The sequence below is a fragment of the Ochlerotatus camptorhynchus genome, unplaced genomic scaffold (genome assembly GCF_037179485.1).
Source record: "Ochlerotatus camptorhynchus isolate MF236.1 unplaced genomic scaffold, CSIRO-AGI_Acam_v1.1 ptg000232l, whole genome shotgun sequence".
NCBI lineage: Eukaryota > Metazoa > Arthropoda > Insecta > Diptera > Culicidae > Ochlerotatus > Ochlerotatus camptorhynchus.
The window spans coordinates 9158820-9219767 of NW_027040722.1; the positions used below are offsets into that span (position 1 = coordinate 9158820).

General features: G+C 41.5%; 1 protein-coding gene across 1 annotated transcript; it reads right to left on the minus strand.

Moving 5' to 3' along the window:
- Positions 1–6238: 6238 nt before the first annotated feature.
- Positions 6239–59959, minus strand: LOC135704209 (connectin-like). The gene is made up of 3 exons (XM_065225673.1): positions 59097–59959; positions 56713–56932; positions 6239–7290 (listed from the first exon to the last, which is right to left on the minus strand). The coding sequence occupies exons 1-3, from the start codon at positions 59955–59957 to the stop codon at positions 6644–6646; spliced, it is 1728 nt and encodes a 575-aa protein (XP_065081745.1). The 5' UTR covers positions 59958–59959; the 3' UTR covers positions 6239–6643.
- Between the last annotated feature and the right edge of the window lie 989 nt (positions 59960–60948).

The following is a 60948-nucleotide window of genomic DNA, read 5'->3' on the forward strand; positions in this document are numbered from 1 at the left end:
TGTCCAGACGACAACTGAAACTTCTGCTTTTTGAATTACCATATTTTTCGCTGAAATAAAAAAAAAAACTAGCAAGCTTAACCATAGAGGTAACTCTAAGACTAGAAGGTCCCGAAATAACGTGCTCAACTTTTTGGCTCAGCTCTGGTACTCTCTTCGGTCCCAAGCTAATCGATTCACACCTCGAAACATAGGAAAAACCAATAACCCCTCATTTTATCTGTCAAACTTTCATAGCGAATCAAAACAAACATTGCGTAGTACTAGAACTTCGACTAGAATAGGGTACGTTAGTCGTTTGCTTGGGACCAATAGCCAATTTAAAATCGTTAGTTTCGTATTGATTTTTGGCTTAACTGCTTCATTTACTAGAATTTCTCAGGTTTTATTTCTATAATCAGTTGCTGATCTGGTCCAAACCCGGCCCAGGATGCGATTTCTAGTTCCTCAGCAAGTTCACTTCATCATCAGTTCAGATCGTCCAAACTTGGTGAGTTCGTTCGTTCTCGTCCATTTTGTCTTTTCAAACCATTAACGCTGGTAGATCACCTTTTCGTGGTGCGTTACTGGTTGACTATCTATCCCCGAACCCTAGTCCTGACAATTTCAAACTAAGGAAACAGGATTTTTCAGCAACCAAGGGAACATATTTTGGTTCTTGTTACTTTTCATGAATCCTTTAAATTTGGCGAACCTCTTAACGGAATCCCTTTATGAAGAGCTTTGAGTGGGTTGGTTAATTTCCTTTAAATTCCGTTATAATTGCTTATCTTTTGACAGATACGCGTATTTTGTCTACTACTTGCAGACTTCATCAGTGCCAAGTACTCAACACCACTATGCCTTGATATGCCTTGTTAATATATTTCATAGAGTATTCCTTTGTCCTTCCCCTTTTCCTCACCTTTTCCATTCCCTCTTCTCTTTTCCGGAAGCAAGTAATGACGCTATAAGCCATAAAAGACTATGACAAGAGTTAGTGCTCATGTCCCAACCGTCAGAGGAAAATGGAGCATCACTTAATCTTTATAGCTTAGATGCTTCCAACGACAAATCAATCATACGGTACGAGATGTCAACGTTACATAAATTTATTGGATTCTGAAGCATCGTGCTTAAATCCACGATTTAAACAGGTCCGATGTTTTCTGAACCATCTTGCCCCTTAAATGCTGCACAGTTTACCTGGCCATTTTGGTAAGTGTGACGCATCTTCGATGTTTTTATCTAGTCCGTTTTATTGGAAGGCTCAATCGCGTTAACTTTACGGAGCTATCGGCACATTGTTCTTTGTTTGTAACAAAATTCACTTAATTCTATGTCTAGGAGGAGTTGGGCTGAATACTCGCGGCTTACCCGAGGTTAGAGGGGTACATTGTCGATGGATAGGATCAGGTGAGGAGCTTGGGGTGAGGTTTCGTTGTCTCATCAGAGCGTTGTCGCCAATATGAACGGTAGTGCGGTTCTAGCTTCGTCTGGAGCTCGACCGGCTATGGTGACCAGTGGGCGACGATGAGACTCATCGAGACGGGGGGACAAGACAAACAAAAACTAATAAAGAGAGACAATAGACAAAGGAATTAAATTCTTATACTAGACATTTGCAGAAACACTTAAATCGACTGCATATAGCAGATATCGCGAGCTCCGAACATGGCTCTGATAGGAATATAGGGTTGGCTTCCTTGGGCCTCGAGGGTATTCAAAAGTCGTTCTCTGGCGGCGTCATCCGTAAATTGCCAAACTGCGTGATCGATGTGTTTGCTGTCCACGAGGTTTATTCTATGGAGTTGCGCATCTAGCGAGTGGTGGTTGAACAACCTCACCCCAAGCTCTACTCATCACGCGAATGAAGTCGCGATTTAAGCGAAAGCCTTTAAACCACGCTCTCGAAGAAACAGTAGGAATAATTGAATGTAACCACCGTCCAAGATTTCAATTGTCCCAATCGGTTTTCCAACTCGAAAGGGTACTCTGACGCATTAAATGGTTAAATTAATCGAGTGAAATATGCCCGTCATAAAATTCGCCCACATTTGCGAGAGATTCCGCCTTCTCATTGCCTGGGATTGAGCAATGTGAGGGGAGCGATACATAAGTAATCATATATGATCTTTCAACCAGCACACTCATCTGCTCCCTTACCTTTGAAAGGAAATAAGATGAGTGCCTACCTTGTCATCGACCGAATAGCTTCAATCGAACTGAGACTATCCGAAGATATATATCATAACAATTAAGGCTGGTAAGTTACTGTAGTAGCTGGAGCACCTAGGTTCAAATGAAATGTAATTTATTTTAAATTTGGGAAACATAAAGAGTTTTTTTGGCTCATGATAGCCACGACCAGTTTGCTAACTAAATAGCAACGCAAAAAGTTGTCAAAATAGCAGTCCAAATAGTAACGCACTGTTACGGTTCCTCTTGTTCAGTTGAATGAGAATTTTCTAAACATGTAAGTCACTAAGCGCTGAGTAACATACGTTATTAGAAATATCACAGACAACTGAGTACAAGTGGCCCTCTCTTCCTCTCTGAGTGAGAATAGATAATCCTCATACTGAAAACCAGATGCATTCACCTGGGCGACATCTATTGGCTCTGAGGGCGAAAGTTATTAGCTATTTCTCAACCACCAAAGAGCGGATTGCACTATCATCTGGCTTGAAGCACCTTCTGTTCGAAAGTTTATTCGGCACAAAAGAATTCCCCAAAATAGATCTTCCCGGAGCAGCTGCGCTTCAACCCCCTCTACCCGCGAACCAAAACCCCACCATAGGACCGGCAAGTAAAAACACTTGAACCGACGACCACAATCGGCATCCGGGTGCAGAGGTCTGCGAAATCGAAAAGTACAGTAAAGTGTCACACTTTATGTGTGCATGAGTGTGAGTGCGGTTTTCTTATTTTAATTTCTTTTCGCCCGGCATTCTTATCGCACCCCGAGAGGACCAACTTTACCGCCGGATTCAGCCAGTGGATTATCGACTTGAAAGCAAAAAAGTAAAATAAAAGAACTCCCCAGGACTAACATTCAATTGTCCGCGAAGGCAATAATAGCCAAATTTACGAACCCATTCATTTCGAGGGCGATCCAAACTTTCCGATTCGTTTCAGTGCGTGGAGCAGGAATTTTACGAAGCAATGTGGTTTTAACTTTTTCATTTGTGATTGTGGTTTTTCGCGAACGCTTAAGGCTGTTTAGGTCTTGGATGGGGACATCGGAGGGGAAACTGGATTTCTGCTGGACGCGCGTTCTTTGGGAGGGTTGTGCTGTTATTATTTGGGCCGTGCGGGAGGGTCTTGAGGGAGAACATTTTGCTTTGTTTAATATCCTTTTTGCTGTTTTTTATAGACATGATTTACCACACCGAATACTATATGTACAGTTTTGTTTTATATCTAAGCTACGAGTTTTATCAGCATCTTCATCGCCGTCATAATCATCGTCTTCGCCGGCATCATTTATCGTTTCTAAAGTAGGAAATAAATTCGAGTCAATGTGTTGCTAGAATTTAATGTGACGGAACTTCATGTACAATTTTGTCGTTTTTTGTTTTCTTTCTTATACGTCTAGAAATCATTTCGCTACCATCGAGTGTGCAACATTCAAACCCGTAAACTGAGGCAGACTAAGGCGAAAGGAAAGGTCAGTCGATTAATTAGACCTACATACTTGCTCGGGCTGATTTACGGCATTTTCCAGAAGAAAAATGAGGCACAAGTTTCATGGCTGCTATTGTTGTTGTTGTTGTTGTTGTTGTTGTTAATAGATAAAATACTGCCGTTAATTAATACATTCAATCAAAGTGTTTTGTTCATATGTGAAATTTACGATTTCCAGAGCTGGGAGGAAAATTCGATGCAACATCAACATGAAACTTACGTGCGATAATTTATAAATCTAGAGAAAGTTCCTCTTTAGAATAGGTAGAGTGCGGTAGTGTGAAAATGAAACAGAAGTTGAAGTTGAGCGAAGGGCTATTAAGGCGACAATACTAATCAAATGCGCACTCCTTTACCTAACTCACACTTGATGGGTGAGGGATTTCTAGGTATTTCCTCAAACCTGTATGTGGCTGTGGAATAGTTCTAGCGACGTTTCATCACTACCTAAAGTCCCACGAAGCCGAAAGCATCCTAAACAAATGGTAAGTTCTAAGTTAACTGTTGTCATCGTCGTAGTCGCTGTTAGCAGAACCGCAGAAACTATATGAATTGTCGCCTATGATATTTTGCCTGGTCGATGTGACGATCACACTGATGTCGTCCGCATACGCCACCAACAGATCATTCACGCACACTCTTTCGAGTCTGCACACTAGTGGATGTAGGTAGAGAACGAAGAGGTGCACGGATAGCGGATCACCTTGCCGTACAGAGCGTTGAATTTCGAACGGACGAGAAAGGTGCCCATTGATCAACAGCCGAGAGGTGGACCGGGTGGCGATTCGCGAGAGTAGAGCGATGAGATCCTGGTTGAAGCCGAGCAAGCGCATGGTCTTGAACAGAAAAGACTGCCGGACCCGATCAAAAGCGTGATCGAGATCAAAGCTGATTAGCTTACCGGCACGACGCTGGTGGCGGAGATGTGCTATCCGGTCCTTGAGAGCAAGAGTGGCTTGAAATATATTGCGCTCTGAGTTCGAGCATTTCTACCCGTGTCTCAAGACGTGGTGCTTTCTCATCACTTGGTCGAGTCTGGGGCCGCATTGCGCATCTCGAAACTTTTTCATACAAGCGTTCGTACAAAATGTCTTCTCATTGATTCAGAAGCGGACGATAACATTATTGGAGGGAAAGACTGGAAGCAGTTGCAAAATGATTGAAAAATCGGCCTGGTAACTATTAGTAAAGTAGACCTTCCGAAAACCACAAACCTCAAAGCTTGTGCCGCGAAACAACCCTTATACGTGGAGTGTGTTGTTGGAACAAACGATCCATCGGTAGAAGCGGTCGCTCCTCGAAAGAGTAACGTCAAGTGAAATGCATCTTCTCAAAGTGGGTCAATTTTTCAACAATTGCGATAATATAGAGGAAATGGGTATTTTCCCCAAGACGCTAGGAGTGAAAGTAAGGTTCAGTATAGACCATTTCGTCCCTCCACAAAGGAACACCTACTATAACGTACCCGCAGCATTCCGAGAAGCAGTAAAGTTTCGGCTCCAAGAAATGGAGAAGAGCTTAGCTGCGCGCACCCTGAGTAAATAGAACGAAGATTGATGACGATTCTGAAGATTTCCTGCAAAAAGATGGTGTACGATGCAAGTAGATGTGGGAAATGAATGAAGATTTTTCGTAGATTGATTCGCTAGTGTGAGATTTTTCGAGCATCTAGAATTTAGATTTAGATGTAACGTCCCCCTCGGGTATCATAGAGAAGGAAACCTCAGCACCGGGATGGATAAGTGGGATGTCAGCAGTTGCGAAAGGCACGGACAGCTTCAGATTAGTTGTGAATATGCGAGGTCCAAACATAGCCATAATACGAGAATACTTCAGATTGCAGCTTCTCCACGAAATGGAAGTGAAGCTAAATGAGGCAACATTTTTCACCAAGCTAGACTTAACCAGCGTTTACTATCACCTGGAGTTGGCTAAGATTTTTTTTTTGAAAATCACGGCTGTAACTGCCGATAAAGAGGTTGATTACATAGATAAATATATTTAGTAAACAATAGACGTTTTCCAACCATAACCGAAAATAAACAATGGGATGTGGGATACACCCAAAGCATAGTGCAATGCTCACAGCAACACACCTTGCGAATAGCTGTCAATTGACGCTGGCAGGGTCAAGAGAAATATAACTTCTGGCAACACTGCTCCCATCGTCGTTGGTTGGCCGCACCGTAATTCGTCCTCTTTCCCCAACCAGGGTTGAAAAAATAATGAGAAAATCACCAGCATTCACTATGAAATGAATTTTTCATCCATAGTGAACTTTGATGAATTTCAGTGATTTTTTCAGACCTGTCTCCAACTGGCCATCCGACAGGTAAGACGTGGTTAGCGTGTGGTCAATGAGCTGAACTTCACACATACATACACATACAATAGGCCATGGTACATTTTTGAAAATTTTCAATTGTGGGGAATACATTTTCTCAGAAGACTCTTTTTAGATTAAGTCAATAGTTTATACACAATTCGATTAAGTTCGTGATTTTACCATCTCCGACCTCTGTGCGGTGGTATTCGATACGGCAGCTGGAATTTTACGATGAAATTGAAAGAGCACTACGCCTCCTGTTTCAATCATTCGAAGCATATTTTAATCATACCTTCCCGAACGGTTTGAACATTGCACACTCCATTAATCTGTAAACTATTTAAAACTAATAGATTTCAGTTCCTACCAAGCGTCGATATTCCAATTGGCCTAATTCGCAGAACAACTAAATTGAGAAATCAAACACAAACATAACTTTGGATAGCATCCACTAAACGCACACGCACAGAAACCATTATACACGCAATCAGCCTTACTCCACGAGTACACATTGAGAACGTTACAGGTTCATCTAAATGCCCATAGCATCGTTTTTATTCCTTGGGATGCACTTTAAATTTACTTATAAAATTCATTAACTACCTCACTTTTTCTCAGTTACCAGCGTCATCCCCTCCAGCAAGCTTAAAGCTAACACACTGCTGCGGTCAACATCGCCGCCAGCAGACACACCCCGGCGGCTGAGCCTAGACTCCGTCCCAGCGTCGGACCTCCGGAATCGGTAGACGCACTGACCGACGACCGCGAGCCCGGATCGACTGCGATCGATTCCCGCGACAGTGGTAGCTCAGTGGGCCCGTCCTTGACACACGGAAGGAAGTCCTCCTTCCGCAGTTTCATAAGCGTCACCACCTGCTTGCCGTTGATGGTTTTCAAGGGTTGATTTGCCGGTGGGCCCACGCTTCGATCGTAGTGATCCTGAATCGGTGGATATCCGTTGACCGGGGCCGGAAAGTGATGGTTCATTTGCTGACTGCTGCTACTGCTGCTGGCAACACCACTACTTCGATGAACCGGCGGTGGTTGCAGTCCGTACGATCCGTGATGATGGTGCAGTGGGTCTTCATAGTCGGTGCTGTCATCGTATCCGAGTATGTCATGTGGCCGAGAAAAGTCACTCATTTGGTTCTGGATCGAGTTGGGAACCAGTCCGCGGTTATCTTTCGGCTCGTACAGGCATTCCATCTGCTGCAGGGTGTTCCGGAGGTTTTTGTTTTTGGTGGAATTGCGCAAATCGAACAGCCACAGCAGACGGCAGTCGCAGACTAGCCGGTTGTCTGGAAGGAAAGGGAAAAAAGGGGAATGATGGATTAGATGTATGATTGGAATTATACAGATCTCAGAGTTTAAGATTCAATCAACACAGCCACCATTGATTGACAGTGTTCGGAAATTGTCTTCATCGGACTAGAAATGTTTGAGATGGGCAAGCCGTTCACGAACGGTTCTAAAGAACTAGTGCTGAATGAACGAATGAACGACCGCTTCGATAGCTCTTTTGGGAGGAATGAAGCAAAAGGACTTAGGGTTATCTTATGCGTTATGATTATTTTAAAACAGTAGTAAAATAGAGTGCTAATTTGGTTTCTCACGCAGAATGCTTTTCTGAATAAAAAATGTGCGGCAGCAGGATTCATAAAGGCAATTTTATTACTATTTGGGTCAGAACAAATCATAATTTTTAATTTTGTTCTCGAAGGTGTACTATTTCTTAATGTACGCCAGGACGAAATTTCATTTTCATTTTGATTACTTGGACTGACTCAACTCAAAGTAATTTGTTCAATTCATCTTTGATCTGATCCTTTGGGCAGACCTTTCAATTCAACCTTGAACAAGCGTTCAGTTTTGGTGTCTTATTTCCTTTATTTAACGTCGGTCTCTGTTCCGCAATCTAGTGCCAATCACCGACGGACATCGATTGTCATCCATTGACGGCAATCGAATGTGCAGGAAGGCAGCTTCCACACCTGCGTAGGATATCGCACCCATTCAACACACATGGGCCGGGACCAACGGCTTTACTTCCCTTCCGAAGGAAGACGTGACCAGAGATTTTTATGCCTCAGAAAAATCCAACCGACCTCGGCTGGGATTGAACCCAGACCCATTGGGGTGTTAGAAAGCAGTCACGCTTACCACTACACCACCGGCGCCGGCAGTTTTGGTGTCGTATATGCAAAAAATATGTTGCTTCCCAGTAATGTACTTGAGAGACGTATAAATAAATCCAATGTTTCAGCCAATACAAGGGATTCACCACAATACACTGGCGACCAATTTGAAGCGAAAATTTTAATTTAACGAAGTACAAAAGTTCCATGCGAAGAGAATGGAAATCGGAAGTGGTTCTCACAATATAAGGGACCTTTTATTTCTTGGCATTAAGGTAAAAGTGGATCGGATTGGAATGACTCAGCCATCGATTTTTTTTTACAAAATAACGCAGCGCTCAATCGAAAAAACTCTTCCGTGCAAAGTTAAAGAACTGAAATTTGCTATCTCTAGCAATTTTTATAAGATTGATTTATTGTTTAAATTTTCTGAAAACCATTTTCTAAGTTCAATTTTAGGACCACAATCATAGTGGTCGCTAACTTTGCTCAACAATTACGCAAGTATTTTGTATGAAACGTCATATTTCACTCCCGTAGATCGTTTCAAAATATTGTTAGGAACATTTCCTCCGAAGACAACATATGCAATGCATTATTTCAATGCAAACTATTTTTTGTAACGCAATTTCAAGCATTAGATTTTGTTTTCCTAAGCAATCAAATGTTGTTTTACAAGTATATGAGGATATTCTGCGAAAATTTCAGCCTGAAGGTATTCTGTTATATCTTGGTATTTTTAAAGATAATTAGATAATTTCATGAACTTCAGCAGAATTTCCCTGAACTTCGGTAGTACTTCTCTGAATTTCGGCAGGACTTCGCTGAACTTCAGCAGGAGTTCTCTGAATTTTGATAAGCCTTCTCTGAACTTCGGAAGGAGTTCTCTGAACTTCGGCAGGAGATTTCTTTTGTACGGCTTTCTCAATCTAGGGTAATCCAAACAGTCAGTTTTGCATCACCCTGTTTGGATTACTCTAGACTGAGAAAGCCATATAAAATAAATCTCCATACGTACCAGCCGAAAAATCTCATAAATCACTTCGGCAGCGCTTCCCTGAATTTCGGCAAGACTTCCTTGAACTTCGGAAGGACTTTCCTGAACTTTCAGCAGAACTTTCAGCAGAACTTTCGGCAGGGCTTCCCTGAACTTCATCAGGACTTCGCTGAAGTTCAGCAGGTTTTCCCTGAACTACGGCAAGACTTCCCTGAGCATTAGTAGGACTTCCCTGAACTTCGAATCTTAGATCAGCTATGGCATATTATGCACGAGTACGGATTTCCGGATAAACAGACGCGATTGGTCAAGGTGACGATGGATCGAGTGATGTGCGTTGCTCGAGTATCGGGGACACTCTCGAGTCCCTTTGAATCTCGAAGGGGGTTACGGCAAGGTGATGGACTTTCGTGTCTGCTATTCAACATCGCGTTAGAAGGTGTGATCAGAAGAGCTGGTATAGACACGAGTGGCACGATCTTCAGAAAGTCCATCCAGCTTCTTGGCTTCGCCGATGACATTGACATTATGGCGGAAACGTTCATCAGATTGAAGGCTGAAGCTAAACGGATTGGACTTGCCATCAACGCATCAAAGACAAAATACATGAATGGAAGAGGTTCTAGGGAAGACAATGTTAGCCTCCTACCCCGAGTGCAGATTGACGGTGACGAAATCGAGGTGGTCGCTGAGTTCGTGTATTTGCGCTCATTGGTGACCGCCGAAAATGATACCAGCAGAGAAATTCGAAGACGCATTATGGCAGGGAATCGTGTCTACTTTGCACTCCGGAGAACGCTCCGGTCGAATAAAATTCGTTGCCGCACGAAGTTTACTGTCTACAAGGCGCTGATTAGACCGATGGTCCTCTACGGCCACGAGGCCTGGACTATACTCGTGGAGGACCAACGCACCCTTGGTGTTTTCGAACGGAAGGTGTTACGTACCATCTACGGTGGAGTGCAGATGGATGACGGAACGTGGAGGAGGCGAATGAACCACGAATTGCACCAGCTGCTAGGAGAACCATCCATCGTCCACATTGCAAAAATTGGGCGACTACGGTGGGCTGCACACGTCGTAATCATTGCCCAGTGAAAATGGTTCTAGAAAGCAACCCAACAGAAACAAGAAGAAGAGGCGCGCAGTGGGCAAGGTGGATTGACCAAGTAGAAGGCGACCTGTGGACACTTCACAGACTACGAGGCTGGCGAAGTGTGGCCATGAATCAAGTAGAGTGGAGAAGACTTCTTCGGAAAGCAGAGGACAACAAGGCCTTAGTCTGATTGATACGGTAAGTAATGAACTTCGAATCTTTGAATTGAAGTTGTCATTTCAGTAGTATAATTATTATAATCATACAAGAATATTGTGTTTACGAATACGGTCAAAATTTCGATGCTTCACATTTTCCTTATTTGCAATGCTTGTTGGTATTGGTGCATTTTGAATTTGGGTGTAGTTCGAACGGATGTGGATTCAGTATCAACAGAAAGGCATTAACTTTCACCTTAAGCCGGGAATGTTTAATGGAATTTTGCCTGGATGTTGGATCATTCTCATCATCCGTGAGAATATCAAATTGATTGCTCAAATAAATTGCATCAGAAGGGGGATCAAGAGATTACCCTTTTCTTTTGCTTTTAGTCCCCATGGAAAAGGCGATCCGGGCAAGGCTTTACGCTTTCATCTTTCCTCGTCATCTGGAGAACAGCGATTTTGGCCAGCTTGTGCCGGTCTTTGATTTCATCTTCGATCGCCTTGAGATCAAATTTTGGTAGACCCCTGATCACCACCTCGAAGGGCTTCTCACCAGGGATGTCATGCGTGAAGTAGTCCGCCTTGGCCATTTCATACTCCGCTTTTGTACGCAGCATCACGTTGGTGCCGATCCTGCTGAGTTTGTACTCAGCTGCGACCCATAACGATGCAAAACCGCCAATGAGCGTTTTGAGTGACACTTTCTTTACCACAAGTGGAGGAAGCTTCACTTCACCGGCAGAATTCTCGTTATCGACGGCATCGTCGAAATCACAGAAATAGCTGACGTTCGTTGCGGAGACTCGCCGCGCTCTCTTATAACCCTTCAATCAGTTTGTCTCTCTTTGTTCCATCGATAGTCATAGAAAGCAAGCACGCGATTGATTGATTGCGGCCAAAAAGTTTGATCCATTTCCAATAGTTTTCACCCTTTATAGCAAACGCAGGGTGTCGACTACCTTGAAAAACCTGAAAAATCAGGGAAGGGATGTTGCCCGGGATCCCGTAGAGTTCTCGTGGTCCGTGGAAGCAAGGGCACTTTATTAGTATGTGCTCTACCGTCATTGTTGTTCTACAGGTGTCGCATCTTTGGCGGAAGTTTCCGCCACTGCTGCTCCCCATGTTGTGGGTGATGCGGATGATGCGGGTTCTTAACCGGGACAGGAATCTCTGGTCGTTAAACCTTGGGACATCTGTCCAGGGAAGGGTTACCCCTTTGGTCTTCCGGATGAAGAGGTCCCTCCTGGCGAACCATTCGCGGTGCCATGCCGTCCTGAGGGTTGACTTGATCCAAATTTTCAGGTCCTGTCTGGGGACCGAGGTGTTGGCGAGTCGGCCACTACGTCCAATGGCTACGAGGTGGTCTGCCTCTATGTTCCCGGCAATTCCGCAGTGTCCCGGTATCCACATGAAAGTGGAGCCAGGGGGGTGTGGTTTTGTATGGCCTGAATCCAGGGGTGGCGGGCGGTGGCGGATTACAGTGCCGCGAGGGCGCTAGCAGAGTCAGTTAGTACACATAGCGGAGAGGAGGATGGTGGGGAAGCTGCGTAATGAAGGGCTGCAGCATTGATCGGGGAGTCTCCAGAAGTGTGAGGTCTGTCCATCAGTTACTCCAAAGCTGACCCTGCCTCCTGCCTTGGAGCCGTCGGTGAAACGGAGTTCGTAGTTGTGGTACCGTGTTTGTAGTAATTCGGTGAGGCAGAATCTCATTGCAGTAGAGTTGTCTCCTGCTCGGAACTGCTTGGTCATGGATTTGGCCCACTCTCTGGCTCCGTTCGAGTGGAGCTGGGCCACCAGGGGAGCTCCTGGTGAGCGATTTCCTGGAGGATTCGTTTCCCTTCTGTGAGGAGATAGAATTTTACGTCTCCGCTTAATTTTTCGTCGAGGCCCACGGCTCTGGTACAGATTGTTTCCACAATGTTATATCGGAAGGGAAGCACTCCGATTTCAATATAGGCGGTATGGGCTGGTGTTGAGGGCAGCAGTCCAGCCGCAATTCGTGTTGCCTGGTTATATATCGGCGCTAGTCGGGTTACGACCGAATCGCTGAACGCACAGAGGAGCTCAATTCCGTAGGTCAGTCGGCTATGAACAATGGCTCTGGCGGTATTGAATACGATGGCCCTGTTGCTCGTTTTATGCGGCCCGGAGAGGGAGCGGAGGATTTTCAAACGTGTTCGACAATTAGTCCTGACATCATCAAGGTGGGTGCCGAACCGAAAGTTCCGGTCAATTGTGACCCCGAGGATGGATATGGTCTTCTTTCTAGGGATAGTGTGGCTGGTAATTTTGATTGGTGTCGGAAGTGGTCGGTGGCCAAGGCGGCAGCAGAGGGAGATTGAGCTCTTTTCGGCAGATATCTCAAAGCCGGTTCTAGCGAAAATCCGGAAAATGATGTACGAAGGTTTTGTAGGTTGTAATATTAGCTACAACTTTTGTTAATGTTTCAAATCTGTATCTCTTATGTATGATGACCCAGAGCGAACAGAACCAACCATTGATTATCAGGGAATGTAAATTACACTAACTGAAAAACAAAAACAAGTTTTACCCGCTCTAGTTCATCATACATAAGAGATACAGATTTTAATTATTGACATCATTTTATGGAATTTTGATGATGAAAAAAGTTAGAGGCCAATGAATGTAAATGAATGCACGAAGTAAATGTAAACGATTTTCCATGCCTGATCCTGAGGGTTGATAAAAATAAGTTTTCGTAGAGCTAGACCTTGTAGGTTGTTGCAAAATGTAACGACCAAATAGGTATGTGCGTCTCTTAATAGATGTTAAATCTAATTGTGTCTGACAAAATTTAACCTTCGAGTAGATTGGTGCGTCTGCTCCATCCAAATGTGTCCAACAAAAATCAATCCTTTGTGCGCTTTGGAGCAAAATTTGATTATTCTAGGTCTACATTGTAAACCTGTCAGCTTGGAAAGTTAGCTTCTCAGTGAAGATTTCGTATTGTGATGCTGCTGCTATTGCCATTGAGATGGAATTAATTTACAGAATGTTGGATATGCAAGCGCTGTTTGTTACGATTTTCCAACGGAGGAGTTTGTCCGCGAATTAGCGTTTGGTTAATCGTATTATCCGAAATAATTTGCTTGTGGAGCTGTTTTAGACCCAGGGGGCTCATGGGTGAAAAAATATAGTGATTTTAAAGAAAAGCGTTTCATATGTAAGATGTAAGAAAACTGGGTAAATTTCTGCTCCTAGCTTGAGTTCGGAGACAGCTAGAAAGGAAATTCTAAGGGTAAGCAAATCGAGGTATGAAACGGATCGTGAACATGCTGAAAACCTTAAGCGATTAAACAAGCCTTTTTTGCATATTTATATCGAAATGCTTGCAGTTTCCTTCACACATCGCTATCAAACATATTAGCATCCCTGTTACTGCTTAAACTGATTACCACGTTTAAAATTTGTGAATTTAGAAAATTGCGGTGCCTTCCCGTTTTTGGCAACACGCAATTTCTGTCTTTGTTACAAACTATAAAATGTATCGAGTTCAATTTGAGATTGTACTGGACCACTCTTCATGGGTTAGAGGTCCAAGGGGTATTTCATGAAAAAAAAATGCCATGAAGCACTAGTACATATCTGAAGAAAGTAAAAGCTGAGCGTCACTGAGGTCGTGTTGCCAAAAAAGGGTAGGTACGGTAGCTGGTATTTTTTTCAAAAATTACTGCCAAATCAGGGTATATCAGGAAAATTGGTTTTCATCATTGAGTCGACACCCTGAAACAAATCTTATATCAAATCTGAATCAAATGTTGTGATACGAATTGAAATCCATCAATAAATGGCGAAGGCATAAGCGTTTAAAACCTGACACTATTTCGTTACACCATTTTTTGATCTACACCCCAGTCCACAAAGATGTAATCCTATTTCAAAAATGATACATCGTTTAAAGGTCGAAATGATGAAATTGTTCTTCTATGCGTGAACTAAATGTGTCCTGCTTACTTAGCTGTGTCATAATGAAATGATTTATTGTATTGGATTCGAATTCTAAAGTTGAATTGTGAGTATTTTTGATTTCCGAAGTACGTTTAGGAAATTACAAGTTCGGATGAAAACAAAATATCCGAAAATACCTGTACGCACTCAAAACTAAAATAACAAATCCCCTCTTGCTCAGTTCCAAAAACCACCCCCTCCACCCTCTCCAAATCCATTTAGCATATGAAAAAAAAAGCAAGAAAACCATCACCAAACTTTCAAACCACCATCAGCAACATTAATTAAGACTTCCCCACTAACCACCCATTCAATCTCGTGAAGTTTCACAGCTTTCAGCAAACTTTATTATCGAGTGCCCTCCACAGCAGCATCCCTCTTTGCTCTCGCCCCATTATCGTCGTCGCTGGGTTCTCCCGGATCGGGAGGTGTTTATTGCAAGCGATTTAGCATAATAAAAAAAGGAAACTTTCGAAACAGTTCATGCTCTCAATTAAACTTGCCCTGCCGCCTGCGAACATCATCGTCAATCGCAGCGAACGGTGCTGGCGGCAGTGTGGAGCAAAAAAGTAGTCAAAGTTACCCTCTTGCTCGTTTGGGGCAGCCCGACAGTGTTGGAGCAAACAAAAAGTGATTGATTTTAGGATACCTCGGTCCTCCACAAGCGCTGCCAAGTGCTTGAATTTAACCGAAAAAAAAAGAATCTGTTGCCATTTTTTTGTCAGGAAATTTTGCGGTGGAGTTTTTCGCTGGAATGGCCACCATCGGACTGGGAGGTACATTTTGCTAATGAAATTTTAAATTACCGGACTGCCAAATTGTCTGCACAGGTAGCTGCACTGTGTAGGTGCAAATTCCGAGCGAATGATTGATGCGTGATTTTATAGGGATGGGATGCTGTTGTTGGCAGCCGGCAAGGGCGAAGGAGTGATTTTCACCTGCAATTACCGATTTTCTCGTGCGGGATCTCCGTTACCATGCTGTTGCGGTAATTTTGATTGATGATCAACTTTCCATGGATCTGGAGGGGAATGACTGAAAGGGGTGATCCACGGGGATGAGCCATTCCAGAGGGGTCGATTTCATAAAGCGATAGAGCTAGCCGTCATTACCGGCTTTATTGTGTTTGGTAAACTATTTATAGCGTCGAGGAGGAGGTGGTTTTCAGAGCATTCAACAATGGATCGTATTTCATTCTATGGGAAAACATACACACAGGTTAGCATACACGCAAATGCATTAATGCTATAGATCTATAAAAAGGTGTGGTTGCCCTTGTTATGAGGTTTTTGATATAATTCCGCTCAGTCCGAATCCTGCTCTCTTGTCGTGTGGATCTATTTACTTTTCATAGCGGCAGGTAATACAAAATGTCTACCTTTTACGATTCTTATTCTTCTTCGATCCTTGTTTGGACCCTACCTGTGGTAATCGTCTTCGATCCTATGTATTCTTATAGTAATCTGCTAGGACGTCGATTTGTAGATACTTTCTTCTGCCGCCATGGCGCCTAAATGCAAAAGAAAAGAGCAATCTCTTCATCCCCTTCTGATGAAATTGCGCAAACAATTTGATTTGCTCACAACTGATGAGAATGATCTATCTTCAAGTATACATTCCATTGATCATTCCCGGCTTAATTCCAAGAAGGAAAAGGTCCCTCCTATTGTGATAACCAACTCCGATTTCCTAGCTCTTTGCACGGAACTTATGAACTTCGTTAAGTTCATGTTTTCACATAAAATGTGCCGCCGGGGTGAATGCCGTGTATTAGCTAAAACCTTATACGGACTCAAACGTCTTCTCAAGTTATATTCCTGAGAAGCAACATACATTTTTTTCACACTGGTGAGGAAAGGAGACGGGGAAATTTTAGTTAAGTTTCACGCAGTGATCTATAGTGCTTTTTGACGTTTAATCGGCGCACACTAATGCACAATTTAAATTGAAGGAGTGCAAGCAAGAGGGAAACAGATTAGTTGGAAAGCAAACCATCCATTCATCCCTGTGTGTTAGATAGAGAAAAACGATTAAACGTCAAAAAGGTCTATTACGGAGCATACTTTTTAACATCAACATGAAAATGGAATATCTAAACAACCTTTGAGTTTTCCCATTGATTCAATCCTAGCCTATAACCTTAGTAGTGGCAATTCAGGTGATTTTATGTTTCGCATGATTGATTTTGGCCTAAGTCAGAAGCTTTCCACTTCCCCGGGGCACTCGAAACATGCCCAGATGTGATTCTGGACAGCTAATTATCGTAATTTTGGATTGTAATGTGATTTGATGTGTCACATGATGAGCTGATAGCATTTTGAGCAAATTTGTGGTACCGTAAAACGGGGTAACATTGATAGTTTTTTAAAGTATATTCTGAATATTTTTCACCACAATGAATGTTTTTCAAATCTTATATATTTAAAACAAGTACTGAGTATCCAAGAGTTAACTCGTCAGTAATATGTTTAACGGAGTGGCTGTTAAACGGCTGGACAATGCGAACCATTGATACTTCGCGTATCTGCTGGTATGAAATAGACCCCACTAGCGGTCCTTAGCATCTTATCCAGTAACTCCTATCCCTACCTCCCCGTGGTGCCGGCTGGGGTACGAGTAACCATTGGGAAGATTGGGTAACCAACCCCGGTGGGACCTTGGTCGTATGCTGACGTGGAAGGGGGGGGGGACTCCTCTCTCCGGAGAGTGCAGTCTTCGAGCGTCTGTTCACCATGGAGGTGCGGCTCAAAACGGCGTCTGTTCTCCATGTTTGGAGCGGCTGATCAACGTCCTGGTGCCAGCGCGGGACTCTAAACAGTGCTGTGCACGATGGTCCCCCGGCGAGACAATGGTGCAGGCCCTACAAGCCAGTCGTCAAAAACTACAAGGAACAGCCCTATGGAGTTGTACGCAATGGTAACGTAAATCTTATTTGTTAACTGCAGCAGGAGCTTGTGTTTTGTGTTGGAATAGGAATGTGAGCGGGGTTCTCTCTGTTTACACTCTTTAGCGCTTAACATAGATGGCCCACAGCGACTCACGGAGAGCTACTGATTCAAATCAATAGCGGTGCGGCTTCTTCCTCCTTCTATGGAAGCTCATGTGGGCTGCAGCTCGCTGCTTGCAGGCAGCCTTTTGTTGTGTACTGGAGAACACCACAACTCACCACGCCGTGAATTCAACTTTGAAATCTGTGTTAGGGAAATCATTTTTCGCAGGCAATCGGTGATAATTTTAATTATCATAGTAACAGTTGCACATTCGTGCAATTTTCAATATTGACATTTTGAAAAATTATAAAGTCTTAAATTTAACAAATTTGTAGAAATATTTCTGATCGATTGGTGATAAAATTATTGAAATTGGTCCTGGGGCAGCTGAGCTATTAACGTTCAAAATCTTTCATAATTTTGTTACATGTTCCATTTTCGGTTTTCACAAAGTGTACTCCCATATAGAAATCACAGACGTAGTCCTACGTCAAAAACAAAAGTACAGGAAGCAATCAATGTAAATACGGACCGGAACAATCGGCATAGACCCAAGCAACGGAAACGTACTAACGATTGGAAACTCGGAACTTGGAACTGCAAGTCTCTCCATTTCTTGGGAAGTACCCGCGTTTTTTTCCGATTAATTGAGGGTCCGCAAGTTCGACATCATAGCGCTGCAGGAGGTTTACTGGAAGGGATCGTCGGTACATACGTATAGGGATGGTTATACCATCTACCAGAGCTGCGGCAATACACATGAGCTGGGTACAGCTTTCATCGTGATGGGCGAAATGCAGAAGCGCGTGATTGGGTAGTGGCCAATCGATAGCAGAATGTGCAAGTTGAGGATCAAAGGCCGTTTCTTCAATGTCAGCATAATCAACGTGCACATCCCTCACTTAGCAAGTGACGATGACGATAAAGACGCTTTTTACGCGCAGTTGGAACGGGAATACGACAGCTGCCCAAGCCATGACGTCAAAATCGTCAGGTCGGCCAGGAGGGGGAATTCAGATCGGTTATAGGAAAGTTCAGCACTCACCAGCTAACGAACGTCAACGGCCTTAGACTCATCGATTTCGCCGTCTCTTAGCCTCCCATATCGGTACACCTGGAGATCACCGCAGCAGATAGAATCGCAAATCGACCACGTTTTGATCGACGGAAGGCACTTCTCGGACATTATCGACATCAGGATCTATCGCGGCGCAAATGTCAATTCGGACCACTACCTTCTAATGGTCAAGGTGCGCTAAAAACAACATTCGGTACCGTCGCCCGCCACGGTACAATCTGGAGCGACTGAAGCTGCCCGAAGTCGCAACTGAGTACGTGCAAGGGAGAGCTCACCGAAGCCCCTCTTGATGACTGCTGGAGCAACGTGAAAGCAGCCATTAACAGCGCTGCTGAAGGCGCCGTTGGGTTCGGAACGATTGGTTCGACGAAGAGTGTCAGACGGTTTTGGACGAGAAGAACGCAGCGCGGGCGGCGATGCTGCAGCAAGGAACCCGTCATAATGTGGAGCGATATAAACAGATGCGAAGACAGCAAACCCATCTTTTTCGGGAAAAGAAGCGCCGCCTGGAAGAGCTGGAGTGCAAAGAAATCGAGCAGCTGTATCGTTCTCAAGAAACACGCAAGTTCTACAAGAAACTCAACGGATCCCGCCAAGGCTTTGTGCCGCGAACCGAAAAGTGTCGGGATAAGAAAGGGGGTATCTTAACGGACGAACGTGAGGTTATTAAAAGGTGGAAGCAGCACAACGATGAACATCCAAACGGCGCAGAGGCGGAGTACCAAGGCGGCAGGAGGAATGGCTTCGTCGGTACATCGGATGAGGGGGACATGCCTGCTCCCACGATAGGTGAAGTTAAGGATGCTATCCGACAGCTTAAGAACAACAAAACAGCTGGGAAAGATGGTATCGGAGCGGAACTTATCAAAATGATAGTCAGGATCTGGGATACAGAACAGCTACTGGAGGAGTGGAAAGAGGGAGTAATATGCCCGGTATATAAAAAAGGCGGCAAACTAGAATGTGAGAACTATCGAGCGATCACTATTCTTAAGGCGGCCTACAAAGTACTTTCCCAGATCATCTTTCGCCGATTATCGCCGCTAGCAAGCAGATTTGTGGGAAGTTATCAAGCCGGTTTTGTGGACGGGCGATCGAAAACGGACCAAATCTTTACGTTGTAACGAATGCAAAAGCTTCAGGCATTCAGCAGCTTAAGCGCCACTCTCGCAAGTTGAGAGACTGCTGTTGCTGTTGGAGTGCTCGGCTAGAGACTCTATTTCAAGGCAGGTAGTTAATATTGTAGTTTTGGGAGAAATATTCAAACGAACGGTTGGAAACATTTTCTTCAGTATCGTCAGGAGACCTGTTCCTTCTAATCCCTGGTTCTACTCGTTTTTGACCTCTCTGACGAGGAATCACGGGGCTCCAAATTGTGCTTCTCAGAACACCTATTAGCCGTAGTATCTGGATTCCCACAAATGTGGCAGAAATTTTTTTTTTTCTGATTGCAGTCCCTCCGCATGTGTCCGTTTTTGCGGCAGTTCCAGCATAACAGTGGTTTGCGTTCGTGCTCGAAATTCCACTTGGTGGTTTGGACGCTAGCAGATCCTTGTTTTAAATTTCTCGCCTGAAGAGCTAGAAGACAACTTTCTTCCGTGTCATCGGGTTCTCTATCCGAATTCTCATCACCCAAAAATGCATTCACAATAGCGGGTCGCATCTTGAGGTAGGTTAGAAGTGTTTCCCATGAGTTCAACTGACTTTCATATGCGGTGTACCAAACATACGCATCCTCTTTGAAGAGAAGATGTGCATGCATGCGAAGTTCCTCAGGAGTAACTTGATAAGACCGGCTCAAAATTTCGACTTGTCGTAGAAAATCCACAACCGGGACAGGATTGTTATCGCCAGAGAATGTCGGCCATTTCTCTATTATGTTACACGTCTGGTGTGGTAATCTTGGACTCCTCGGTTCCAAGTCGGCGGTAACAGTGTCGACGTAGGTCGGCCAAAAAACATGACCGTATCTGAACTCCTATTATTTCTTCTCGTTTCACTCGACGCCGGCATCCCTCTAGACAACTGCAGAGGTGGATCCAGGTTTGCCGTTTGATATCGTCCACTTCGAGGTTGTCCATTTGCGTTCGAACTTTGTGGTACTTCTGGGTCGCTGAGTTCAACCCTGTTGAGTCGTTCAACCAGGTTAACAATGACTGGCTGGGTTATCCCGGCACTTCGGGGACCTTGAGTTAGGACTTGATTGACGTTCACCTTGACGTACTCTTCGATCTCCGATATGTGAACAAATTCACTTCTATCCATCTTTTCTTTTGCAGGTAGCGTCAGTGACTCAACTACTTTCCGTACAGGACTCAACACACGTCCAGCTGGCGGTCCTGAATGCTCACGCCGCCATCAAATTGCTCGGAACGTTGCTCTGAAAAACCTGAGTTTCCCATAAGCCATCCACGTTACAAGGTGAAAACGGATTTCTCAACACCGGCGAGGCTACTGGTTGCCCTCCGAGAGAGGTGGGAAAAGGTTGCGTAAGTCTTCTTTTTCGTCCGAGTTCATCCGAGATTCCAAGCATCGTTTGTCTTCGTGGATTACTAGTATGATCGCTTCGAACTCTCTGATGAAATGGAGATGCGCTGAACGCACCAGCCAGAGGCTGTCTTGGAACAGCTCCAGTAGCAGTTCCGCTTTCTGCTGGGTTTTTCGGCGTCCCTTGATGACGTGAGACTGGGTCCACATCCTCGATGAAGCTGATCAGGTCGGCATCCGCACGAGAGCTGTCAACGTTCGTGGTACGACTCGCATTTTGGACCCCTGGTAAGAACTCTAATTCGCCTTCGTTGGCTGGACCTGCTGACGTCGGATTTTGAATGGCACACACTCGTATGACCGAAACCTGCTCAGCTGCTGCCCGAAGGTCCACGTCGAAATACCCCTTGACCATCCGCGAGATAACATCGAGTAAGGCTTCCTGACGACTACATTGCTCTTCCGTTTTAGGAAGATAACGCCTCATCTCTAATTGACTCTCAATTTCTTTCAGCTTTTGTGGTACAACTTCAGCTGCCAATGAATAGGACGACATAGCTACAACATTGCTATCTTCAGTTTGACGCAATGCTACTCGTAGCGTGCGAAAATGGACCTCAATTGGTCCCTCAAGATCATGGCCACGAATGGCTTATTCATAATTTACTTCATTTTCCTCTTAATCGGTCGCAAATATCCGATATCGTTTTCCATTGTAAATTAAAGCTATTTTTAATTCTAATTATTCAAAGGAAACAAATAAAATGCCAATGCAAAATACGGATACTAATAATAATTAAAAAAAAACTAGTTCAAATTTGTACTGGAGAATATTGCTAAAGAAAAATAACCATAACCTAGACACAGAACAAAATGTACATTCAAACTCAAATCGATAATGCAACTAATTTCCGACGAGAAAAAAAAATTCAAATTCAATCTTAACTGAAATTATTCTGATACTACTATTCACTTCGAAACTTGATTCCCCGCTATGTAACTTAGTTTTTAACTAAATTTCAAACTTATCTCTCGAGCCCAACGTTGGGCGCCAAAATGTAACGAATGCAAAAGCTTCAGGCATTCAGCAGCTTAGGCGCCACTCTCGCAAGTTGAGAGACTGCTGTTGCTGTTGGAGTGCTCGGCTAGAGACTCTATTTCAAGGCAGGTAGTTAACGCTCAAACACCCGAATCCAATTTAGCTTTCCCAATCCGCAGGTCGAAAATTTATATCCCTAACTCAATCTGAGAATAATGAGAGGATATTCTGTCCCCCTCAGCAGTGTGATCGAAACACAATTTAATTCCCCAGAACACCCTATGTGGCAACGTCAACTTGAAAATAAAGAACCTACATAGGGGAAATGACGGCTTCGGCATGACAGACTATTTTCGGCAACCCAAATTGAAACACTATTTTCACTGGATTTGCTTACGAAAACACTTCGCTGAATTCATGCAAACGATTCTTTATGCTTTCAGCTTCAATTTGACTATATTTTTACCACTGAGAAAAAGCAATCTAGCAGGGTTTTCTTGAAATGAAACACACGTACTACAAATTGTAGCTGATTTCGAGTTGCCGATAATAGAACAGCAGATTTACATGCAGTTCAAATGGAACGGTTGCCGAAGAAAAACTGGTTGCCGACAATACTCGCTCTCACTAGAGAAGATTGGAGCTTTGTAAAAGCGTTTCAAAACAGTTGTTAACAATTCTTTCGACTGAAATTGTTAGAGCAGCTGGCAGCAAAATATTGTAAACAAACCAATACTGCATATGTGTGCGTTCCTTAGAGAAAAAGGCTATAGAAAGAAGGTCGCTGCTTAGGTTGCCGAGAATACGTAAATTCCCCTATTTACTTTTAGGGTTGCTACAGGTAAAATCATTGTTTTTTTTGGGTTCCCTGCCTGAAAAGTGACGTCACTAGGTTCTATTTTGTGGGTACAAAGTTCGCTAAATTCTTCGCTATCCTGTGTACTGCTATGCTGGCTCACGATGGCTGTATACGCTGATCGACAACTTCGTATTGACCTGGAATCGGTCTCGGTAACCGGAAATCATTCACGTTAGGGTCACCGGGACGACGATCATGCGATCACGCTCACCTTGCGTAAGCAACCAAGCGCACGTCGGTAAGTAGGTAATCGGCTCGTTCGGGGCTCCCGCGTGTGAATTTACTAAGGGCAGTCCTGTGCACGTTCGCGCACGTGCGATGTTTCGACGTCAGATGACGTAACGGCTCGTAACGAATGGTTCGGGCCGATGATAGCTCACGTTACCTGAACGGTCGCCACAAACGACCACGTGGTGGCGATACTGTCGTCTTCGCGGTTTTCGTACAGATTTTGTGTGGGTTTCGAACCGTAGGGTGTTGGACGGCCTAGCTTAGTCAAGCTCGGTGATTACCGTATCTCGGTGCTACTTGGTTCATCACCGGGTCAGCACAAACCGACTGAAACAACAGATCAGTGAATGAGCCACTTCAAACAAACACCCACGTTGAGCGGTGGGTTTTGTCCCTGTTCTTCTTCTTCTTCTTCTTTCCTTTATTTAACGTCGGTCTCTGTTCCGCAATCTAGTGCCAATCACCGACGGACATCGATTGCCATCCATTGACGGCAATCGAATGTGCCGGAATGCAGCTTCCACACCTGCGTAGGATATCGCACCAATTCAAACACACACATGGGCCGGGACCAACGGCTTTACTTCCCTTCCGAAGGAAGACGTGACCAGAGATTTTATGCCTCAGAAAAATCCCACCGACCTCGGCTGGGATTGAACCCAGACCCATCGGGGTGTTAGAAAGCAGTCACGCTTACCACTACACCACCGGCGCCGGCCCTGCCCTGCCGGCCGGTCCCTGTTCAACGTGTACAAATTTGTAGAAAATCACATCTTTCACAGAGCAATTTTTGCACGAGATCTTACCTGACTAGTTTTAAGTTTCAAATTCAGACAACAAGTCTGGTTGACTACACAGGTTAACCACAATCCTTGGAACAAATATAGTTTTAAATTTTACTATTTATTTAGTAATTTTGACAACACTAAACTCACTGATACGTTGATAGTCAGGCCGCACTATCAACTTTTCACAAATTGAAGGTTACTTAATGGCTAACTTTAAGCAGCGATACTTTTTTACGTGTTCTCAAGAGGACGCGAACCACCAAAGTAAAATTCAAAACCCCATATAGACCACTCGATTACTAAATATCTTTTCAATCGCCCCAAACAATACGCTATTGTATTGGAGCTGCGGGAAATGAATTTCATTTTATTTTATCCTACGCTAAATGATGCTTTCTTCTTCCCACGAACATCGATCAGTGGGAGTTTTTGACCAGTAGCTAGAATATTTTGGTTATCGTATCTTTTTCAAAATCATCAACCAGCCCAGAGGGAAAGTAAATGAGATCCGTTGGATGGAACTCACACCCAATTTTAAATACACGGGCAAAGCAGTTTGTCATGTCACGTAGAGAGGGCGAAAAACTTGCATGAAAGTAACTGAAGCTTTGATTTGAAACATAAAGCTCCAATACAACAGGTGAGTTCACAATGTAGCTTACAACGTTGCGGCAGATCATCCAAAAGTGTCGTGAATATCAAGTCCCTACGCACCACCTATTCATCGATTTCAAGACCGCTTATCATACTATCGACCGTGAAGAGCTATGGAAGATTATGGACGAGAACGGTTTTCCCGGGAAGTTGACCAGACTGATCAGGGCTACGATGGATGGTGTACAGTGCTGCGTGAAGATATTGGGTGCGTTATCGGACTCGTATGAAACTCGCAAAGGACTTCGACAAGGCGATGGTCTTTCTTGCCTCCTGTTCAACATTGCACTAGAAGGTGTTATGAAACGTGCGGGCTTTAACATGCGGGTCACGATCTTTAATAAGTCCAGCCAGTTCATCTGCTTCGGTGACGACGTGGACATTGTTGGAAGAACGTGCCGTGGTCTAGCAGTACACCAGGCTGAAACGTGAAACAGAGAAGGTTGGATTCAAGGTGAATACGTCGATGACAAAGTATCTGCTAGATGGAGGAACCGAGCGGGATAGGACTCGCATAGGCAGAACCGTTACAATCGACAGAGATGAGTTCGAAGTGGTGGATGAATTTGTGTACCTCGGATCATTGGTGACGTCTGATAACAACTGCAGTCGAGAAATTCGTCGGCGTATTATTGCCGGAAGTCGTGCTTACTACGGACTCCACAAGATTCTGAAGTCGGGTAAACTTCACCTCCGTACTAAATGTACCATGTACAAGACGCTGATAAGACCGGTAGCTCTGTACGGGCACGAGACGTGGACGATGCTCGAAGAAGACCTGCAAGCACTGGGTGTTTTCGAACGACGAGTGCTTAGGACCATCTTTGGCGGGGTATGTGAGAACGGTTTATGGAGGCGAAGGATGGACCACGAGCGTGCGTAACTCTATGGTGAACCCTGTATCCAGAAAGTTGCGAAAGCTTTTATTGAATATTTCTGGTGTAAATATATCATCAAGGTGGTGCATGGAAGGACTAATCAAAAGGAATAACTCTGGTGCATGAAGAGGCAAAGCCTGAAAATTGCACCACAAAGGTGCATGGTGAAACAAACTTTACTGACAAGTTTTGGTGCACCGTTCTGGTGAATGGAGGAGCATATATTATTGAAAATTTCTGGTACAAAATTTCCATCACCGTGATAAATGAAATGAACAAAAGATTTATGGTGGAAAACTTGCACTGGTAAATGAAGACGTAAGCTTTATTAAAAATTTAGCTATATTGAAAATTTCTGGTGGAAAATCTGCACCGTTCTGGTGAACGGGTGGGCAAGCTTTTCGGAAAAATTTTGGTCTTTAATTTGCATCCTTCTGCTGAATAGAGATATAAACTTTAATAATAATTTCTGGTGTAAAATTTGCACCATTCTGATGATTAGAGGGAAGCTGATTTACTGAACATTCTCAAAATATGAAAATAGGGGCAAGCTTTATTTGGTGGAAAACCTGCAACATTCTGATGATAAGAGAAGCAAGCTATATTGAAAATGTCTGGTGGAAAATGGAAAAAGGAAATCTGCACTAATCAGAAGATTGGAGAATCAAAGAAAATTTGCATCGTTCTGGTCAGTTGAAATTTAATGGGGGCAAGTTTGTATTGAAAATTTCTGGTGTAATATTTGCAGCAATCTGCTGCATGGAAGGGCAAGCTGAATTGAAAATTCCTGACGTAAAAATTGCACAGTTCTGATGAATGAAGGGGCAAGCTTTATTGAACATTTCTGGTAGAAAAACTACAACGTTTTGGTGAATGGACGGACAACTTAAACTTGACTTCCGAGAAGAACCTCAAGGGTATTGCATTCTGAGGACAGTTCTAAAACAAAAGATTTCTGGGGATGATTTCATGAAAATTCTGCGAATAATTTCTAGTGAATCCTGCAGCTAAATAGTTCTAAGATAATGTCGAAAAGAATACCGAGAGAATCAAATTTTGAATGAAATTCCAAAGGGATGTTGGGGAAAATTTCAAGGAAATTCCGAGGATAATTTCAAGCTCATTTTGGGAAAAATTTCTTAGGAATACAGACGAAATTCTTCTGAAACTTTAGGGGAATTTTAGTTCCAAGGTGTTCTGAGAAAAAAAAGTTCAAAATTATTCCAAAAAGAACCTCAAGGATATTGAATTCCTAGAACAGTTCTAAAATATTTCAGGGGAGAATTCAAAGAAATTTCTGCGGATAATTTCATTGGCTGTCTGAAAGTAGTTTGCATTGAAGAAGATGAATCACTACCGTAGCAAAAAATAAATAAAATTAGCTAGATTGAACAGTAGGGAAAAAGTGGGAGGTAGACAGCACTATACACCAAACACCACGCACTTTGGAGTACTCCCCATCCCCAGATTAAATGCACCATAGAAAAAAAACTGCCCCACCTTAACAAGATTCCTGTGCACTCTACTGATATATGCAACACAAACTATATAAAAATCATATACGATATCAACGGAAATACTCTAAGCTACAATACGTGCAGCGAGTAAATTTAAATTATATTATACTATCAAAGATACCCCGTTTTACGGTACCATTCGTAAGTGCAAAAAGGGCAAAATCTAAAAAAAATAAATTTTGGGATAGTTTTTGCCGATGAAATATTTTCAAATGTCTACACCTTGTTTCTAGTCCTATTGAAAAACGTTTGGCGCAAATAGTTCCGAGATGCAGTCAAGTTCGATAAAATTCGCGTTTTAACGGCACCGGTGGTGTAGTGGTAAGCGTGATTACCTCTCACCCCAGCAAGCCTGGGTTCAATCCCAGTCGGCGCCGCCGGGATGTTCTGAGGCATAACATCTCTGATCACGCCTTCCTTCGGATGGGAAGTAAAGCCGTTGGTCCCCGGTTCATGAGTTGATGGGTCGATAGGTAGGGTCCAGGTGTGGGAGCTGCCTTCCTGGCACGTCGATAGCAGTGGTGCTCAGCACGGAAAACAAGATCGACGGAAAAAACAAACCAATAGAAAAAAAAAAAAAAATTCGCGTTTCAATAGGGGGTATTGAAACGCGAATTTTATGGAACTTGATGGGGGTGCCATAGTTGGCGTGTGTTAACATACGAAAATCTCGATCTACATTGACAGGTAGAATCATTAGCTCAATTCTTGAATTATGATTAAAACGATTGAAAATGTCGCTGGTGATCACGCAGTTGTAAGTGTAAACTGTTTACCGTTAAGTAAGTAAACTTTCACCCGCTCCAAACACAGTAAGACCACATCCGTTCCATTTCAGACGGCCGCAATTCCTAAGATGTAAAACACCGTTACACGAAAAAAAAAACCTAAATTATCCAGATCACAAAGGCCAACAACCAGGGTTTCCCGCAAAGAAATTACATTCAAACAAGGGAACAAACAAATACGATTCTTCCCCGGCAGATACACCTACGTCTTCGGGTGAGGCGAAGCCTTCCTGAAAAGAGCTATAATACTTCTGCTTTGCTTGTTCAGTGTGTAAAACCTTTTCTCGTTTCTTTCGCGGACGCCACCCACCTCCCACCCTCCCCTGTGGCTGTGACTTCGTATCCCAAGTTAAATTGCAAATTATTTATTTACGCAAGCCAAGAGGGCAAAAAATGCTTGAGTACCTAATAACAACTTCAGGTACCGGGGAGAGAACAAAAAAGCAAGCAAGATGACAAAGAAAAACACGAAGAAGAAGGGAAAATCTCCCAGAATGTGGTGCGGGGGAGGACTTCAGATCATGGGCACCCGTACTTGAGATAAAGAGAAATGACAGCCGAGAAAATGGGAGAGAATCGCCGTTTATGCCAGCTAGCTTCAATGGGTGTGTGTGTGTGTATGTGGATATGTAGAGCAGAACCACCAACTGTGCCATTACAATGGAGCAGTGGTTCGGAATCTCCAAGCAGCCCATCATCTCTCTTGTGCGTGTGGAAGGGGGAGAGAGGAGGGGGTGGGCTTCGGTTTGAGTGGCAAACAATTTTCTTATCCTTTGTGTTTGCTCATATAGCTCGCGAGAGTTTTGAAGAGCTTCGAGTGTTTTCCTTCGCTACGCCTCGGTAAAAATACACGGGTGGATCCAGGCCACTGGCAAAGGGAGTGGGTGTAGTGTGATTAATTGCTGATCTTCATGTTTCAAATATTCTTATTCAATATTTTCATAATCATAAATTTAAAATATGCGAAATTTAAGGGAAATTATACAAGCGGCGCCGGTGGTGTAGTGGTAAGCGTGATTACCTCTCACCCCAGCAGGCCTGGGTTCAATCCCAGTCGGCGCCGCCGGGATTTCTGAGGCATAACATCTCTGATCACGAAGGGAAGGGAAGTAAAGCCGTTGGTCCCCGGTTCATGAGTTGATGGGTCGATATGTAGGGTGGTCCAGGTCTGGGAGCTGCCTCCCTGGCGTCGGTAGCATTGGTGCTCAGCACGGAAAACCAGATCGACGGAAAACAAATCAAAGGAAAAAAAAGGGAAATTATACTACTTTCTTCAAAATATCAAAATTAGGAAAAAGAATCGGAAACAAGTGGCGTTGGCTGAGCATCGTGTGCAGTACCAAAAATAATGAAGGAAGAAAGAGCGTTAACAGTATTCAAATGTTAAGTGTTTCCTAGATAAAGGGTGATACGGTCAAAATTTGGTCAATATCAACTTGACGTATTTCTTTCAATTTTGCATTTAAAAAACCTGAACACCCCTCATTTTGAAGGTGTGTGTGTGTAGAATGTTGCTCCTATTTTGATTTTGGAATTCACTCTTCAGTTGTCAAAATGCCGTCCAAGCAAGAAGAGCAGCGTATCAAAATTTTGCTCGCGCATCGCGAAAATCCGAGCTACTCGCACGCAAACTTGGCAAAATCGCTAAAAGTTGCCAAATCAACCGTTACAAATGTAATTAAAGTGTTTGGGAAACGTTTGTCGACAGCCAGGAAGTCTGGATCGGGGGGAAATCGAAAACCGGAAGCCGCTGAGACGACAAAGAGAGTTGCCGGTAGTTTCAAGCGAAACCCTAACCTCTCTCTCCGAGATGCCGCAAATAACCTGGGTGTATCGTCTACAACCGTGCATCGAGCCAAAAAACGAGCCGGACTATCGACTTACAAGAAGGTAGTGACTCCAAATCGCGATGATAAACAAAATACGACGGCCAAAGCGCGATCCCGGAGGCTGTACACGACGATGCTGACGAAGTTTGACTGCGTGGTAATGGACGACGAAACCTACGTCAAAGCCGACTACAAGCAGCTTCCGGGACAGGAGTTTTATACGGCAAAAGGAAGGGGAAAGGTAGCAGATGTTTTCAAGCACATGAAACTGTCAAAGTTCGCAAAGAAATATCTGGTTTGGCAAGCCATCTGTACCTGTGGCTTGAAAAGCAGCATTTTCATAGCTTCCGGGACTGTCAACCAAGAAATTTACGTGAAAGAGTGTTTGAATAAACGTCTGCTGCCTTTCCTGAAGAAACACGGTTGTTCCGTACTGTTTTGGCTGGATTTGGCATCTTGCCATTACGGTAAAAAGGCCATGGAGTGGTACGCCGCCAACAACGTGCAGGTGGTTCCCAAGGACAAGAACCCTCCCAACACGACAGAGCTCCGCCCAATTGAGAAATACTGGGCTATTGTCAAGCGGAACCTAAAGAAGACCAAAAAAACTGCTAAGGGCGAGCAGCAGTTCAAGGCAAACTGGCTTTCTGCGGCGAAGAAGGTGGACAAGGTGGCTGTACAAAATCTGATGGCAGGGGTCAAGCGTAAGGCCCGGCAATTCGGATTTGGAAAAGCGGAAGCCTAACTGAATATTTTTCCTGAATTTTATACTAATTGAACTTGAAAAAGAAATTTAATTTGATTTTTTAAATAAACGATTTCACCGATTTACACGCGTTTTCCCTTGACCAAATTTTGACCGTATCACCCTTTAGAACCACCATTTACGAACTATACCGGGGGTTCGTAAATCGAATTGGAGCGTAAAAAACTCGTTATTTGGAATGGACTCCGTAAAAAAAAAGGTTTTTGAAAATATTGTCAAATATCCCACACTATTGGTATTTTTAGAATCGGAGTGGCATGTAGGAACCGGAAATCCATGTCTGACGCCATTTTGAAATCCAAGCTGGTGGTATCTGGTTTCAGAAAAAAGAGAAATACTGTCAAATACCTCTCAATATGGGTATTTATGGAATCTGGGTGAAGTGTTGGGACCGGAAATCGGTGTCTGACGCCATTTTGGAATTCAAGACGGCAGCTTCCTGTTACATATTTTTAATATTCTAAACCAGAAAGATTAGCGTACTGATGATATCATTTTTAATTTGTTGAAGACTTTAATCTTTGACCGATTTCCCATCTTTTTGTGGTCTGGGGCTGGGACATGATCTCATAGATTCTAGACTAAGACACATTTTCGAGGTTCTAAACTAAAACATTTATGATGTGACTTTCCATATTCTGGGAATTTGAAATATTACTTATGATAGATCAAGATTCTGGATTTAAAAAAAAATCCGGGAATTTAATTAAAAAAAAAACGATCAGCTTCCAAAACCATATATCCGGAGTGATTTGAGATTTGGGCGTAATTGGATTTGTAAACAAACACGTCAAGCACCGATTTCTCGCGAATAAAAGCTCAATCTCGGAAAGCAATAACACTATGAGGTAGAGGAATGATTCCTCTATCATTTGGTATAGTTTGTTTGTGAAATTGAGCTTTTATTCAAGAGAAATCAGTAATTGACGTGTTTGTTTACAAAAGTAATTCCACCCAAATCTCAAATCACTCCGGATATGTGAATTGAAGAACTTTTCAAAATGGGGTACACATTTTTATTACTGGTTTTTTTTTTCGCGTGGATGATTTTCCGGTATTGAAAAACGTTATCAATAGTGGTTTTGGTACGGTTGTTTGCTTGATGTTGATTTTTAGTGGCGTTGATTCGGTCGTTTGTTTGTTTAGTGGAAAAGTGAGTAGTGTTTTAATGGTTCGCTCGCAACTATTTTCGCAAAAAAATAAGAGTTTTCAAACGAAATTTATATCGAAAGTGTACCAAAAGTGCTTCTGAACGTATTTCGCAGTTGAGTGTGGTGAAATTCGTGTTTTCCGGGTTGATTTTCAGTGGAAATTCCGAATCACAAAATTGCTCACCGAGTTCCTTTTTTTGCCATTCGACGACGACGGATTTGCTTTCGCGAGAGTGACGTTTATTGGATCCATTTCTTTGCACGGGTGTGTTTTTTGTAACCAGCGATGCGTAAGTGTGCGTGTGATTTTCATTGCCTCCCGGGAGGCTGGTTCATCATGTACGGATGACTCGTCACCGTGTGCGAGTTTGAACACGGTAAGGTTGGCAAATTAGCCGGGAAAAGTGCTGATAATGTGTCCGTCGCGAGTTTTGGTGGTGATTCGGTAGCCGACGTTGCCGTGAATCAGCAAGTTTACGGCTTGCAAAAGTGCTCGTCTGCTGGTCTCTTGCAAGTGTTGGAGATTATGAGCAAACTGAAGGATGTCTCGCTTGATACACCCAAGACTGGACGGGCGGTAGCTGGTGGCCGTGAACGGTTCCTGGGGAAAGCACTAGACGCAAATCTCCTCCCAGATGACCACATGGCAATGCAAGAAAATTTGTTTTCCGTTGAAGGAAGTATTACAACAAAGGTAATTGCTATTAGATATTTTTGCAAACAGTGACAGATAGCAGACATAAAGTTCAAGTGGAGGTGCTGGGCAAAGGTGTTATATCCTAGACAAATGGTAAGTTACAAATTCGCTGTTGTAGTCATCGTAGGCACCGTCGTATTCACCGATCCGATTTCCACCTACGAACTACAGACAGTCACCTACGGTACTGCTTCTGCTCCGTTCTTGGCCACGAGGACTCTGCAACAAATTGCTCTAGATAATGGAGACCAATTTTCAGCTGCTATAGAAGCAGTCATCCACGATTTCTACGTCGACGATTTTCTGTCTGGTTCCGACGATGTAGAATCTGCCATCCAGCTTCGCAAGTAGGTAACAGAGATGCTTAGTGCTGCTGGATTTCCAATCAAGAAGTGGGCATCAAATATTCTTGAGGTTCTCCAGGACGTTCCACCGGAAGATCTGCTGCTTAAACCTCTACACGATCTACAATATGAGCCAGCAGTTTCAACTTTCGGTCTCGTCTGGGAACCATCGAACGACGCACTTCGGTTCAAGGTCCAACTACCACTTCCTGCTGCGATCCTGACGAAGCGTAAGGTGATGTGTTACATCGCTCAAATCTTTTTCCCGCTTAGTCTCGTGGGTCCTACGATCGTTGTCGCCAAACTGTGTATGCAGTGTTTGTGGGCCTTGAAGCAGAATGGTACTGCACTCCCCCGCAAGCTGCAAGAAGAGTGGAAGGATTTCCATGCTACTCTCGCTATTAGCACTCAGCTTAATTTCTTCGCCGACGCCTCCAAGGGAGCGCATGGGACCTGCTGTTACGTGCGGGCCGAAACTAGTGACGGTGTTTCGATTCAATATCTGACGGCCAAATGCAAGGTTGCGGCGTTATCCAGTTGGCATTCAATAGCCCGGCTAGAACTCTGCCCTGCACGATTATCGACGCAGCTCTACAAGAAGGTGAATGCGCTACCCTGAAGATATCTGCCACTGCTTTCTTCTGGCGCATTCCACCACGGTTCTCTAATGGCTACAATCATCGCCTAGCCGTTGGATGGCATTCGTAGCGAATAGAGTAGCGCAAATCCAACACACAAGCGACGTGAACTGCTGGAAACACACCGGTTTCTCCAAGCTTCGTCGTGTTACAGCTGTCTGCTTACGCTACGTTCGTTCTTTACGAGAACTTGCATCGCTGCGCCGTTGTGATCCGGTAAAGTACACCACCCTCAGCATTGAAAACCAGCCAATTCCTCTACTGACCACCGTAGAGCTTCAGTTGCTGAACTTCAGCCCCCTCGCCCCTTTTTTCTCTGCAGAGTGGACTACTGTGAACCGTTCTTCATCAAGTCAACTGTCCGTAATCGCTCACCAACGAAGGCGTTCGAAGCAGTATGCAGGCTGTATACATAGAGCTAGCGAGTGACCTTACCACAGTGGCATTCCTAGCAGCTCTTCTCGTCGAGTGGTTGCCCGCAGAGGAAGGTTAACAGAATTGCAATCGGATAACGCTTCTACATTCAAGGGTGCGTCGCACGCACTCAACCGCATCTATCGGATGCTTAAGACTGACCAAGCTGAACGTGACAGGATCTTCAACTGGTGTTCCGAGAATGAAATCTGTTGGAAGTTCATTCCACCACGAGTACCACACTTCGGAGGTCTGTGGGAGGCTGCGGTGAAGTCTACGAAAAAGCACCTCCTGAAAACTGTAGGCAACACCAACATCGCCTACGAACAAATGGTCACGCTGTTGGCCCAGGTCGAGATGTGCCTGAATTCCCGGCCGCTGACGCCGATGTCAAGTGAGCCGTCTGATCTGGAGGTCCTGACACAGGGACATTTTCTCATCGGGTCCAACATGCAAGCCGTTCCAAAAGCTGATCTGCGTGGAGTTCCTGATAACCGTTTACAGTTGTACGAGCAGACCCAAAAGCACCTCCAAAACATTTGGGCTCGCTGGTATCCTGAGTACTTGCAGCAACTGCAATCACGGGCTACCAAAGGCTGCAAACCACCGGTGACCGTTGAGGTCGGTCGAATTGTCGTCATCAAAGAGGATAATGCTCCGCCTGCAAATTGGTCGATCGGTAAGATCATCAAGCTGCATCCGGGGAAGGATGGTGTTGTTCGAGTCGTGACTCTACGGACTGCACCAGGGAAGGACATCGTACGAGCTGTTGCCAGGCTAGTGCTGTGACCATCACCGAACCCAAGCATCTGAAGTCATCAGTGTTCCAGGTAGAGCAACCCAAATGGCGAACTTGCTCGAAGCGCACCCGTTCTGCATTCAGGTAATTGCGGTTCCATTCCTTTGAAGTCAAGTCGTTTGGTAACCTGGTCTTCTTTTTTGTTCCCGGTCGATGGCGAGGATCTACCCCGGAGCGATCATCATCTGCATCTGTGAATTCGTGGTTGATGATTGAAACACCTCCGTGTTTCAAGGTGGCCGGAATATTGGAGATGGAGCTAAAACAGATAGACTGACCCTACCGTAAACCTACCACACAATACCCTACACATAGGCGAGAGAGTAGGTAACAAGAGAGCGCATGCGCAAATAGCCTCTGTCCAACGTCCGCCTATAACCGATCGTGGACCGAACAGAGGATCCAACTCAAACCCCCCAGTGTACATATTGTAAATAACTCCAAAAAATAGTTGATAATAACAATTTATACGAAACGGACGTGCCCTATCTGTGTGAATCATATCACCGTCTCCTTGGTGTTCAGGTATACCTCGATATAACGTTACTGTCACTTTTGACTTCCATCGTCAATATCTCGCTAATAACAATTGAATCATATAAATAAATATTACCAATAAATGCGGGATTATCTCATCCGCCCGATGGTGATATTAATTTGCTTGTTTGAGTGATATTTTGCGGGTAATTGACGATGGAAGTCAATAGTGAAAAAATACGTTATATCGAGGTATACCTGTGCTTTATTTCAAGGGAGAATAGTAAAAGTCCCTCGCGACAAAGGCACTTGATCGTGAACGTTGCCGTGCGGTGGCATTAAAATCAGTTTTCGGTGGCTGCCTAACAGCAGTGAAGAAAGCCCTTCGGTGGCCGACAATACTAATGCAAAAATGGTACAGGCACCGAAAGCTCTCAATTACTGATTTGGTTGACAAATGTTCGTAGACGTCAATTTCAGAGGACTGAAGATCTGGACAAAAAAGGGGAAATGGCCGATCTGAACAGACAGTTTGCTTCCAGAATGGACTCACTCAGAAATGAAAGTTTTGGACGTGTTGTCCAGAATCTGGACGACCGCTCCAAACCATTCTGGAAGGTAGCCAAGGTCCTGAAAACTCACCCCGAAACCGTTCCACCTCTCAGAGTCGAAAATGTTATGCCTTGATGTAAATTAACTGTCACTTTTGACTTCCATCGCTGTTTTATAGCTAACAATCTCTAAATCAAACAAAGAATAATACCATCGGACATATGAGGCAGTCCTCCACCTATTGGTCATGCCAATTTATATGACTGAACGGTTATTTGTGAGATATCGACGATGGAAGTCAAAAGTGACAGTTACGTTATATTGAAGTATACCTGTATTCATACTTAGCATACACAGTTTTGGTCCCAAATGAGCAGTTTGCTAATAACTTTGAACACTGTTCACGAAACATAGTTATTTTTGAAATAGTATATAGAATAGAGTTTAAGCTTGTTATAGATACGTAAAAAAAATATTTAAGTTCTAGTAATAAACTGTATTTGTTTTTGTGTTGTAAAAATGAAGTGAGAAATGCTCGCTGCACATCTCGGACTTTAAGCGTAAAAATTCATTGGTGTTGATTCAAATGTTAATATTTACCTACTTTTTGCATACCTTTAGTGAGCTATGCTTCTAATATAAAGAAAAACAAATTTCAACAAGTGAGTGAAATGTTATTAACAAATGAGCAGCTGGTGTGTATAACTGTGCATTAGACTGATGCAAAATTTGAAATTTTCGCTCCACAGTGCTCCAGCGGTTTCAAATCAGGTCTTGCTAAGCCTCCCAAAATTTAAACTGATTTGGTAAGAAACTGACTTGGTACAAACTATTCGAAGTTTGTATGGAAATTACTATGGGAAAACCAAACTTTTTGTTCATTGTCTTCTACCCATATTCCATATTGCTTTTTTGAAAATTTCTATAATTATTATTACGGGAAATTTTCTAAGCTACAACTTTGCCGAAAACTGTTTTTCAGTCAAATGTCAAATTAAATTGTTACTAATTGTTTAAGTGATTGATAATCTTATGGCATGACCAAGAAGCTGTTCTGTGGGCAACACTGTATTCTGCAGTATGACATAGTAGCCATGATATTAGTGCTCTATTGTTCGCACCAGAAACACCAATGTTGCCTGCTGAACAGTTGAATGAGCATAATCATAAGACATCAGTGACTTGAATCATTGATAACTTTTGTTTCTTACATTTGATTACAAAATGGTTTTCAACAAATTTGTATTTAGCTGAGAAAGTTTTCTACAATCACTGCTGTCATTTTTAAAAGCATGGTGATGTGGTGAATTGTTAGATATATATGAACAAAAACATAAGTTTTCCCATATAAACTTGAAATGGTTTGTGTCAAGTCAGTGTCTTACTAAAGTAGTTCAAATTTTGGGAGGCTAAACAGGGTCCAATTTGGAACCGTTTAAGCACTGTGGAGTGAAAATTTCAAATTTTGCATCAGTCTACTGTGCATCGCTAGCATGCCTGTATTTGATCGTGCCATAAGTTTATCAATCTCTTAAAGAATTAAAAACTAGTTAATTTGGCTGTTTGACTGAAAAAAATATTTTTCAAAGGTGTAATTGAGAAAATTTCCCATAAGAATAGCTATAGAACTACTTAACAGAGCAATTTAGAAAAGGCTAGAAGCCAATGAACAAGAAGCCAATGAACAAGAAGGTTGTGTTTCCCATAGTAATTTCCATATGAGTTTCATATGGTTTGTGCCAAGTCACTTTCTTACCAAACGATTAAAATGTTGAAATGCGAATCAGGACACGAATTGGAACCAGTGAAGTGAAAATTTCAAAGTTTGCATCAGTCTACTGGCACCCTGGTAGTTGTGCAAGAGTCTGGATACATGCCGATCGTTTCAGCTGCACAGTGCACGTTCGATTGAACCAACGAGGTCTACAAAGGGGATATGATTGGGGACATGGTTTGTGGCGTATCGTATAAAGATTTTGATTTTCATCAGCACACCAGAATTTTCCATACCAACATCAAGATTGAGCTGCGAGATAAGTTTTTCAGTCGCTGCACTGTGTTATGAAGCCTTTCCTAAACAGTAAACACATTTGCCATTCCCGTGTTGACCTCTAGTTTTGGAGTAGTGAAGTGGATCAGAACTAACTTCGAAAACTTTGTGATGAGGATACGCTGCGCGTTTCTAGAAGTCGGGATATAATAATTGGAACAGAAACTAGTTGGTCTGAAAGTATTAATAGCGAAGAGTTCTTTGGTAGTAAATTGAGTGTGTTTCGATGTGACCGCCATTGATCATTATCAGGTAAAAAATCAGGTGGTGGTGTACTTATTGCTGTGAATGCTACATTTCAAGCTGAACAAATTGCTAATGAAATCATAAAGAATTTGAAGATGTGTGGGTTAAAAATGGTGAAGAACATCTTTTCGCTTCTGTCTACTTTCCTCCAAATTTTTCCAAAAAACCAGCTTACGAAAAGTTTTTCATTATACAATAAAAGTTTTACAATATACGATAAATAAAATAAATTAATATTGTTTTTGTTTTACTGTATTGACCAAGTGTAATTTTTGCTAACGTCATGAGCTGTGAAATTTGTGCCTTCGACGCCTCCGCCGATTCGATAATGTGGACTTGTGCGGGATGTCCACGTGTGTTCCATGCTGCTTGCATCGGTGTTACTGTGTAGTCACAGACGCAGGTTTCAATGCGGAAAAAGGAGACGAAACCGGTCACCTCATACATATTACCATGTTTCGAGGCTTGCCAAAGGTATGTTAAAGCAAATTTGGACGTCCACCCGGCTGTTGGAGAGACAAAAAAACCTCACAGAGCAACTGCATGCCAACACGCAGGTGATTCATCAATTCACACTGCAACAGAGTAAGCCCAGTATAGTGAATGAAGCTTTTGAAGGGTTCGAGGTTCCCCAGCATAAAAAATGAGCTAGCTGCAATAAACAAAAACAGTAGTTTAGCTGGCAGTGTAGTTACCATCAAAAACCACGTCACGTCTGTATTTGACTCTGCAATACAGGCAACCAATGACAGAATTTCAAAGTCGTTGGAATCTGTGACGTGTGAGCTGGCCAGTGATCTGCGTAATATCAACGCAGAAATATGTCAGCTCAATCAGCTGGCAATTGATGCAGCTGCTACGTCAACAATGACTACTAACCCGATTCTAGAGCTCAATATTCTTGATGAGCTGAAGTCATTGTCAGCTCATATAATGACGTCGCAGAACCCCGCGCCTTCGCCCGAGCCATCCGATCCATACACCAGTTTGGAAGACGAAATAAATAACACCGACGGATGGCGCCTTCTAGGCACCAGAAAGTTAAACAATGTGCAAAACGTTGATGACTCAGGGTAGCGTCTTTTGGGTACGAGGAGGGTCTGGAAGGCTGACTAGTCAGATTAGGGAGCATCCATAAATGACGTAGCATATTTTTGATCAATGTAGACCCCTTGTAGCGTATTTGGCTATATCCAATACATGGCCGGTCACAAATTCTGAAACCCCCACCTCCCCCCTCAAATGCTACGTACGGGTACACGACGTTAGGCATACGGTCGTTAAGCATACGGACGTTAGGCATACGGTCGTTAGGCATAATGTACGATAGGCATAAAGGACGTTAGGCATAATGGACGTTAGGCATAATGGACGTTAGGCATAATCTACCCGATGAATTCCAGAAGGATGATAATGGGGACCGTCTATTAATTGCTGACTTCGGTGACAATAATAAAAGAGCCTTACTTTTTGGAACTCATGAAAACTTGCGACGTCTTGGGCAGGCAAAGGGTTACAGATGGTACGTTTGCCACAGTTCCTTGTTTGTTTCGGCAACTCGTCATTGTTCATGGAAGTATCGCTCACATCACATCTTCAGCAGACGGTTCCGCTAGTTTTCATTCTGATAACAACAAAAACAGAACCGTTGTATCGAAAAGTATAACAGCAGCTGGTATGTTTTTTTGTTATTGAATGAAAAACCACAGAATTCACCATTCTTCATTTCATGAGCTGTTCTTTTGCATCATATTTTATTCAACCTTAGCTGTTTTTTGTTATTGAATGAAAAATCACAGAATTCACCTTTCTTCATTGCATGAGCTGGTCTTTGAGGAAAATCTTTTCTTCTTTGACAATTGTAATATGTGTGTAAGAATATATTACATCAAATGTGTGATTTTTTTTTTATTTCTAGATGCGATTGATTTCAAGTTATAGTTCAAAACTATGCTGAGTTTTCATTGCCAGATTACTTAACCGCTATCGCTACTAATCTTGGATCTAAGTAAATATGTAGCTACGTCACTTATGATATGATAAATAATGGATTCCATACTGTGCTTATTAAAGAAACTATGCTTGTTTAACTTGTATCATTTTTTATTCAACGCTTAGCCTTATTTAAGCATTGTTCACCATGCTCGAAACAGGTTTCTAGAGTTGCACAGCAGCAAGGTATTATATGCCTAACGTCCATTATGCCTAACGTATATTATGCCTAACGTATATTATGCCTAACGTCCATTATGCCTTATGACTTTATGCCTTACGTCCATTATGCCTAGCGTCCGTATGCCTAACGTATTTATGCCTAATGGGGTACACTCAAACCCGTACCCAGTAAGCGGTCTTCCGAGTTCACATGGTATGGCTCCGGGGAATTCTGCCTCTACATCGTGTCAGCCGTGCACATGTAGACATGCGTGTTTTCGGCGCAACTGACGCACTCATCTGAGGTAGAATATGACAACACAGCTGAGCCTGAGGATCTTGGCATCTCACATAACTTGAGAGATGTCGGGCAGTATGCAGCAACTTCACCTCCTGACCAGCACGACGTAAGTGACTATGTCGCTAGTTTATCAAGTAGCTCTTTTTTAAATGAAACTACAGTCTTTTTCCAAAATTTTAACCGTATGCGCAGTGCGTATAAAATAAATGAAATTCAAAATAAAATAAGCGGCTGCACATATGATATAATAATTGGAACAGAAACTAGTTGGTCTGAAAGTATTAATAGCGAAGAGTTCTTTGGTAGTAAATTGAGTGTGTTTCGATGTGACCGCCATTGATCATTATCAGGTAAAAAAATCAGGTGGTGGTGTACTTATTGCTGTGAATGCTACATTTCAAGCTGAACAAATTGCTAGTGAAAAACATAAAGAATTTGAAGATGTGTGGGTTAAAAATGGTGAAGAACATCTTTTCGCTTCTGTCTACTTTCCTCCAAACTTTTCCAAAAAACCAACTTACGAAAAGTTTTTCACTATTGCAGAACTGAAAATTCAAAGAGAAGAACCAAGAACCAAAATTCATATTTATGGAGATTTTAACCAGAATACTGTTAATTTTATTCAGGATAGTGATAATGATTCTCTGCTGTTACCAATTGTAAGTGAAAACGATACTTTGCAATTCATCTTTGATAAAAGCAGCCACTTAGGACTTCATCAAATTAACCATGTTCGTAACCAGTTCAATTCCTATTTTGATTTTATGTTTACTAATTGTACAGAAGATTTTTGTATTGTAGACGCAGCAGTTCCATTATGGAAGAATGAAAAATTTCATACGTCTATTGAATACTCAGTGTTCACAGACTCGCATAGGTCACACCCAAGCGTTGTTGATTTTGAATTAGTTTATGATTTTAAAAATGCAATTGTTCCTGAATTTCACAGCAGACTGAATAACATAAATTGGCAAAACCTTTCCAAAGATGAAAATAACATGGACAAGGCTGTTGACATATTTTATACTAACTTATACAATATTATTGAAGTATTCGTTCCTAAAAGACTAAAGAGAATAGTGAACAGCACCAAATATCCTGTGTGGTATACACAAGAAATCAGAAATATTAAAAACAGGAAGAAAAAAGCACACAAGTCGTATAAAAAGTTTAAAAATGCACAAAATTTAGAAAAAATACGTTGTTATTTGCAGAAAACTTGAGGCAGAAATATCGTCAGCATATGCGAATTACAATTCAAGAGTAAAGAACAATATAAAATCTGATCCCAAAACGTTCTTTAACTTCGCGAACGAAAAAATGAAGTCATGTACATTCCCATCACGCATGCAGTTTGAAGAGTTTGATAGCACTGATAGTGAGGATATTTGTAACCAATTTGCTCGCTTTTTCCAAAACATATGTAATACTCTAGATTTGAACTATTTTTCTTACCTACATGAAGGGGAAAATGACGCATCAGTTAATAATATCACTGTTAAAGAAATTTTTATGACTCTTGAAAGTCTCGATGCCGGCAAAGGACCTGGTCCTGATGAAATACCTTCATTTTTATTGAAAAAAAGCAACTAGTTTTGTTAAACCATTGTTTTGGCGTTACAATTTATCTCTCAAAACAGGTGATTTTCCAAAAATCTGGAAGAAATCATTTTTAGTCCCAATATTTAAATCTGATAAACGGTCAGACATTAAAAACTTTAGAGGTATTGCAATTATATCATGCATTCCTAAAATGTTTGAAGCAATTTTTAACCCAAAAAATATTTAACCAGGTTAAGCATTGCATTTCAAATAACCAACATGGTTTTTTAAAGGTTGGTCAACGTCAACTAATCTTTTGGAATTTGTAAACTTTTCTATTGAAGCAATGGATAGAGGTACTACGGTTGAAACCTTATACACTGATTTTAGTAAGGCCTTTGACAGAGTAGACATTCCCTTACTTCTTTTTAAATTAAAACGTGTAGGTATGACAAGTACACTTTTAAAATGGATTGGATCAGATGGTCCGCTTTAAAGGAAAAATATCTTCGCCAGTTAATGTTACCTCGGGAAATCCACAGGGATCTCATTTAGGTACTTTATTATTTATTTTATTTGTGGATGACGTGAAGTGTGTTGAATTGCTTAAATGTGCCCATATATGCTGACGATATGAAACTGTACATGGAAATCTTTAGCAATTCTGATTTGCTACATTTTAATAATGAAATTGATGTTTTGTACAATTGCAAATGCAATATTATATCTTATTCCAGAAAACACACTACTCTAGATTTTACATGTACTCTAGGAAACCAGCTGGTTTTAAGGTGCGATAAAATTAGGAACTTAGGAGTAATTCATGACTCGAAGTTGGCATTTGTAGATCATGTGAATACCACAATTCACAAAGCAAATAATATGTTGGGATTCATAACAAGATTTAGTTATCATTTTAAAGAACCATATACCATCAAAACACTTTATATAGCTTACGTGAGATCAATTCTCGAATATTGCAGTGTGGTTTGGGCTCCATATCATGAAACTTATATAAATCGTATAGAATCAGTTCAAAAACAGTTTTTGTTATTTTCTCTTAGGAAACTAGGCTGGACCTCTTTTCCCCTTCCTTCTTATGAGTCCCGTTGCATGTTGATAAACATTGAAACACTTAAGAATTGAAGATAAATTTCCATGATTTTCTTTGTTTATGATATTATCTCACAACGCGTAAATTCAGAAAAAAATTAGCAAGCTTAAATTTTTACGTACCATCATGTTAAGAACTCGAAATGTATTTCAACTGTTACCTTACAGAACGAATTATGGTAAAAATGGACCAATCAACAGAATAATGAGAGTTTATAATAATTATTGTGAGCGTATAGATCTAACGATGTCTAAAGATACAGTAAGGAGAACACTAACTGCTAGGCTTTCATCTCGTCAAGTTCAAACAATTTTTATTTCTTAGATATTTGTATATGTAATTTACACTTATTGACAATTGCAAATAAAACGTTTGAATTTAAATAGCTTGTAAGGCAACAGAACTATTGTTAAACGGTCTACACTGATTGACGAGAAATAAATGAGCATCAAGTTCCAAATTAAGTGAAAATGTTGAGAAAACACTTGCCCTCCCTTATGTCCGTCATTGTACCCACCATTCCTGGAATAGCCATCGACCCAATCCGCAAGAAATGGTTTCCACAATTTCAACTTTTTTTACCCTTCTTACTAAGAAGTGTATACCTACTAGGGTGGTTCAAAATATCGATTTTGCTCCACCAAGCTCAATCGATTCCAAATCAGGTGCTGATAATTTTACTAAAAAAAATTGAGCTCATTTGGTTGCAATCTCATATTGCACTGGCCCTTGGAAGTTTTTATGGGAATAACTATGGGAAAAGTGGACTTTTAGTTGTTCTCTTCCTAGCCTTTTGCCGTAATGATTTAAGTGTTAGCTTGTTATCTTATCTTTTCTGAAGACCGCTTGAATGTTACGATAATCAGCTATTGATTAAATTCGAAGACGATAACTTTCTGATACGATCAATCGGATTTGACGAGATCAGTATATATCTGTATGTGTGTATGATTGGGCACAAAAGTGAATGACAAGGAAACACGTTGGCCACACGTGGACATGTCCCGGGTGACCCCGGGGAGCAATTAAATTGCTCCATTTCGTCGGAATTGAAATAAATAAGAAAAGTGAGATCTCACCAGAGGTGGATAAATTCAGTTTTTTTTTGTTCTCACTGCACCTCATGGAAATTAATATAAGAAGGCAGTTTGTTCGCTTTTGTTTTCCGCGTGTTTTCTTTGTCGGCCGGATGCGCAAATTGAAGCGATTCAGAGAACAAGCTAGCGGTTGGGGAGGTGCGGTTGAGGTTCTGGCAACCCCCGGTGTGATGCGACAGTCCTGCTCATCGCTTTCAAATACTGGCGTCGGTAACACGTGTCAGCGGGGCTTGTAATTGAAAAAATAAAAGAAATGAATTCAAAATTGTTTTATTACCTGTTGTTTGAGCGCGGTACAACTTTCCGACTTTTATTGTCTTACCTTGAGGCGTGAAACGTGCAAAAGTGCTGTTGTGGTTCGAGGGGGGAGAGGTTTCTACAGAGTGGCCCACTCTCATGTGGGCTTATTGAAAAGACATTAACATTTCCTGAAATTGTTTTTCGTGGCAGGCAATCAAAGTTACGGGAAAATGGCATTAAAAATTCAAATTCACATTAAGCGTGAACAAAGATGTACAAACTGGAAAACACCATCTGGATGCCATCAAAGAATTACGGAATGTTCGTGAAATGTTAGTCCTAAGTTTAAGTTGTGTTGCGAAACTTCTTGAATCTTGCAGAAACGAGCTGCTGCAAGTCATGTTATAATTCCGTGATAGAAAGTGTGTAGGTTGAGTCAAGCTTCTGCTCACCAACAACTGTGCCAAATCTGAACAAATTTTATTGAGATCTGGATTTGCGGGATAACTTTATATTTTTTATGGAAAATGTATGTGAAATTGTCCGAAACTGTGCATTTGCTTGTCAAAATTTTAAAAATTGCTCCACTATTACTAAATTTGGGGCTTACAAAAAAACTTACCTTCTGTGCAAAAATATATTATATTTCTTAATATGACCATGCGCTCAACGTAAACCCATCGACAAACCGACATGAATGTACATACAAATTAGAAAGAAATTTCTGATCAAAGCACAAAACTGACATCTGCACCATATTCGCGGAAAATATGTATCCTAGCCAGTGCTGAGATTTGTCATTGTCATTGACAGACTTTTGCGCGATATTGACAAAATTGTTTTTCACATAGTCAATGATAGACTTGATCCTCAAAAAAATCTTTGTCAAAATCTCATTCATTTTTTCGTCAATGACAAAGATTCACCTTGTAACAGAAAGTGTAATTTCTTGCATTCTGAGACACATTTTTGTTATCCAAGCCGTTCAGGACGTAGATGCTTATTCACTTTAATGGCTCCATGTAATTGTTTTGCTCAAGCCATTTAATTTCATCTCAAATTTAGCTAATAAACAAATCAGCACATGTTCGTCACTGACAAAAATGCTACTGACAATTGACATGGTTTGCCTTGACGATGACTGTTAGCTCAAACGAGTGACCAAAGCAGAATTTTGAGTATCACCGTGTATTGTCGAAATTTTGCAGCACTGATCCTAGCCACGAACACGCGTACAAAATGTATGAGTTGGTTCGTGTCTAATCTATTTCTTACTAATTATTTTTATCTAGATAAAACATTTATATAGTTTTGAGAGATGGGATTGCTGCACATTTGAATCGGCCGTTATGAATTCTAGATCAAGACTTAACGCTTACGTTTCATGTCAGTTTGTCGGTGGTATACCTACTGGCGTGACAGCGAAAAATAAAAAAAAATCACAGAATGAATTGAATTGCAGTCTTCGACGAAGTTATTTTGTGTAGTTTTCTGAATCTAATTCCCTGCTTTTGTAAAAATTGAGAATTTTTTTGAAATTTTGACTCGCAAATTTTCCCATACAAACAACTCTCCCGGAAATCCAGATCGTGGCCGAATTTGTTCAAATAAGGCACAGCGGCTGGGGACCTCAACACGAATTCAAAAAGCTGTGCATAGTGGGCAGTAGAACATACAAGGTCTGTCATTTCATAAGTAAACAGCTCAGTGTTCACTCGGCTTTCGACAGAATTAGACCACTCTCGATGTGTGTCACGCGATCCTCTGTTTACTCGGCAGCAACTCATTGTTCTTCATCAGCAGTTCTTTCGGTCGATGCGTGGTCGAGCGCAACCGTTTCATGATGAGTGTTTGAGTGCTAACCACGTTTTGCATCCAATGCTGCAATGGAAGCGCTCAGCCTCCCGTTGGAGATACTGTCAATGAACGAAACCACTGGAAGTGGCTTCTGTTCTAATTGAGGAGGCTTATTGAATAGCGAAAGATAAAGTGTTTATTGTGTTGAACCTTTTGACTATAGTTTTAAAATGTATTGTATAGGGAACAAGAATACTCGGCTCTGTAAAGTTAATTTGATTGAGCCTTATCAAATAAATTATTAAACAACAAGTAAATAGCCCTAAAAACAATTTATTTATTTTTCTAATCTAATCTAATCTAATACAAACGCAGCCAGTACGAGAAAGCTTCCTGATGAGGTCTAATCATTTTTCTTATCTAATTGATGTTTACAGCATATCTGAGATATGATATAAACATCAATACGGCCAGGCCTACTGCGTTGTATTTGCCACAAAGATGATTCGTGGAAATGAATGGGAACATTTCTTGAATCTACAGGGGTGAAAAGGATGCGTGGACATACCGTACCAAACGCTATGTGTAGATGTGTGTAATGTGTAAATATTTGTACATTTTTACCGAATTTTCTCCTATGTTGGTAATGATTCATTTCCGCTTAAAAGTTTCGTTGGATGCATCCGCTCCTTGTTTATCATGGGGTTTGGGATGCAGTTCCTCGTCATTGCTCGTGGTTATGTTTAGTGATGTGATGGAGATCATTTCTCTCACTAGAAACTACCACTGCAAAAACAAAGAGAAACAGAAACAAAACAAAACAAAAACAACAATCGCAACCATAAATACAGAAAAAAAATCTTCAGAGCAAGAAAACCAATGAAGGAGCATTTAGAGGCAAACATGATTTTTAATTTCAACTTTCATACAAATATTTATGAGAGAATTAATTTTTTATTGAGTTGACAGGCTCTTCGCTATCTGATACATCTTCAACTGCGTAGAGTTTATGTACTTCCTTCCTTAGCTCAATTTTGTTACAAAGAGTTGAAAGATCAGAGCCCTTTTGGCCTAGAGATACAAAGGTTCAAATTCAGAGGTATGTTGAAGAAATTTGATCGACGAGAGTTTTTACAGTTATCGCAAGAATCTCGAAGACTCTGTTGATTTCAGGAGTTCAAAAAGTTATTGGAGGAAATCCTGACGGAAGCTCACACGAGTCTTCTTCGGCAAAGCTAGAGTTTTGCGAAATGGGGCAATGGTTCACATTTGTGCTAAATTTCGGCCATATTGTATCATAAAAAAAAATGTTCAAAATGGCGTCCTTGAAATTTTTCAAAAAATTGTAGCACGGATACGGCATTTGTGATCGAAATGACGTCTGAGATAAAGTTGTAGAGAAACATAATGTCTTTCAGTTTTCAAAAGGTTACCAGAAACCTGTCCGGAAATTGATTGTGCTGTAACCTCAGTTGCAATTTGAGGAGCTGCTGGTAAGATACTCGGTAACAGCTAGAGAAATCCCGAAGAGAAATATGGTTTTTTTCAAGAACATCTGGGGAATTTTACCGACATTCTCAAGGTGAGGAAAGTTTAGCTAGTAGGTCCTCAGAAAAGTTGATTTTATCTTCAAATGAAGCCAATTGCAGGAGGACCTTTTGACAGTTTCTGTGAGAATATCCTGATGATCTGTTAATTTAAACTGCTAAGTTCAGTAGTGTGAAAGGTTATTGGTTACACGACTCTTCGTGGGTAAAGCTAGAATGCTACATCTAACAGAAGTTCTAAGGCATGTTTAAGGTCTCAGTAGTGGATTGTTGAGATATAACTAGAAAATTTTGTGATGAAGACTAAGTTTGAGGAGCTAGCGACTGGGGAACTAGGAAGTCTCCAGTTGATTTTCGCAGGAAGTTCAGGTTCTCGGTGACTTAGAGAGATCTCATGAGAAATGTTAGATTTTTTTTTTAAATATTCTACGGCATTCTAAAGGTGTGGAAAGTCTCTCTATGTCCTACACGGTCGTTGAAACTAATAGTACGTTCAGACTATAGAGTTATAACATGTTATTGCGTTATCTTGATGGTGGTTTCTGTGTTGCAATTATTTGACAACCGTTATAACATGTTATAACTGCTCAGTCTGGACAGCGTTTATGTCGAAATTAAGTAGAGTTTCACTTTTTTTGTGAAAAGTGCAATATTCTCAAAACTGAGTAACTCCTTTTTGAATCATGATCACTCAATTTTGATTACTGTTTACTGTGAGTACTTTTTACGAGCAAAAGCGAATTTTGAATTTGCTTAAACGGTTGTGCAGTTTACTCATAAATCGCAAATGTTTCAGGAACTTAGCAATGAGTAAATTTGCTCATGTTTTTGCAGGATTTCCAAGAAAAAAAATTCCTTGATATGAGATAATAAAAGTTTGGATTCTCTCAGTCTTCATAGTAAAACTTTGTCAATTTTGCAGATTTTTTAGGTTTCCCAACGGAAAACATGAGACAAATTTACTCATCGCTGAGTCCCTGCACTCTTTGCGATTATGAATAAACTGAACTCAAATTTAAATTGATCTCATTGGCCGTGCGGGAAAGTCCTGAGAATCCAAGAAATCATGGAAAAGCTCGCTCCCTAATTCTGGCGGAATATTTTCCACGTTTGAATTGGTCAATGACATTTCAAACGGCTGCCATGTCACGTGTGTTTGTTTACAATCTAACTCCCACTGTCTGGCAATGGCATTATGTATGAAATCATTTCTTATGAACGCAAGAAGCTTGGACCCGGGAGTTAGACCGCAGTTCAAATAGCCTTTAGATAAAAGATTGACGCGTATGTAGTAATTTAAATGATCGTCTCAATTTAGAGGGATAAGTCCTGTAGAGCAGACCTGTCCAACCTTCCTTATCTTGTATTTTTAAATGGTTCGATGAACACGTTTCAAGCTGCATTTTGTTTATTTCTAATTCCTCCTGGACTAAAACTCATAATGATGAACAAAATTGCACTAGAGTTATATCATTGTTGAGATCCAGAGACCACGTCCGGGCCGCGGGCCGCACGCTGGCCTGCGCTGCTATAGAGGAAAGAGGAACTAAAAGGCAAATATAGTTAACTGAACGTTGCTGCGCTTCAGTCGGAACGGACGGCACCTCATGCAATGGAAAGGGAAGAATTTGATAATTTTCACTTTATGGACTTTTCAACACAACTTCTGTACATTCAATTAACACTTTTAACACTGAAATTGTAAATTTTCCACATTTTCACAAGAACGAAAACGACGCAGCAAAACAAAACACGTCATTTTCGCAGCGCGGCCTACTTTGATCTTCTAAAACAATTTATTTATTTTTAAATCAAAACTGACTTGGTGCAGAAATATCGATCTACATGCATTTCTCCTATCCATTAGCACCCATAAAAGTAGAATTAATATTAAAAATTTAAGAACAGAACTTGATAATTAAACAAAAATATAGCGTCGTGTAAAAGAGCCTTAGATTTCAAGGAAAGAGATGAAAACATATTGAGAATTTCCAGCCCAAAACGTAAACCGGTTGGACATGAGTGTTTCCGATTTAAATGAAACAATACTCATTTGTTCGCAGCTACCAATGGTTGCATTTTTATTTAAATATAATTTTTTCATCACTGTAACTTTTGAATAGGGCGTATTAAAAAAAATGATTATATTTTTTTAACCTGATCAAGATGACATCAAAAAAAAAAATGTATGCAGTTAATTTATCTTTAAGGAAAAAAACTCAATGAAATAAAAAGCTTAGTAGATTAATATAAAAAAAAATCATAAAACGTTAATTATTTCAAAACACCCTCCCTTCTATCATAATAAATTTTTTTATCAAAAAAAAACTTAATAAATGTTATAAAATTTGGTTAAGAGCTTAGACTGGTAACGTGCTTAAAAAATCTATAATTTTTAAAGTTTTTGTTGATGAATTTTAAATAAATTTGCACACAATAACTTTTTTCCTAAGTCCAGCCGTTCTCATGTTAATGCAAATTAATAATAATAGTTGTAATGATGTTCAACATTTTATACCATTTTCAAATGTTAATCGTGATGTCCAGCAGCGAGTTGTACTTTCCATGATTGTATATTACAAAACAAACAATTCATTCTCAGATATGGTAGCTATCAGACTTACCCGTTTCTATTTAGACGCAGTTGAAGAAAAACTAGTTTATAAGAAAATACTCTCCAATGTACCCAAATAATCAACAAACTCCCTAACGTGCCTTTTTTTCAGTCCCTAGTTGTATATCTGGGTAGAATTGTGTATGTCATAACAGAGGCAAAAAATATAAACAGGTAAACTAATATTACATTAAACCTGTATTTAAGATAAATTCTCTAGGTACTTCTCTAACGTTTACTATATTGTGCCTAAGGAGCTCATCCCATAGAGATCTCCTATTACAATCTCACCAACACTAAAGTTCAACGTCTATACATCAAACAAAACGCCTTCGAATGACGAAATTCAGCAAGATGTGGAACAACCTTCTACCAGATAGGTCACTCCGCACATCAATATTGGGTCATCTTTTTTGTAAGTGTTCCGACATTAGAATGTCTTCCATGGTATTTCTCATGAAAAAACGAGCTTCTCGGTGAAAACCCTGAGCATTGGGATTTAAATCAAGGTTATCTGAGGGGTAAGTAAATAGAACAAATCATCAAAATCAAAGTTATTTTTGGTCATGTTCATAAAAATGTATTCACTGTTACCAACCGAAAGAGAGTGATATATTTTCATAAAAATTGTTTCGATTTTGAACAAAAAAAAGTGCTTTAAAGTTATTGAAATTGCCGGCGGTTCTTTTCTACTTAACAGCGCAGCAGCGAGTTCTAGCTCTTGGGGTTGTCAATGATGTCGCGGAAATGGCCGTAAAGCTTGTTTCCGACCTCAACAACTCGGTAGCCAAGAATCCCGAACAACATTAATACCTACTGCAAGTTGTGAAGTACCACCGAAAAATGAATACAATGAAATATTGAAGTCTGAGCAGCAGCACTTCGACTGATAAGGTTTGAATAAATTGTGCGCCAAAGCAAACACACCCTTGTGAAAAATCACGCTTGTATCCAAATGACCCACGTGAAACATAATTGTTGTACTATACCGGAAACCTGTGTAAAGTTTCATCAAAATCGAAGATTCTTTGCGCATGATATCGGCTTTCCTCCATGCTGAGTGAACCTACACACAACGTGACTGCCTCGCGCAGACAGCAGCAGGCGACAGCTGGCAGTGCTGCTAGAAAAAAAGAATAATGAGCAGTTCGTTTGGTTAGCAATCAGTAATGGCTAAGTAACTTTTTCCACAAGCGTCGGATCGTTTTGTGGTGTTGGAAGAAAAGTTTTCTTGTAAAATTTCCTAGGAAGTAGTTGGGTTGATTTATTTTTAGGGGACAATGGGTGACCTCACCAGATTTTTATTTGAAAAAGTAAGTTTTCCCATAGAAATTCCTATGTAAAATTAAAAGCGCTGGCGCTAAAATATAGTTCCATCGACCGACCTGAAATTTTACACAGTTATTCTAGGACCCAGAAGGCCCCCGGAAATCATACTGGAACTGGAATTTGAATTTTGTTCCACCCTTATACCCATACTGGCAACCTGGTATTTCTGACACCTTAAATGTCTTGGTTTGAAATCGCAAGGATAAATCGGATTAAGGATGACGCGGGAAGTGACTGGTGTGCGAAATTTTGGCGATTTGTAGGATGATAGAAGTTCTGTGTTTTAGGGTTTTATAATGCCTTCAAAGGCAGATCAGAAACCTAGCCTCTCGTGATGTGAACAGCAACGGTCTATTAGCGGCCGGAAAGAGTTGGAACCGTAGGGGAATATTGTTGGAGATGGACTATAGAGGACGACTTCTGTAGTTTGTTTTGTTGTGAGTTGCAGCATTATTTGAATTAAGGGTACTAATGTGGTCTGATTAACTGCTTTTTTCTCTTGAGCCCACTCTAGAACCTACATTTCGTATCTAGATCTGTAAGTGAACTGCTGGTCTGAGTTCTTCTGGTATATTCAATTAGAGGATGATCCTGAATATACAGTCAAACAGCAGGTCATGTTGTGAACAACTTCAATGACAGTTGTCCAGGAGTGCTAAAATTTTATTTACAATAATCCAATGCCTACGGAATTGCGCTGCAAGTGTACCGATGGATGTGCCCTAGCTGTGCCGAATCTAACTTTGGCACAATGTGCTGAGTGATTTACTCCTTGATATCATCCCATCGGCTACGTCTCTGGCTTCATCGACTTCAGCAGATTCTATTGTCAATGGAATCAGTTTGTCTCATAATATTGAGACATTCAACCAAGGCATCATGGGTATCCCTGTATCGCCGATTACGACAAAGAGGCTGAGAAGTGCATGTTATCCTCAACAGAAGGAAAATACGCGGATCTAGACTGCATTCAAGAAGAAAAGATACAAGTATTATCCGCATTACCCGAATCTTGGTCTGTACAAAGAATCATGCATGACTTCGGTTTCAACAGATATACTGTAGCGCAGGTAAGTTTTATACAATTTTTAAACACCATAAAGGAAAAAAATTAAAAGTATTGGAAGTGACTCTAATGTTGGCCTATGGATCTAAGATTGGGCCCATCCCTAAGAATCTGCCATTTTTAAATTTTTATCTAGATGAACGCGTCATTAGGACGGTACTAATGGATATTTTTGGTCGCTTTTGAAAATTAAGTCGATTACTGAATTTATGTATGGGCTCATGGGGCATTTAGGCTGCCATTACATCAATTCCACCCAATTATCATGTTTTTCCTTCCCAGGTGAGAGATTTGGTCGCCGAAGATAGAATATTATGTCCCCCTCGTTCCAAAGCACACAGCTAAAAAAAAGTAGTGTAAATTTCCGTTACTATGATGCACATAAATGGAGCTTCATAAATCATACAAATTTACATTATAAATCGTGTAAATTTATGAGACATGTCATGCAATATTCCATATATTGTATGCAACTTTCCACCTTTGTTTACAACATTTCTTGCAAGCGGCTAGTTTACGTGAAAAGGAAGTTTACATGCATGAATGTTTGCATGCATGGATGTTTACATCACCAGTAACATTCAGATTATTTTAGTGTGCAGAACGTGGACTGAGAGCAGAGTTAGTAGATACAGTTGTGAAATTCTCAAAGATGACTATATAAGCAGAGTTATGCCGGTTCAAAAAGATTATGTTCCAACGGCGCCGGTGGTGTAGTGGTAAGCGTGATTACTTCTCCCCCAGCAGGCCTGGGTCCTATCTCAGTCAGCGCCACCGGCATGTTTTAAGGCATAACATCTCTGATCACGCCTTCCTTCGGGAAGTAAAGCCGTTGGTTCCCGGTTGAGTTGATGGGTCGATAGGTAGGGTCCAGGTGTGGGAGCTGCCTTCCTAGCACGTAGGTAGCATTGGTGCTCAGCACGGAAAAAAACAAACCATAGGAAAAAAAAGAGATTATGTGTCTGTAGTGACGGGTGCTGTAACATCTACTAACAATGTCGCTCAAAGAATCATACTTGCATTTTACGGAAGCCCATAAAGATGTTAAAGTTCGCTTAAGCTCATTTGCAGCCTTACGTCCAAAAAATTGTAAACTTCTTAGTAAATCAGGATCCTATAATGTTTGTGTATGCATGATTCACGAAAATGTAAATCTAATATTGAACAGCCTGAAAAAATATTGTGTGATCGCACTATTTATACGGAGCAGCTTCTTTGCTATTAACAATCTAGAACAGACTTTTGCCATCTTTGAACGTACATGAATTGTTACAAAATTATTAGAAAAGTAGGAAGAGAAACAAATATTACAAGTGTTATTTGAACAGTGGACTACGACTGATAGGTGTAATATTGAGCTTAAAACTTTGCCTTCCGAAGATTTTTCATTTTTCTTTACGGAAAAGTTGGACAAATTAATATGTCATGATTTTATAAAAAAAAATACGCAGACAGAATTCTTCAAATAAAAAAAAACCGCAAGGGTCAGCCCTATGGAGTTGTACGCAATGGTGACGTAGGACTACGTGGTCTTATTTGAGAAATTTTATGGAGCAGTAGCTAGGAATTGGAATTTGAGCGGGGTTTTCTCTGTTTATACTGTTTAGTATGACTATGATTGCCCTGAAAAGAACCTATTGATAGGAATTTTAGTTGGGACGTGTTCAAAAATTTAACTCTTTTGGAAAATCTTGGTGACCCTGAAAAGGGCTGATGGTAGCAAAGCCTTTGGAAGATGATGATGGGGTGTAGGCAGCTGGATCAGCAAATAGGACCGGACAATCCCATATTCTTCGGTTCAATCTCGACCCGTCTGCAGCTGGTTAGAGATTGACCTGGTGTCTATGACAGGTTGGAAGGCCGCAGAATATCAGTGTCCCAGGTTAAGCTCCTCCCCTTTTAAGTTTTTCTCGTTAAGGTGATACCTTGTAGAGTCCACAAATGGCTATACATGCACTTCCACTTTGAATTTTTAATTACACACATCTCGGAAAATAATGCCCCATTTCACCTGAAATTGCTACTTCATGTATGCTGTAGTACAGCACACGTGGAGTAACAGTTTCATTGTGGTACGTATCGTAGAAGCTGATATTTGTGCAGTCACAGTTTCGAAGTGGTTACAAGAATAAGGATCTCACAGCGAAACACCTTAAACTCCTTCTATCAACAAGTTGGTCAATGGGGGTGACCCCGGCGTAGTGGTTAACATCCATACCTATCACGCCAAAGTCACGAGTTCAAATCTCACCCCCGCACAAGTCACGAATGACCCAAGAGTGTTAAAGTGACTATAAAAAAAAAAAAAAAAAGTTGGTCAATCTTAGGCTTGGAGTTTTGTTGTTCTAGTTATTTTTTGCACAGTAAACGAGGCTTGTCATAAAATTAAGACAAATCAACAGACAAAAATAGGATACTTTTCCTTCTTTCAAACATGAGCATTTCTTTGAAGTTTTGATGTTCAGCATACGGCCAAATGGCATGCACAAACGGCATTCGGCGAAATGACCCGAAACCGTTCGGAGTGCATTAGCCTTTGTACGGTAAAAACCTCCCAATGTAAAACTGAGAAAGTGTTGGAAAAACACCAAGTTCAGAGCGGGCATAAAGTTTTGATTGCACTCATTGCAATTGCCAAGAAAAATAACGGCAACAACAATTCACTTGAGTTTCATTGTTATCAGAATCCAATTCCGTCGAAAATTAATTCACCATGGGGACAAAACCTCTCTAGAGTTTTCACTGTAACCTGTTTCTTACATATTTTTTTTTATTCCCTCAGAGGTCAAATCGGTAAAAGCTATTGGAAAAACAAATCAATTAAATCTAATCGCCAAGTGGGCTGGAAAAATAAAATCATTTAAACTGTTACCTTCAAGAGCTGAAACAACGCCCAAAAGCAAACAAGACCGGCCATCGAATGATGAAACAAGGTTCCAAATTGAGAAAGCAAAAAACTAAAGAGCAAACGAAAATCAAACAACCCGCAGCGCCAAATGCCAAACGACAGGCCTTCCATCAGAAGCGTTGATACGTACGTAGGTAGGTGGTACCTGCTTAATCCGGGAAACTTACTCCGTCCCACACCAGAAGTTGAAGTGGGCTCAAAGTACGATTGAAAGGAAGCGGCAAAGTGCGAAAGAAATGAAAAAAAAAATGCCCCGAGGGGCGTAAGGGAGCAAAAATGACTGGCCGGAAAATTAACTTCACACCTCACTTCCTGGCAAAGGTAGCCGACGACACGGGAGCGTTTGAAGAACAAAGAGAAAAGCGGAAAAAATGGGAAGAATGTGAAAAAAAAAAATGGTTGGCACTCCAATGCGCCTTAAAGTGTCTGACACAAGTGGTTCTTTCCACATCGAATACGGCGGGCCACGGGGGAAATTCAGATAAATCTCTGAACGAACTTGGGTGGATGATTCAGGGTGTGGGTTATCGACTTTTCTGCGTTCTTGTAACATTTCTCCGAATTGAAGTCCTTTCGCAAATCATTTTAGGAATTTAATTTACTTTGGATTATGAAAAGCCAATTAAATATGAGCATGGCAACCATTTGGATTGCAGTCAGCTATGGAAAACTTTTGTTGAGTGTGACAAGGGCATACGTTTGAAATTCTAAGTAGTCTGTACAGTGACTTCTTCATATACATATGTGGGTAGTAATGTCCACCAACCGCTATTTCTCGGCTGTCCCTCAAGCAATTGAGCTCATTGTTTGTAGATAACTCAGTGAATTTAGTTGAAACATCATCGTAGTTAGTTGAAGGACACATATGACTGGACGAATATATGGGGGGGGGGGGTTCCTGTAGTTTCATAAAATTACAATTAGTTGACTGTATTTTCTTTATGGCTGAACCACCCTGAAGATTTCCTGATCAAACCGAGGTCTCTCTTTGATGTTTCCCGTCAATTTCTCAGATGTGAGCATCAAAATCCATCCTATCCGCACATAGGTTGATCTAAGAGCTCGATGGGAAGTGCCGTCCACCCACCGCTATTGTTCAGCTATTTTCCGATAGACAGTGCTGATTTTATGAATGTGATTAGTGTCAACCATAGATGAGTCACCTCAGAAATTCAGTTCGATTGGTTGAACGAAACCGAATAAAAAGCGGTGGGTGGACGGTGCGCTTCTGGGGATTCCTGGAATATGCTGTGATCGTAAAAATTCTTTTCTAGCCCTAAATTTTACTCAGCGATCCAACTTGAGAAATCGTGCACATTTGGTTAAATTTTCTCTAAAACGGGTAAATCTCGGACTCTTGTTTGAGACAATACTTTACCTTGCACGTGCAGCGATACGTTGGTGTTGTTGACGAGGTTATCCATCAGTGGTAAGAAGTTATTGTACGTGATCGTCTCCAGCTGGTTCGACTTGAGATTGAGCGTCAGGACCGCCGGAACACCGGTGAAAATACCCCGTTCCAACCGTGTCAGTCGGTTGTTCTCCAGATTCAGCGTGTACAGGTTGTTCAGTCCGTCAAAGGCACGAGCCGAAAGTTTCTGAAATAATTAAGGACAATTAATTAAATCGATGAATCTGAAGCGAAGATAAAACTGTTGTCTGCTAGGGGTTAAGGCTCTAGTGTTGGTCTATGGATTTAAATATTATTAAGATTTCGATAAAAATATCCTGTTTCTATTTTTTCGTAGAACAATGCGTCATATGGACACTACCAGCGATGGATCGCTCTTTTGGAGATTGTCATTGCTTTTTATTACAGAATGCGTACGTTAAATCCAATTGCATTTCCGGGTAACCCATCTTGAAATAGAAAGTTTAGTGTGTCCCTATCAAATTAGAATTATCGACTTATAGAATAAACAAAATATTTCTTTTTCATCGTCTATAATTTAAAGAAACCAGTGGTCAACCTGTAAAATTTCTACCTCGTCTGACTTTTATTCCTCTTCGATCCTTGTTTGGACCCTTGGATATCGACTTGGAAAATTCCTCTTAGAGGAATCTGCTTGGAAGCCGATTTGGAGAAACTTGGTTCTGCCGCCATGGTGCCTAAGCGCAAAAGAAAAGGGCAATCGATCCCCCTTCTGATGAAATTGATTTGCAATCAATTTGATATGCTCACGAATGTTTAGAATGATCCATCATCCAGGCAAAATTCCATTAAACTTTCCCGGCTTGATGCCAAGAAGGAAAAGGTCCCCTCTATTGTGAGAACCACTTCCGATGTCCATGTTGTTCGTGCGGTGCCGTGTATTGGCTGAAGCCTTGGACGGATTCAAACGTTTTTTCAAGTATCTTACTGAGATGCAGCACACATTTTTTACTTATGACAAAATTACTTGGAGTTGTGCCAGTCTAAGTAAGCAAAATGAAAATAAAAAAAATGAAATTTGAAGTCTTGGATTCTGTTTGAAAAATCTTTTTTCAGAGTGACAACTGCATTGGCACATTTCATTTCGTATCTTTCTTTGCACGAACCCAGCGTATCTTTATCTTTCTTTATTAAAGAGACTTCGATCCCAGCGTAGGGAAATGAGAAAAATCTCTAGCCTTTAGATGCGTTTCCCACAGAGCTAATGTCTTATCAAAGGTCTTAATCTGGTTGAAAAGATTATGAACTTACTGTAGCTGAACATAAAAATCATTTAAATGTGTCGAGATATTAATTAAGAATGCAAGAACTGCCATCCAATTTTGGTTTTCGAAATGGTGAACTACTTTTCAGTTTCATAAGCTGTTCGATTTCTATTTTGAGATGGTAAACACGTTTAAGAACCTTTCCCCTGATTTACTACCCCAGCATATTCGCACAACCGCTACCAACTAATGGACATTCGCTAATTCTGGCTGCATCCGTTGGATTCATGATGCTCGCCTGCAACGCCTCGACGGCCTTGTAGTGGTTTATCGCTGAAACCATCAGCTTGATGCCTTCAGTGCACAGACGCATGGTACACTTGAGACTTTTACCAATGTAAAAGTCGATTTTCTCCCACAAACCTTCCGGGAATTCTTTTGCGAAGAACGGTTCATCCCCGTTTTCTAATGATGGCGTAACGATTGTTCGCCAACAGCTTCTTCGATGCCAATTGAGCACTGGACAAGAATAGCAGTCGCATCAACTCGCAACGATTTCCTTATGCTGGGGTCGTGCGATGTTTCACCAAAAAGCACGAAAAAAGAGCTCGACCACTATCGCAACGAACTAGCGAACAACTCGAGAGTGCGAGTAAAAACCGAACTGTATTGCTTGACAATCAAGCAGAGTTCGTGTATAGTAATATATGCTACTTCAGTAGATTGATAAGAGAGCAAAAGGCCTATTCAAAATTTCCTCTCTCGTTATCCGAAGGTTAAAGATAAGGAACACAGCAAAAAAATAATTTTGATATCACGTCAAAGTGGATGCACTACAATCATGTCGAAAATATGGTGTAATATTACTTGCTAAAAAGGACAAAATTATCATTAATACAATGCATGAACTGACATTACGCTGCTTTTACTGCATTTGTTTATTTAAGTGGTCATAAAAATTACATGAAATTTTCGACATGATTGTAGTGCATCCACTTTGATGTGATATCAAAATTATTTTTTTGCTGTGAAGGGTTCATTCTGGGTATTGATTGCAAGAGATCGAGTGAGATCAATATAGTTCTTATATCCTAAGGAGAATGCCACGCCTCATGTAACTCTTACCTCAATGTGATTGTTGTCCAGGTGTAGCTCCTTCAGACTCCACAGCTCCGCAAACACCGTATCGCCAATATACCCGATGTTGTTAACCGACAGCTTTAGAATCTTCAAATTCCCCAGTCCCTTGAAGCTTTCCCTCGTCAGCAGCGAAACCTGGTTCGATTCCAAGTCCAGCTCGTCCAAGTTGATCAAATGTGCAAACATATCGCCGTGCAGGATCGTCAGGTTGTTGAAGTCCAAATTCAGCCGCTTCAACTTGGGCAGGTTAACCAGTGCTTCCTTGTCCAGTTCAATGATTTCGTTATTCTGCAGATGGATCTCCTCCAGATAGGGATGATTGGCAAACGCAAACGGGTGCACTAGTCGGATCTGATTTTTGTGCAGCGTTAGGTTTCGCAGCTCGGTCAAATTCCCGAAGGAATATTCGGGCACATTTTCTATCGTGCCGTACACGATCGTCAGCTGTTTGAGATGCTTGAGCTTCATTAGCACATCCGACGGGATGTATGAGAGGTTGCCACCCTTTTGCACGGTGAGTTTCAACGTTTCCAGTGTGATTTGCGTTTGGAATATCAACCAGTCGGGATCGTTTCGAGGTATTTCCTCTCCAAAGATCCAACATTTAGCTGTCTGTGCTTTCACGTGCGGGTCTTCCGGAATGCAGTTACAGAGCAGTTTCAAATTGCGATCCTCGGAGCAGAGATTCAGCGGCATCTGCATTGTCGCGCGGATGGGCACCTGGTTCAGCTGGGCGGGTTTGGATTTCGGGGGGTATTTTTCTCGGTATCGACTTTCGGTGGGGCTGGTGACGATGCACAGCAGGAGTAACACCAAAGTTACGTGACGGTAGTAGGTCGATGCCATTGCCGATGATGTTGGGTAATGTTCTGAAATAGACCAAGAGAAGAAGAGGGAGATCGTTCAGCTTTTATTTCGTTTGATCGAATCATTTCGGTCAATTTCTCCCAGCAATGAAATGTCAACTCAAGAGTCATCCATTGAAGATTTCACCCAAACGCATTATATTTCATTGCAATTCATTTGTACAACTGTAAATAAAAACTCCCATTCCCTCAAATCATCCCCGAAATGGCTGAACCGAATCGGTCTTGCCATTATTGTGCTACTGCTGCTGCTGGCAGCTTTTTCGAACGGCGAGAGCAATCACTCGAGATCTGCCCATCAATGGTATTTTTCGCGTCAAACGGTCACGAGGGACCACGTGAATCAGGCTAAAAAAAAGAAAGGAAAACTACCCAAGTTCGGCAAATAATGACAGCCAACAGTAGTGTACCATAACAATCGAATCAGAAACCGTCGTCGTCGTCGTCGTCGTCGTAATCGTTCCCCGTTTCTTATTTGTAACAATGACGACGACGACGACGAGGATGACGATGACGAAGACTGTTGACGTCGAAGCATGACACTGATTTGAGCTCTCTCGTTGGCAGTTTCACTGAAAAACGTGCATGGTAGCAAGAAAATGGAAAGCTCCACGGAAAATCGAAAAATCATTGTCTGCTCCTTTTGAAACCCGGATGCGAGCTCTGCGGTAGGGTTACCAGGTTGGATTGATTGCGCAACGATTTTCATGCGAGAAAACAAATGATAGAACACTTTTCGGGTGCGACGTCCATACTGATTTCGTAAGCTATTAGAAGCAGGGTTCTGCATTTTCGAAACAAGGACAAGGACAATCGTTTCATTTCGAGCAATATCATTTTCGTGTAAGTCATTGTGTTTCTTGTTATAGAGTCACTATGAACATTCTTCCTGTCAAACATGACTTGACTTTGGCTTGTTTCGTTCGATTAGAAGAACGCCAGGAGAGAAAGCGCAGCTCAAAATGTGAGGA

What these genes read in the sequence shown, in the direction of transcription:
- LOC135704209 (XM_065225673.1), bottom strand. Translation starts at nt 59,957, where the DNA reads ATGGCATCGACCTACTACCGTCACGTAACTTTGGTGTTACTCCTGCTG. An exon ending in TGGACAACAATCACATTGAG is followed by an intron (nt 56,933 to 59,096) that starts GTAAGAGTTACA and finishes TAATTATTTCAG; the next exon opens with AAACTTTCGGCTCGTGCCTT. An exon ending in CGTATCGCTGCACGTGCAAG is followed by an intron (nt 7,291 to 56,712) that starts GTAAAGTATTGT and finishes CTTTCCTTCCAG; the next exon opens with ACAACCGGCTAGTCTGCGAC.